A 60,229-nucleotide genomic window follows, 5' to 3' on the forward strand; every position below is an offset into this window, starting at 1 on the left:
TAACTGAGTTTCAGTAGGCTCTATCTTAATTTCCATAGACTTCCTTGGTTTCATATCCTATTTTTGATATAGAGAAAATTAGTAGTGAGAAATACAGTGAACACTGGTTCCCCAGTCTCCCTCCAATACATGAGATTTGTATATTTTCTTTCGATTGGAAGGAAATTGTCCAGGAAGTGATTCCCAACATGGCAACTGTAATCTTACCCTAACTATAATCATTTTTTTCTAATTGCAAAGTACACACAAATTGTAGAACATACAAACATGTCAAAAATTAAAATAATCCATAATCTCACTAGTCAGAGGTAACTATTAACATTTTTATATATTTAGTCTTTCATATGGCATACATTTTTTCCAAAAATGGTCATGTGTAGTAAATAATTTGCTAACTTGCTTTCTAAATGAATACATTATGAGCATATATACTTGCTAAGTACTGTATTTTGTATAAATCTTAATTCCTGCACATATTCCACATCAAAGTGGTATTCTTGAACGCTGGATTATTTCTAATTTTTTATTTTAATCAGTAATGCTGTAAAAACTATCCTTACATAAATATTTTCAAACATCCATAATTATTTCTTTAAATTTCTAAAAGTGAAACCATTACATCTTTTTTTTTTTTTTTTTTTTGATACGGAGTCTCCCTCTGTCACCCAAGGTGGAGTGCAGTGGCGTGACTTGGCTCACTGCAACTTCCACCTCCCAGGTTCACACCATTCTCTTGCCTCAGCCTCCCGAGTAGCTGGGACTGTAGGCGCCCGTCAACATGCCCGGCTAATTTTTGTATTTTTAGTAGAGACGGGGTTTCACTATGTTGGTCAGGCTGGTCTCGAACTCCTGACCTCTTGATCCGCCCGCCTCGGCCTCCCAAAGTGCTGGGATTACAGGCCTGAGCCACCGCGCCCGGCCTACATCAATGTTTATCCAGTTTTTTTGTTTGTTTGTTTTGACGGAGTTTTGCTCTGTTGCCCAGGCTGGAGTGCAGTGGCATGATCTCAGCTCACAGCAACCTATCTCCCAGGTTCAAGTGATTCTCGTCTCAGCCTCCCGAGTAGCTGGAACTACACGCATGAGCCATCACGCCCAGCTAATTTTTTTTGTATTTTTAGTAGAAACAGGGTTTCACCATGTTGGTCAGGCTGGTCTCAAACTCCTGACCTCAAATGATGCGCCCGCCTCGGCCTCCCAAAGTGCTGGGATTACAGACGTGATCCACCGCGCCTGGCACATTTTAATAGGTAACAAATGATATAGCCCCCCCTTTTTTTTCAGATTTGATTATTAGTGAGGTCCAATATTCATGTTTAAAGGATTTTTATAATCCTTCCTCAATAAATTGCTTACCCAATTTTTATGAGGTGTCCATCTTTCCTTATTGATTTGTAAGACTTATTTTATGAAAAGTAAACTCTTGGGATACAGTTTCTATTTACCAAGAACCCAAGCAGAAATTCCTATCTCTTATTAACAAGAATCCCATTATGTCCCTTAAACATTTAGTTACTTCTATCTTACGGCAACCAGAAGCTATAGAATTAACAATGTTCCCATGTCAATTTTTAAAACCCTACTGTGGCCCACATTTAGTGTCCTCGTAGTTTTCATACTATAGATTCACTTCTAATCCTGGTCATTTTTTGTGCCATCTTTTTTTTCTTTTTCTTTTTTTTTATGAGATGGAGTCTCGCACTGTCACCCAGGTTGGTGTGCAGTGGCGTGATCTTAGCTTGCTTCAACCTCTGCCTCCCGGGTTCAAGCAATTTTCCTGCCTCAGCCTCCCAAGTAGCTGGGACTACAGGTGTGTCCACCATGCCCGGCTAATTTTTGTATTTTTAGTAGAAATGGGGTTTTCCACTATGTTGGCCAGGCTGGTCTTGAACTCCTGACCTCGTAATCTGCGTGCCTGGGCCTCCCAAAGTGCTGGGATTACAGGCGTGAGCCACTGCGCCTGGCTGTGCCATATTTTTTCTTTCTTCCTTTATGGCATGTTAAACTCCTGATATCTTGATTTTATGGTTTTTTTTTTTGAGATGGAGTCTTGCTCTGTCACCCAGGCTGGAGCGCAGTGGTGTGATCTTGGCTCACTGCAACCTCCGCCTCCTGGGTTCCAGCAATTCTCCCGTCTCAGCCTCCTGAGTAGCTAGGATTACAGAAATGCACCACCACACCTGGCTAATTTTTGTATTTTTAGTAAAGATGGGGTTTCACCGTGTTGGCCAGGCTGGTCTTGAACTCCTGACCTCAGGTGATCCGCCCACCTCAGCCTTCCAAAGTGCTGGTGTGAGCCACCGAGCCCAGACATGATTTTATGTTTTAAATGGCTTTAAGTCCTTTTTGGAATAAGGTAAAATGTAATTAAATATGTCAATATTTTAACTATTTACTAATAATATTTATTGCACAATAAGACTCCCCACAGGCCATTCTACATTTTTATGAAAACATCTGTAAGAGGAATTTTAAAAGGTCTGACAAATTATTTAAAGAGGGAAGCAGGGGGGCTAAAAAGGAAAGAAGCTAACAATGGTGGTCTATGAAAATGAAATAAAACAAAAAAACAGGATTTAATTTCCAACCTTGAAATGAGTCCCTTGACTGTTTTGTGTGAGGTTCATATAACTCGATTTTCTGGTATGCCCAGGATTACGTGAGAGTAACAGGGATTGGGGTGGAAATTGAGATGACGCTGTATTCAAATGAGACTGACCATAAATTGGTAGTTGAAGTTGGGAGATGATATAGGAGGGTTCGCTGTGTATTTTCTTCATTTTTGTATATGGTTAAAGGTTTCCATAGTGAAGAGTTCATTCAATACAGAAAAAAAAAAATCACCAAGTCTCATCAAAAGCATCTATGCTAATATTTTGGCATATTTCTTCCCAGTTTTTAAAGAAATATGTAGGTTCAAACCTTTCTAAATTAGTATTTCTCACTTTTTTCTTTTACATTCTTTTTGTGCATCAGAACCCTAAAATGGGTTTGGCAATCACATCCCATACAAATCCAAGTTCTTCACATCCTCTGAACAAATAATCTGGTAGAGATGTGTGTATCTCTAAAGGTTACCTTCAAATGTCCTGCTTACATTTCAAACTTCAAATGCAAAATTAATTCAACAGATAAGCCAGATCTAAGAAATGTATCCTTTCTCCAACAGGGAAAAGGAAATGCAATGGGGCAATACTGTCAAATGGAAGTAGTTTGGCCTGGCATGGTCGCCCATGCCTGTAATCCCAACACTTTGGGAGGTTGAGGAGGGAGAATCCCTTGAGCCCAGGAGTTCGAGCCTGCAGTGAGTGATAATCTTGCTACTGCATTCCAGCCTTGGTGACAAAGTGAGACCCTTTCTCTAACGCTGGTTTGGTTGGGATTTATTATTATTCTCAGAGACTTCACATAGGAGGAATTTCTCGGTTCAACAAAGTGCAGGATTTAGTAATGTGCTTATATCATTAAGTCAAAATTTATTGCAGGACTGAGCTAGTGGGCAAGTCTGTTAGTCTCAAGAAAAAGGGCACTAAGAAACACAGCCCAGGCATTTAGGCTTCCTCTTACATTACTGTGGTCTGCAATGAGGTCTCCTGGAGCACAAGTTTCACTTCTCCCCAAATCGTCTTTAGTTGTACTCTACATTTTTTCACGTTATTTTCCCCCTCTCCTAATTAACTTTTCAAAGGATAGAAGCCATGTTCTCTTGTATTCTCTTCAGGAGCAAGTTCAGCTGGGGCACCCAACACTGGCTGAATTGTCTATTTGAATAAAAGAATGTCTTTCATTTGTGAAGAAGCAACTCAATCACCATTGGTATGCTAAGAACCTTTTGAGTTTTGTTTTTTATTTTGCTGGGAGGAGATACGTGATTTCCATCTATACTCTTTGGTCTGCATCTCAGGTAACTAAAGGCATTAACAAATGGCTCTCATTTACCATCTGATGGTTATTTGCTCTTAATTTCATAGTGCCTTTAAGTGTTAGGCTGTTACATGCATTCTCTCATCTTCTCACTTAATTGTACATGGTGGAGGGTAGGGGCCATGTTCAGTTTCCCTTTATTCTTTGAACCTATCTCTTCTAGGCCTTGTCTGCTCTTGGGGAAGATGGTCTTCTTTGCATGTTGGCCTTTATCAGAAAAAACAAGAGCACCTGAAGACACACAGGCATGTGCACATACGTGCATGCACAAACACACACTTCCTGGAACAGCAAAAGAATCAAGGAAGGAGAAGTTATTGAAACCCTAATGTATAATTAACAATTGCAGATGTTCTGAGGAAAGAGAGGGGAGTCAAAGGAATCGGAGTGGGCCCCATATCTGCCTTTAGTGACTCAATTCCTGACTCGGTGAACTCAAAAGTTGCTTACCTTTTTGCAGATGAGTAAACTTAGAATCACAAGTTCATTTAATCCCATTCAAAATGGCAGGCTTTTAAAACTAAAAATATAAATAAATACCTATAAACACACCACCCACAAGAATTAGAAGATAACCAATAACACATGTTGTGGGGCAGGACCTGATGTGGTCATGTGTTCCATCTCAGTTTGAATCCTGGCTCTGCTGCTTCCTAGCTGTGTACCTTGGATAAGTCATTTACCCTCTCTGCTGCAGTTTCTTTATCTGTAAAGTAAGACAATAGTACATACTTGATAAAGTTATCATGAGCATTAAAGAAGTTACTGTGCATAAAACTCTTCATATGATGTGCCAAGCACTGCTCTATGTTTGTTAGTAGTATTTATGTACCTGTATATATATTACCGTATACATTTAGATCTCAGAATATTCAGCAAAAGCTACTCTAGCCTCATGGAAGCTACTTTCTATAGCCCTGGTTCTATTATTTCCCTTAAAACCTGATGAATAAATGAAGAATTAGGACATGGTATCACCAACTCATAAACCTCAGCCATGGAACCCCAATGCCTGGCACAATACTACAAAAAGGACTTGAGAAAATACTTTCCTAGTAAAATTACAGGATTAACCAATGTAAGAACTGTAGGCAGGCTGGGCACAGTGGCTCACGCCTGTAATCCCAGCACTTTAGGAGGCCGAGGCGGGTGGATCACAAGGGTCAGGAGTTCAAGACCAGCCTGGCCAAGATGGTGAAACCCCGTCTCTACTAAAAATAAAAAATTAGCCGGGCGCGGTGGTAGGCGCCTGTAGTCCCAGCTACTCGGGAGGCTGAGGCAGGAGAATCGCTTGAACCTGGGAGGCAGAGGTTGCAGTGAGCCGAGATCATGCCACTGCACTCTAGCCTGGGCGACAGAGCAAGACTCCACCTCAAAAAAAAAAAAAAAGAACTGTAGGCTGTGAATGTCCAACACTACTTTCTTAGCACCACTAGAAAGTAGTGACATGGCACTGAGAAAGTGGTTTTATTTTCCAGTTGAAGTAAACTATTGGCCAGAGTGGGATTTTTGGACCCATATGGGAAAGCAACACCATTAACCATTTCCTCCCCACACGCATTCCAACATCTGAACCCAATCCTACCAACACCCAGAAAGCAACAACAATGTAAATATCCATATTCACTTTATTTTTAAACAGAGGGGCATGTACCCAAAGAGAAGCAGGACTGAGAACCATCACGGGGGCTTGCTCGAAGTGATCTGCCCCAGCCTTCTGACTTCAGAGTGTCTCATGATCCAATGGCCATGGGGATGGAGCTGCCCCTTGATAGTATGCACTTAAGAATGGTCAATTCCCTCTTCCCCCAAAGGAAATGGAGAAAAGGAGCCAAGAAGCCAATGAATCCCTGGAATATTGTCCCAGAATCCTTCCAGGGATGGTATACGACTGGCCACCTGTCCACAAATGTGACTGGTAAGGGATCTAGTAACAGAGGATGGAATTGGGCAGAATATTATCCTGGATGATACGCACCCAGCACTAGAATACACCTTTCATTAGAATGAAGAGAGCAGACAAAGCCCTCAGAAAAGATACAAAGGCAGAGACATTGATTAGAACATTATCTCATAACAGAGGTGGGGCCATTACCCACCATTATTGTAAAATAACTGTAACTAACCAAAACACATACAGGCTTCTTTAATGGAGTTAATAAAACTATGGCACATTGGGAATCAGGGGCAGAGGTACTGTTCCCAGTCGGAAAAACTGGGATAAAGGGAGCCATGCTGACAGGGCCTTGTTCCAGTCTAGGTTGTTAGAAAGGAGCCCTAGCCCAAAAATGACAGCAAATAGCCATAATCATTATGTGGGGCTGAACCAGAGGAAGCCAGGCTGAGCCAAGAAGCTGGAAGTATCTTGAATGGCTCTCCAAATCCAAAGATTATCCATACTCTTTATCCCTCCAGCAATGTGTAAAACCAGAAAGTGTGAAACACTGGAGGTGAACATCTGGTTTTTATTTCTAGGATATCTTGATACATCTCATTACATTTCACAATCTGCACGGGAAGGAAAAGGATGGTAGAGAACATGGACATCCTGTCTCCCACTGCAAGGGCGTGGAACATGGTAAGGATACCCAGCTGTGACAGGACGTGGCAAGGCAACAAGATGCCTTGTGCCTGGCATAGGATTACAGCCAACAGCCCTTTTGGCCTGAATTCACCTCCTCAAGGGGAGGTCTCCATGGAATGACCATGATTCCCAACATGGCCAGAAAACCCATCTATCCCACTCATGGGACAGATGATCAGAGGAGCTGCGCTTTTCCCTCCCGAGTAACTCAGACTGAAGTAGGGCCGGACAGGCCCACAAAAGGTAGCATGAGAGAAAGTGAAGGTGTGACACCTCTCTGTCACGTTGTAGAAGGAGACCTCACCAGCATCATAGTCCAAGAAAATCCCCACCCGCTGGAGCGGGGTCCGCAGGGGGAGGGCAGTCATTGGGGAGGTAAGAGCCCAATATTCTTTCCCATACCACAAAGACACTGCCCAGAATCCATTCTGGGGGGCTGAGGTTACTCCACCTTTTCTGCACACTGAGTCTTCACAGACACCTATGGTCCACTTGGCTTTATCTCCCACCTCTACCTCCCAATAATGTCTCCCAGCGATGAAGCACGGAGAGCCCAAGACACAGGGAAACAGATTGAACCTCTCGGGGTTGTCAGGCAGGTCCTGTTGGAGGTAACTGTACCGCACTTGCCGCAGATTATCAGAGAGGATCAGGCTGGGGTAGGCCGTGTCTGGGTCCAGAGTCACGTCCACTGCAGAGACACAAAGAGAGCCTATTTTAGAACACCCAGCGCCTTTCTACTACCTCCCCAAGAATAAGAGGTTCCCACTGGAGGTTGCACGTATTTTATTTAGAATATATTCTAAACTTCACATTTCAAAAATTACTGCTTGGATTAGCTGGTTACCAGAATACACTGAAAATACAGAATTTTAGCCCCGTATCTTTTCTTTCACATCTGAAGCCACAATATCCATTATGAACTGATTTTAAGAGATAGGGTCTTGCTCTGTTGCCTCGGCTGGAGCACAGTGGTATGGTCATAGTTCATTGTAACCCCAAACTCCTGGGCTCAGGTGATTCTCCCGCCTAAGACTCCCAACTAGCTGGGACCATAGGTGTGCACTACCACCCTGGCTAATTTTTAAAAATTTTTTGTAGAGATGAGGTCTTACTATGTTGCCCAGGATGGTCTCGAACTCTTGGCCTCAAGCAATCCTCCCACCTCAACTTCCCAAAGCAATGGGATTTCAGGCATGAGCCACTGTGCCTGGCAGATACGCTGAATTGAGGTTTTCTTACACGCTCATCATCCCTTATTCTGAAAACTCCAGGGGCCCCAAGTTTCACAGAATTCAGAATATTACAGGTTTTAGACACGCAGGGTCTGGTGCAGCATTCTATAATGAAGTATTAATAGATCTGCTGTGAGATCTATGAATGTTTACATAATGAAGGATAAAGACTCTAAACAGTACCACATAAATTCAGGTTTTGATGCTATAATTAATTTCCCACAAAATAATGAAAAAGGTTTTGGCTTTCAGAGATTTGGGATTTTAGAACTGTGGGTAAGGGACTGGGAACCTGTATCAGTATGCTTACTTTTTAAATCACTCTTTTAAAATTATTTTTTACTTTTTTTTTATTTTTTGAGATGAGGTCTCACTCTGTCACCCAGACTGTAGTACAGTGGCATAATCATGGCTCACTGCAGACTTCATCTCCCTGGCTCAAGCAGACTTCCCATTTCAGCCTTCCAAAGTGTTAGGACTACAGGTGTGAGCCACTACGCCCAGCCCAAATCACTCTTTTATCCATTCTGTAAGATCTTCACTCTGCACATCAAAGCTCTATTCATCTTCTTCTAATGTCCAGTCCAAGACACACATCCTCCAAGTTTTTCTTTATCTGCCCAGGCCATTACACTCTTCCTGTTCTGAAATCTAAAACTCTGTATGACCCATGTCATCTCCTCTGGCATTTAGTATTACAGCATCTTGCTATCATCAAGTGTTTTCCTGCTTCAAAAACACTGATAATGGGCTGGGTATGTGGCTCATGCCTGTAATCTCAGCACTTTGGGAACCTGAGGCAAGAGGATTGCTTGCATACAGGAGTTTGAGACCCTGTCTCTACAAAAAATAAAAGCAAAAAAATTAGGCAAGCATGGTGGTGCATGCCTGTAATTCCAGCTACTCAGGAGGCTGGCTGAGGCAGGAGGATCACTTGAGCCCAGGAGTATGAGGCTGCAGCAAGCTATCACCATGCCACTGCACACCAGTCTGGGCAACAGAGAACCTGCCTCTAAAATGAATAATAAAAAATTTAAAAAATTAAAATAATAAATAAACAAATAAAAATACTGATACGTATTCTCTCATTTGCTCCTCACATTTTGTTCAGGAGGAAGAGTCCCAAACATTACCTCTCAGAAATTTAAGCCCACAAATTTTTACTCCCACAAAAGACAGGCAACTGGTAGAGGTAACCAAGAACCCCAGAACCCTTGGTTCCTGGTTCAACAATCTGTCTACAACAGCTGCCTACCTTCTTCTTGTGTCATGGGTATACCTCCAACCAGACAATGTAAACCCATAAGAGTAGGATGACTTATGCTCTTCTGCTCCTCTAAAATACCCTTCACAATGTTAGGCAGTGTAGGATACAAGCAAAGTACTCATTTAATACTTGTTGAAATTAAATATGGATCAGAGCCACTGCACACCAAGGACTGCAGATCCACTGTATGTAGAGTCCTTCTCTTCATTTAGAGGACACTTCATAACAGAAGGTGACTGTGACTGTGGGACGAATACACCTTAGATTTGAGTACTTCTGCAATGTTAAATTTACCCAGGCTCTACAGTAGGGTGAAAGTGGTTGTGAGGGGGAAGGGGAGTTTCAAACTTTGCTCTGAGGCACAGTGATGGGATGACACAAGACTCCTAGACTTCCTCTAGCACTCAAGAGTAATAGTGGAGCTCAATCAGTCCTGCTTGTCACAAACCATGGTTTGACCCTGAAGCTGGGCAGGCAGAGCAGTGTACTAGTGTACCAGCTCTGTTCTACTTTTGGGAACTGCGGTTTCCACCCTATAATCCTTCTTTAACACCTGAGATTGATTTTACCCTATGGCTTCAGCTCTGAGGCATTTCAGGAGGCAAAGATACTGTTAACACATAGAAACAACTGAGGATTTTTGTGCTTGTTGTGTATCATCTTTATACATGTAACCTAAAGAATCCAAATCTAAGCAATTTCCAAATCATTCATAACGGTAGTTAGGTTCACAAGGATTTTTACTCCTTACCCTAATATGGTTTTGTCTCTCATCACCTACCTGAGTATAACTGAGCCTCTCTTAATTCTGAAAGAATAAAAGAGAAAAGTTATGGAAGTCATGAGGGTTTCCAGGAAATACGTAACTGAGGGGGCTTTGGTTAGTCATCATAAAGCAGTGGTCTCCACTAGAAACCCCAGAACCTCTGTTGTCAGTCATGCACTGATTTTTTCATATGATGTATGGCTCTATCGTTCAACCAAAAGCTTTAGGGGGAGATGGACTGGGAATCTTAAGTACAGGGATAACCACATGCCTGAGACTGGTAGAATATGGGATCAAACTGAGCCAAGATCAAGAATTCCACCTTCCATTGAGTCAGCTGATTCTGCAGAGGGAAACGCGGTTCCAACCCCACATCACACATAACTTTTGAGTTGCATAAGTCATCTGTGTACAAGAGCTGAATGGCTCAAGTGACATTCACTGACACTCTGGGGTAAACATAACCATTCATTTATAAGGCACTTTATAGTTGAAACAGAATTTTTCACACATTATCCCACTAAGCCTTTTAAGTGGCAAGAAAAGAGCCAGATCAAGGAAAGTCATGCCTGAACTAACCACTTCTGGTATTATCCACTGTATTGAGTGGAGTTTCTCCCCATTTGTCTTGCTTGTAGAGGACATGTATCTGCTAGATCTATGTTGCTAGATGCCCCAAAAAGTATATATCTGAATAGATGCGATGCAAATAAGAACCCAGCATATACAAAATAGAAAATTATCAAAGATTGTGGGGGTTTCTAATTTCTAATAATTAAGAGAAGGGATTACCTACATATAAGGATTTCAGAATCCACCAGACTGCCCAGGAATTTTAGTATTCCTGGGTGGAATAATATATGGCCAACTCTTTACTGAATGTGGCTCGTGAGCAGAAAAATTTTAATTTGGAAAAGCTTCTCCAAATGCCTAGAACGATTTAATAAACATGAATATAGGACTTACTATGTGTCAGGTTCTATTCTAGAAGTGTTAGAAATGGTAACTAACCTTAATTCTTATACCTTAGGAGGTAAGAACTATTACTGTTGTTACAGATGAGGAAATTGCTTATTGAATCCTTACTAAGTGGTAGAGGCAGGCCCAGAACCCAGGCAGCCTGACTCCTGACTGCCTGCTCCTAACCATGTCCCTGGCGGTGCTGCCTGTCAGCGCTGCTCGATTCCTCCAGCCCGAGCTGGCACCTGTGCCCACAAGCAGTAGGAACTCAGTAAATTACAATGATAAACACTCTCAAGTGAAATGTATCCAAGGTAGTTTTTGTTCATTCTTTCCGAAGTAAACAATCAAATTAATTCTGGATTGATTAATTTTTGGATTGCTTATTTTTCTCCTCCATCAATGCAGATTGCGAATTGACTAAATACAGTTAACAGACTTCAAATTAGAACAAGAGGCTGTTAATTGAGAAAATTAATTAAGACCAAAGGGAAGATGTAAAATATCAGGGAAGGCTGGCCAATGGGTATCACCCTTATCCCATGTTTCCCACTTTCAGTGCAGATGTTCTTTTTTCCAAGCAACTTTACATCAAAAGCCCAGTAGGTAGATAAATTTACCTTGGATTTTCTCCATATCTGACTGCATTTTTTCTAAGAAAAGAAAACAAGAAAATATTCAGTTTGCATCCCACTATCTGGCTGGAAAATTATCCTTTCATCAGGCAATATGCAGATACTCAGTATAAATCCATTTCCCCTCATGACACCTCTCCTCACATTACCTGTGAACTGCTTTAGACTCTCCGTCAAGAATAGACATTTTTGGGCAAAAATGTGGATTTTCTCTTGCAAATCTGGAGGTGTGATCCAAGGTTCAGGAATCCTGATTCTTTCAGCCCTAAATTTAAAAAACATGAGTAAATTTTTTTTTTTTTTGAGATGGAGTTTCGCTCTTGTTGCCCAGGCTGGAGTGCAATGGTGCCATCTCGGCCCACCACAACCTCCGCCTCCCAGGTTCAAGCAATTCTCCTGCCTCAGCCTCCTGAGTAGCTGGGATTACAGGCATGCGCCACCATACCCAACTAATTTTGTGTTTTTAGTAGCGATGGGGTTTCTCCATATTGGTCAGGCTGGTCTCGAACTCCTGACCTCAGGTGATCCTCCCGCCTCGGCCTCCCAAAGTGCTGGGATTACAGGCGTGAGCCACCGCGTCCGGCCCAAGTAAATTCTTTTTCCCAAGTCCATGACCTTCCAGGAACTAGGACAGGGGCTAAGCTACACTGTCTAGCGTACATGGACAGTCTTTAAAATCAGCCACTACAGCTTTTCCCACCTTCTCTTCCTGAGCTATGATCCTCTAGACCAAATAGGATAGATACTGTACTCATTCTCATACACCCCAAAGCACCTAGCTCACAGCTTTTCAAATACTAAGTACTCAAAAAGGTTTACTGAATTACATATGAGGCTGACTTTGCCAGAAAGCACTAGATTCCATTACAGTCCTTGATATTTATGGTGAGCAATTAATCCGAATTCTCAGGTTCCCAAATATGGAAAGAATGACATGTTCAGATAGAAAGGCACTGTGGGGGACAATACCCAATTCCCTAGCCCTGCAAGGGTGTCTATAGCAAAGACTGCCAGTTGCCTATCCAATACCCCTTCTGCCATCTTCTGCCTTTTATGGCTGGCTCACAGCTGCCCAGTCCCTCATAGCTAGATGTGACCTTGTGACTAAGTTCTGGCCTATGAGAGGTAAGATGTATCTCATGGTGTTTTGAGAAGTCTACTTAAAAAAGTAACATGACCGGGAACAGTGGCTCATGCCTGCAATCCCAACACTTTTGGAGGCCAAGGTGGGAGAATTGCTTTGAGGCTAGGAGTTCAAGACCAGCCTGGGCAACATGGTGAGACCCTGCCTCTACAAAAAAGAAAAATGGAAAAAAAAAAAAAAAGAAGAAAAAAAGGTAATGTGATGTGACTTATATCCTTCTTCTTGGTTGGCATTCTACCAGCTATCGTGGACTATATGAGGACCATACCTCAGGGATGGTAGAACAGTGAATGGGAAGACACCTGAGTCTCTGAGGATCACTGGAGTTACCATACTAGCCACAGACTACCTATCTGCACATTTCTTACTTTTTTTTTTTTTTGAGATGGAGTCAGGCTCTGTCACCCAGGCTGGAGTGCAGTAGCATGATCTCAGCTCACTGCAACCTCCGCCACAAGAGTTTGAGCAATTCTCCTGCCTCAACCTCCCAAGTAGCTGGGATTACAGGCATGCACCACCACACCCAGCTAATTTTTGTATTTTTAGTAGAAACGGGGTTTCACCATGTTGGTCAGGCTGGTCTCGAACTCCTGACCTCAGGTGATCCACCTACCTTGGCCTCCCAAAATGCTGGGATTACAGGTGTGAGCCACCGCACGCACCTGCACATTTCTTTTATTATGTTTAAGCCTTAAGCCAATAAAATTTTGGGTTTCCTATCTTATATAGCCAAATTCAATCCTTAATGTCACAAACTGCTAGGGTCTGAGGCAGCTAACTCTGTATGTTAGGTCAGAGCTAGACTGGCATCACAAAGTATCAGGTAACAGTATTATTTGCTTGGGTCATCTGGCTGGGACTGGTATGAACTCCACCTTATCTCCATCCTAGGGTCCCTCAGGAACCTCAATTCCATCAACATGATTCTACCAACATAGGCCTCCCAGCCAAACTGCCCCATCTATAAGGACCTCCCTAATCTCCTTAAATGCTCCCACATAGTCAAGCTGCATTTTGCTTTAGAAGGTTTTCACCATTCAGGGTCTTAATCACCTTCACAGTACAGCTTCCTCAAAGTCAGTTTCCACCCCTAAAGGCATTCTTGCACCAAACATGAGCTTCCCAAGGCCCATCCCACTTGCCTCGTCATCCATCCTGCAAAACAACTTTGCCCTGGCTTACTGCCCCCCTCCAAGCTCTCCCTCTTTGATTGTGTTCCAGCTGCCAGGGAGTTCTTCCTCACTTTTTTTTTTTTTTTTTGATGGAACATAGAGAAATAGCAAGAGTTAATAAGAGCCAGAATCCAGGTGGCTCATCAGTAATTATGTAAATCCAGGCCAGTCACACCTTTCTTAGGCTTTACTTCCCCCATTATAGAAAAAAAAAATGAGATAATGAAGGCGGAAAGGATTCTGAAATGTATAGGAAGCAAGACATAAACTACCCTTATATTCAGCCCAGGTCCCTGTAAGGCCACACCCTCTCCATGGAAGTGTCCTCATACCCCTAATCCACCAGCAGCCTCCCACGTGAACCCCCTACTTCCTGAATTTTACTGAGTAGAGCTGTGGTTCATCTAATTCTTTGTATACTAGTGACTCTCTTCAGGGATATGTGTCAATTTGATAAGATGTCCATCCTCAGGCTCAGGGCTCCTTTCAGGATTTACAAATGTGAAGGAGACAGTCTTCTCATATTTGATTTAACACTAGGGAAATAGAAAACTATACCTGCTCAATGTGTCCCCAATGTCCTGCAAGAGAAAGGAAAAAAAATAACCATGAGAAGTCATTTATAACTTCAGTTTTCTTTCACAGATGTTTGTTGAAAAACCAACTACAGACTGGCTCTCATGGGAGAAATTAGGGAGAAAAGGATCACTGGAACATAACTCAGTGCTGAGGAGCTAAAAGGCAGGCAAAGGAAAATGGGATGCATACTATTTGCTATACCAGCATTTCCCATACCCTCCTTCAGTACCCACCATTCACTGGTCAAGGACCTCAGGATTTCAAATTTACTAACTCAAGCATCCTATGATTGGACGTCAAGCTTGCCTACCTGTCCAGCTTGCTTTCTTTTTATTATGAAATAATTTCAAATACACAGAAAAGCTGTTAGTACAAAGAACTCTAGTATACTCTTTTTTTTTTTTTTTTTTGAGACGGAGTCTCGCTCTATGTAGCCCAGGCTGCAGTGCAATGGCACGATCCTGGCTCACTGCAACCTCTGCCACCTGGGTTCGAGCAATTCTCCTGCCTCAGCCTCCTGAGTAGCTGGGACTACAGGTGTCTGCCACCACGCCCGGCTAATTGTTGTGTTTTTAGCACAGACAGCGTTTCGCCATGTTGGCCAGGATGGTCTTGAACTCCTGACCTCAGGTGATCTACCCACCTCGGCCTCTCAAAGTGCTGGGATTACAAGTGTGAGCCAGCGGTGGCCTCTCCCTTCTTTCATACACAAAAAGTAGCATACTCTTGTCAGGCGCGGTGGCTCACGCCTGGGCAACAAGAGTGAAACTCTGTCTCAGGAAAAAAAAAAAAGTAGCATACTCTCTATTTTACATTTTTATTTTCCACAAAGCAATATACACTGAAAACCACTCCATATCAGTTCATAGGTATCATTCTTTTCCTTTTTTTTAACTTGGATAGTATTCCATAGTATATATGTGCACAATTAACTAAAACAATCTTGTACGTTTCGAAGTCAGACTATTTCCCGTATTTTGCAATTATAAAAATGTTGCAGCAAGTTATCTTGTGCATATGTATTTTCAAATATATTTTAATACTTAGTTATATCTTCAAAGTAAATTCTTAGATTTTTAAAATTTTTTATTGATACGTAACAGACATACATATTTTGGGGGTACATGTGATAATTTAACACATTCATAATTTGTAAAGAAATCAGTGTATTGGGATATCCATCACATTGTAAGTATTTGCCTTTTCTTTATGCAACAAGCATTGCAATTATTCTCCTCTAGTCACTTTGGAATATAAAATAAGCCAGGCGCAGTGGCTCACGCCTGTAATCCCAGCACTTTGGGAGGTCCAGGCGGGCGGATCACCCGAGGTCGGGAGTTTGGGACCAGACTGGCCAACATGGAGAAACCCCGTCTCTACTAAAAATACAAAATTAGCCGGGCGTGGTGGCATATGCCTGTAATCCCAGCTACTCGGGAGGCTGAGGCAGGAGAATCGCTTGAACCCGGGAGGCAGAGGTTGCGGTAAGCCGAGATCATGCCATTGTACTCCAGCCTGGACAACAAGAGTGAAACTCCGTCTCAAAAAAAAAAAAAAAATATATATATGTATGTATGTGCGTGTGTATATACATAGATATAATATATAATAGATTTGTAAACTACAGTCACCCTACTGACCTATCAAACACTAGGTTTTATTTCTTCTATCAAACTGTATATTTGTACCCATTAATCAATCTCTCATCTCTCCTCCCTCTACCCTTCCTAAAAAAATTATTTGTTAATTCTAACTGTGTGTATACATACACACACACACATACAGTTTTGTTAAATATTGAGAAACTCTCCTCCAAAAGGGTCATGATTTTGCATTCCCACCAGCCCACTGGCATATGAGTGTCTCTCCCACACTTCATTAACAGTGTATTAAGTTGAAAATTTTTGCTATTGTAACGAGTAAGAAATTGTATTTTAGTGTGGTTTTAGTTTGCATTTCTCTTATTATAAGTACAGCTGAGCATTTTTTCACATGTTCACAAAGCAATTTATGTCTTTTGCAGCTTGTCTGTTTGTGCCTTTAACCCATTTTTCTCTAGAATTTTGGTGTCTTCTCTCGCAATACTTAAAAGGTCTTTTTATGTTAGAACTATCACTTGTGTTTGCGACATTTGTGGCAAATATTCAATTTTAATACCATCTTTTGACTGGTTACAATGTATGTGCGCTTTTTTCTTGTACTAATACCAACTGCTTTAATTATATAGGCTTTAAAATATGGTGTAATATCTAGTAGGGCCAGTTCTCCCTCAGAGCTCTTCTTTCACAGTGTAGCCTACCTAGTTTTTTTTTTTTTTTTTTAAGACAGAGTCTTGCTCTGTTGCCCAGGCTGGAGTGCAGTGGTGCAATCATAGCTCACTGCAGGCTCAACCTCTTGGGCTCTAGTGATCTATCCCAGCTTTTTTTTTTTTTTTTTTTTTTGAGACAGAGTCTTGATCTGCCTCCCGGGCTGGAGTGCAATGGTGCGATCTCAGCTCACTGCAACTTCCACCTCCGGGTTCAAGAGATTCTCCTGCCTCAGCCTCCCAGGTAGCTGAGATTACAGGCATGTGCCACCACACCTGGCTAATTTTTGTATTTTTAATAGCAATGGGGTTTTGCCATGTTGGTCAGGCTGGTCTCAAACTCCTGACCTAAGGTGATCCACCTGCCTCGGCCTCCCAAAGTACTGGGATTACAGGTGTGAGTCACTGCACCCGGCCTATCCCATAAAAATAAGCACATAATAATATGTGCTTATTTTATATGTGCATATTATCATGTGCTTATTTTTCTATCTGAAGTTGACGGTCAATTTGTTTAGATCCAGAAAAAGAGCTTGTGGGTATTTTTATTGAAATTGCAAGGGTGGGAGGGGGGATGAGGGATAACAGATTACTTAATGGGTACAACGTACACTACCTGGGTGATGGTTACACTGAAATCCGAGACTTCACTACATAATATATCCGAGTAACAGAAAAAAAAAAGAAACAAACTGCATTTATGAATGTGAAGGACAACTTGCTTTCCCTGTCTTATCAAAGAATAAGTGATATCTCTTTATTTGTTCAAGTTTATTTTGTGTCTTTCAGGGATGTTTGAATGTTTTATAATTTTCTCCACATAGGTTTTTGTATATTTCTTATAAACTTATTTCCAGATATTTTATCACTTGTTTTTTTTTTTTTTTGCAAATGGAAACAGCATGTTCTCTTCTAATATGTCTTCTAGTGGCTGCTATCTGGCATATGAAGGCTGCTGATTTCTGTATGTTAACTTCTTTCCCAATTTGTATACCTATAATTATTTTATTTAACTGAACTGGTTACAACCTTTAATGCAGTGTTAAATAGAGATAAATGATACTGGGCATCCGGCCTGTTTCTGACTTCAATGGGAATGCCTCCAGTATTGCCCCATTAAGTAATATTTATCCTGCTTTTCCAGTGACTTCCAACATAAACACTTTTTGATATTCATGGAGCCCCTCCTCCCTTACTGAGTCCATGACTTCTTTCTTTCTCTACTTTCCTCATCATCCACCTTCAGTTTCATGCTCCATCTGTTTAAAAAAAATTCTTAAAAAAAAAAAAAGAAAGAAAAAGCTTTAGACCAGGCGCAGTAGCTCACGTCTATTATACCAGCACTTTGGGAGGCTAAGGTAGGCGGATCACCTGAGGTCAGGAGTTCAAGACCAGCCTGGCCAACATGGTGAAACCCCATCTCTACCAAAAATTCAAAAATTAGCTAGGTGTGGTGGTGTGTGCCTGTAATCCCAGCTACTCGGGAGGCTGAGGCAGGAGACTCACTCAGGAGGTGGAAGCTGCAGTGAGCTGAGATTGTGCCACTGCACTCTAGCCTGGGTAACAGAGTTAGACTTTGTCTCAAAAAAATAAAAAAATAAAAAAAAAGGTTTTAAAGCCTTAATTATGGTGCTTGCTTCAGCAGCAGATATCCTCAAATGGGAACCATGCACAGATTAGCATGGCTCCTGCACAAGGATAACACACAAATTTGTGAACCATTTCCTCCTTTTAATGTTCAATGTTCACAGCAGCACTATTCACAATAGCCAAAAGGTGCAAACAACCAAAATGCCCATTGACTGATGAATAAACAAAACATATTATATATCCATACAATGGAATATTATTCAGCCATAAAAAGAAATACTGAAACACATATATATATTTTTTCATATATATATATTTTTTGAGACGGAGTCTCACTCTATTGCGTAGGCTGGTGTAAAATGGCGCTATCACTCTATTGCGTAGGCTGGAGTACAATGGCGCGATCTCGGCTCACTACAACCTCTGCCTCCCAGGTTCAAGTGATTGTCCTGCCTCAGCCTCCTGAGTAGCTGGGATTACAGGCATGCGCCACCACGCCTGGCTAATTTTTGTATTTTTAGTAGGGACGGGGTTTCACCATATTGGCCAGGCTGGTCTCGAACTCCTGACCTCATGATCTGCCCACCTCGGCCTCCTGAAGTGCTGGGATTACAGGCGTGAGCCACTGCGCCTGGCCAGTACTGAAACATATTACAATATGAATGAATCTTTAAAAAAGTATGTTAAGTGATAGGCCGGGCGTGGTGGCTCACACTTGTAATCCCAATACTTTGGGAGGCTGACGCGGGTGGATCACCTGAAGTCAGGAGTTTGAGACTAGCCTGACCAACATGGCAAAACCCCGTCTCTACTAAAAATACAAAATTAGCCAGGGGTGATGGCGCATGTCTGTAATACCAACTACTCGGAAGGCTGAGGCAGGAGAATCGCTTGAACCTGGGAGGCGGAGGTTGCGGTGAGCGGAGATCATGCCGTTACGCTCCAGCCTGGGCAACAAGAGTGAAACTCTGCCTCAAAAAAAAAAAAAAGTATGCTAAGTGAAGAAAAAGGCTACGTACTGTATGATTTCAATTATATCTAATATCTAGAATAGACTAATCCATAGAGCCAGGAGTCAGGGCTAGAAGGAAATGAGGAGTGATTGCTTAATAGTGTGAGGTTTCCTTTTGGGTGGTAAAAGTGTTTTAGATCCAGACAGTGGTTGATAATTGTACAACACTGTGGATTTACTAAATGCTACTTTGTGCCATAGTTTTACACTTTAAAATGGTGAAATTTAGGTTACGTATATTTTACAATTAAAAAAATGAAGAAGGCTGGATGTGGTGGCTCACACCTGTAATCCTAGCATTTTGGGAGGCTGAGGCAGATGGACTGCTGGAGCCCAGGAGTTCAAGACCAGCCAAGGCAACATGGTAAAACTCCATCTCTACAAAAATTACAAAAATTAGCCAAGCATGGTGGTTTACGCCTGTAGTCCCAGCTACTTGGGAGGCTGAGGTAAGAGGATCATCTGAGCCTGGGAGGTCAAGGCTGCGGTGAGCCATGATCATGTCACCGCACTCCGGCCTGGGTTTCAGAGTGAGACCCTGTCTCAAACAACAATAATAAAAACTAAGGAAAAAAAACCCTCAAGTCCATCTTGCAAAACCCCAATCCTGGATGAGACTGACCATCTGCTTACTCAGTGCCCACGCCAGAGCAGTCAATATTTGAGAAAGCAAAGGTGATAAGAAAGTTACACGACAGTGGCTGGGCACGGTGGCTCGCACCTGTAATCCCAGCACTTTGGGAGGCCGAGGCAGAAGGATCACCTGAGGTCAGGAGTTCAGGACCAGCCTGGCCAACATGGTGAAACTCCGCCTCTATAAAAAATACAAAAATTAGCTGGGCGTGGTGGCACATGCCTGTAATCCCAGCTACTTGGGAGACTGAGGCAGGAGAATTGCTTGAACTTGGGAGGGGGATGTTGCAGTGAGCCAAGATTGCACCACTGCACTCCAGCCTGGGCAACAGAGCAAGAGTATGTCTCAAAAAATAAAAAAAAGAAAGTTACACAACAGGGCAGAATGGTTACGCTATAAATAGATGTTCACTGACCAAATACTCCTACTAGTTCTCGCAAACCAACTGTCTTTCCCATACTCTGAAACAATCATTTCTTCCCATACAACAAAACAGAAGACTCTCTGACACTAATTCCTGGCATATGTACTTTAGTTCTCATTTCCACCTGCCTTCTCAGGAACCACACATTGCTGATCAGTACATGGTTTCTTTCTTCCTTTTTCTTTTTTTTTTTTTTGGAGACAGGGTTTCGCTCATCGCCCAGGCTGGAGTGCAATGGCGCAATCTCGGCTCACTGCAACCATCGTCTCCCTGGTTCAAGCGATTCTCCTGCCTCAGCCTCCCGAGTAGCTGGGATTACAAGCATGCGCCATCACACCCGGCTAATTTTGTATTTTTAGTAGAGATGGGGTTTCTCCACGTTGGTCAGGCTGCTCTCGATCTCCCGACCTCAGGTGATCTGCCCACCTCGGCCTCCCAAAGTGCTGGGATTACAGGCATGAGCCACCATGCCTGGCCAGTATATGGTTTCTTGTGGCTTCAGTGTTCTCCCCACCTAGAAACCTTACAACATAGACTCCTTTCCATACTTATCTTGAAAATATGTCTAACTTCTAGTTTCTTTAATCAACCCCTCCAGATAAAACTCCATAATCCTGTCTCGTCTCTAAGTATTTTATTACATCCCCTTAACAGTTGTACTTGAAATAGTCATCTACTTCTGTAGTCTCCATTCACCTGACCTAGTCACTACTCAACTCCCCCTAATGTGGCTCCTGCCCCAATTATTCCATTGTGATAGTTCTACCTAAGGTCACCAATGATGGTCATGTTATTGAATCAAATGGGTATCACCTTTGATATTATTTGACCTCAACTGCATTACTATGTTGCCCACTCCCTCCTTGCTTAGTCTCAAAAATAAAAAAAAAAAGAAGAAAAAAAGAAATACATTTTTCTGATTTTTACCATTTAAAAATGGAAACTGGCCAGGCGCCGTGGCTCACACCTGTAATCCCAACACTTTGGGAGGCCGAGGAGGGCAGATCACGAGGTCAGGAGTTCGAGACCAGCCTGACCAATATGGTGAAACCCCGTCTCTACTAAAAATACAAAAATTAGCCGGGCATGGTGGCGTGTGCCTGTAATCTCAGCTACTCAGGAGACTGAGGCAGGAGAATCGCTTGAACCCAGGAGGCGGAGTTTGCAGTGAGCCGAGATCGCACCACTGCACTCCAGCCTGGGCAACAGAGCAAGACTCAATCTCAAAATAAATAAATAATATTAAATTTAAATTAAAATGTAAAAACCATACTTATTGCCCAGGACATACAAAAACAGCGGATGGACCATAATTTGCTGACCCTTGCCCTATGCCATCATCCATTTTTATTTTTATTTTTTATTATTTATTTAATTTTTTGAGACAGAGTCTCGCTCTGTTGCCCAGGTTGGAGTGCAGTGGCACGATCTTGGCTCACTGCAACCTCCTCCTCCTGGTTTCGGGCAATTCCTTGCCTCAGCCTCCCGCGTAGCTAGGACTACAGGCACACCGCCATGCCTGGCTAATTTTTGTATTTTCAGTAGAGACGAGGTTTCCCCAACTTGGCCAGGCTGGTCTTGAACTCCTAGACCTTGTGATCCACCCGCCTCGGGCTCTAAGTGCTGGGATTACAGGTGTGAGCCACCACACCTCGCCCGCCATCATCCATTTTTAATGGCTTTTATCAAATACCTATAAGAACTGTCTGATCACCACACTAAAATATAATTCAGGAAAGCTTATTTGGCACTTAATCCCAGTGCCTAGAATAGTGCCTGACACAAAGCAAATAATTAATATGCACTGAATGAGCAAACGACAGACAGGCATTAGTTCATTTCCTGTAGTCTTGCTGGGGTAGGTCTGCTGCAGCTTTATCACCTGCTTTACCAAGGTTAAATCACAGGACTGCTCAGGTAACCTAACCACTCCTGCTCAAGTGCTCATTGTTTTGTGGCTACAGTAATACATTAAAACTACAGGATACTGGAGTGAGGAGAGTCTTTGAATGACATGTGGTCTAAGCCCCTCATTATTGAACAAATGAGGTCACTGAGGCCCAAAAAGGTTGAGAGCCTTGCCTGTAATCAGACCACTTGTCAGTGCTGGGTAGGCACAAGCACCAGGTCTTCTTCTTGCCATTTCTATGAGACAACGCAATTGACTAATTCAAGTTGTGTGAACCAGAACTTCTAGTTTACACAGTTTCCTTCCAAGGTGCACAATATAGAGTTTGGCAAGCTCTTGCTATTCCTGCAGAGTTAAAAAGAAGACGGGGGTCCTGGATACTACTTGGCAAAGGAGAAGGGAGGATATTTTCAGTGGGTGCTGCTCTGGCAGGGCTCTGCAAGCCTTACCTGCAGGAGCTCCCTGGTGGGCTGCTGCTGCTTCTCTTCTAGCTGAGCGATCAGGCTGCTGAGGTGGGAGATGTTGCAAGAGAACTGGGTGATGGCACCATTGATGCTATTGTAGATGGCCAAGTCTAGCTCCTCAAGGCGGGCCAGGAGGCGATACTCATGCTCCTTTAAGGAGTGATACAGCTGCTCAAACTCCCAAACAATCTTCTCCCTCTCCATCTGCGTTAGGCTCTATGCAGATGACAGGGAAAGGCAGTAAAGAGAAAAATGGCTCATTTCTAGGGCCTTCATAGTTCTCCTGTGACCACGTACCCCAAGACCCCATTATGGATTAAAACAAGCACAGTGCTAACTCATTATTTCCAGACTTTACTGACTGGATATATAATGCCCAGGAACTGAATTACCCCAGTGATTATTAAGACATAGTCCCTGTTCTCAAGTAACTCAGAGAAGTGAGTCAGGTTCATGTGATATACGTAGTCATGGATGGATAATTAAAGATAGGGTGACAGCCTGCAATGAAAGAAACTGGTACCATCTTCACAGAAGCAATTTCACACAATGTTCATGTGATGAATAAGAGTTCACCACATAGGCAATGAGCGGGAAGCCTTTCCAGGCAGAAGAAATGGCACAGGCAAAAGAGTGGGGAGAGAAAGCAAATGGTGCTATCTGGTTGGAGCACACGAGTGTTGAGAGAAGGGACCAGAAAAGGTAAGGCCTTGTCATGCCTGGCCTGGGAGGCTGGGGGTAAGGACTCTATCCCAACTGGGAAGCATGGAAGATTGTCACACAGGAAAGTGACAGGGTCAGATATGTGCCCTATGGAGGATGGAACAACCAGTAACAGTTTCCTTGCCCAATTTCCCTGGGCTCTTCATTTGTAATCCATACCCACTGTCTGTCCTTCACGGGTGTTCACCAACTGCTGTCTCTAGCTTTGGGTAGGAGGGGGAGAGGTGCTCTCCCCACGATTCCCTCTTGGCGCTGATTTGTTTGCCATAATTTACTGTCCTTGGTTCTTCACCCAACCCCCACCACCAACAGGACTCTATTATAAACTTTTGTTCTAAACAAGGAGCCAGGCTGGGCGCGGTGGCTCACGTCTGTAATCCCAGCACTTTGGGAGGCTGAGGTGGGCGGATCACCTGAGGTCGGGAGTTCAAGACCAGCCTAACCAAAATGGAGAAACACCACCTCTACTAAAAATACAAAAATTAGCTGAGTCTGTTGGCGTATGCCTGCAGCCTCAGCTACCTGGGAGGCTGAGGTGGGAGAATCGCTTGAACTGGGAGGCAGAGGTTGCAGTGAACCGAAACCTTGCCATTGCACTCCAGCCTGGGTGACAGTGAGACCCTGTCTATAAATAAGAAAAAAAATTCCCATATACCCCTAATATAAATTAACACATCAGCCACTTGTTGAGGCCTTGAGAGACTGGAGGAAGAGGGCAGAATAAAAAATTCAGAATTAAAGCATTGTTAAGAAAGGAGAATAAGCCAAAGAGAAGCAACAGTGGGGATTACACAAATCCACTATTAGCAACTGTCTGCAGAATGGTACCAACGCAAGCTAACTGTATCCAATAATTTTACCTATCTCAGCTTTGCCAAGGATCAACCTTGGTCTACGCAGTTAGCAGGTTAAAGTAAACTGACAGGTCTGATTTCCAAGGGTTCCAAACTTGGCTTCTCCATGCTTTCCCCAAAAGTAAGGGAATCTTAGTTCTCCGGGTGAGTTCCCACTGCCATGTGCGGTTGATCCACCTCTACCTACAAGTTCTGGGTGACATGCTGGACAAGTTTAAGGGAAGTAACATCAGCTCTACAGAAGAGGGGAGCACCAGCAGAACCAACTGTGAATTCCAACAACCCTTACCAAGAGCTCAGCTCGTGCCTGTTCCCCCTGGGCCCGACGTCTCTTCTTTAAATCTTTCACTCTTTTTAAATGGTCGAGCTGGTTCTGGATTTGCTCCTGAGAAAAGCAAAACAGATGGGCAGTTCAAAATTAGGTAGACCTTAGCATCAGCATGGTACTTCTTATCATACATGGAGTCCACACACCTGATGCCAAGTCTCTAGTTGGCGCTTGTCCTTAGGCCACACTGCCACCCACAAAAGAAAGACTCAGGGCGCAGGGGCAAACAAGCCACTTCTTTGGCAATCTGTGTCTATCTTAGCAGCCTGTGGCTTCAACCACTCAGCTACCTCGTCAGGACTATTTGTGTCTATCTTAAACAATGAGTCATCTACCTGTCCGTGGTAGGATATTGCATGACTTAGCGGAACTGTGACTGGAGTAGGAGGCTTAGAGTTATGTTGTATTGTAGCTCTTCCACATAGGCACACTGTGAAAGTGACTTATTTCCCTCATGTGTGAAATGGGCAAACACCATCTTCCCAACCTACTCAAGAGTTCTCACCAGAGTGAGTGAAATAATATAGCTGAAAGGTGCATAAATGTTAAGCGATTGCACATGAATGTACTCATATTTAAACACGGACATAATTGTGTACGCATTCCTGAAGCCCTCAACATACAGAAAATACACAGTATCATGGACTCCTTGAAGGTCACCTTACAACTGTTTTATATGTAATACTTTGTTTCCACGTTTCTGTTTAGCTGTGCCAGTTCACAAAGGGCTCTGTGAGTCACATGATTCCACAATATTCCTCATAACTGTGTTATCTCCTGAGTCTCAGAGTGGTTAAGTGACTTACTCCAGCAGCGAAAAGCTGTTCTGTGAGTTTCTAGACCAGGACGGATTGCAGGAAAGTGCTGGGGAAATGCTTATAGACTAAGGAATGGGCACAAGTCAGTTAACGTCCAACTGCGTTTTGGTCTGAGAGCTGATGGGAGTAAGAGTGTCTGCAGCTTGTCGATGTGTACGCGGTTTTATGCACTTCTTTATACTGTCAAAAGGATGTCTCCGTGTACAATGTGTCCGTGAGACAGGAAACATGGGGGTAAACAGAGAAAAGAGAGTGGGGGTGGGGACACTCCTGGCTTCCTCGCCAGCTACAGGTTTTCCTCCAAATCTGAGTGCTGAGGCTCTGGAGCGGACAGAGAGGAAATGACGGCTGTGAACCACACGTCCGGCTCAGCCATTTTCTAGGCGGAAAAAGGGAAGCCCCTTTGGCTCTCTCCTCCCTTTGTCCGACTCGCGCTCCCGCCCTCCCGGGATCCGCGCCCTCACCTTGAAGCCCTCCACCGCCTCCTCGAGCGGCAGCACGCTGTGCCCGCGGTGCTCGCGGGAGCGGTCGCACACCACGCAGATGGGCATCTGGTCCTCCTCGCAGTACAGCTTCAGGGGCTCGCGGTGCTTCTCGCACACGCCCATCTCGCCGCCGGGCCCCGACGGCCGCTCGGTGCGCAGCTGCTTCACCAGTTGGGTCACGTTGGCCAGGTGCCGGTTGGGCCGCATGTGCCTCTGCGGGAAGGTCTCCCGGCACTGCGGGCACGACACGTTAGTCTCTGCCGTGCCCCAGCAGCGGGCGAGGCACGCGCAACAGATGTTATGGCCGCAGTCGAGCATCATGGGCTCTGCGAAGTACTGCAGGCACACGGGGCAGGTGGTCTCCTGCTGCAGGCACTCGGCCACGCTCCCGGAGGCCATGGCGCCGGCCTGCGGGGGCGCACGGGCATGGGCCCCGGCGCCGAGCTCTGCACGGAGCCCAACTCTCCGGCGCTCTCTCCGGTTCGCTGTTCCTGAGAGGCACCGGGCGGACGGAGGGCGGCGCCTCCCGGGCCCGTATCCCAGACGCGCCCGCGCACCGAAGGCTTGGAGTGGCCGGGCCGCTCCCTGCGCCTGTGCCCCCTAAGCGAGAGCGGGAATACGGCCGGCTCACCGAGGCTCGCGGCCACGCTAGTGGGGCAGGAACGGGTAGCCGAGGGTCAGGGTCCCAGGGCCAGGCGGGCAAAGCGCGCAAGACAACGTGGCCGCGTCCGAGCGGATCCCGGCGGCCGCGTAAACCCCACCCCAGCGCGAGCGGAAGAGGCGGCTCGCGGGGGCGGGGCTTGGCCCGCGCTTCCAGCGAGTGACAAGATTTCGTGGCCTCGGGGCCTGAGCTGTTTCCTCTTGGAAAGGCCAAGGAGGCTCCGCCACTCTCCTTTGGGCGGGTCACGCCCAAGCTCTAGCCTAGGGCACTGGTCGCAAGAGCAGATGGTGCCACACGCTCCGGGCCTACAAACTTCAGCGGCTGCTGGGCCCGGGCCCCTAGTCTTTTGTCGGGTTTCCTCTTGGTGCCAGGTCTCAGCCCCTGCAAAAGAAAGCTGGCTTTGGCCGCGCGCAGTGGCTCACGCCTGTAATCCCAGCATTTGGGAGGCTAAGGCAGGTGGATCACGAGGTCAGGAGATCAGGACTATCCTGGCCAACATGGTAAAACCCCATCTCTACTAAAAATAGAAAAATTAGCCGGGCGTGGTGGCAGGCGCCGTAGTCTCAGCTACTCAGGAGGCTGAGGCAGCAGAATCGCTTGAACCCAGGAGGCGGAGGTTGCAGTGACCCGAGATCGCCACTGCACTCCAGCCTGCGGGACAGAGGGAGACTCTGTCTCAAAAAAAAAAAAAAAAAGAGAAACGAAAGAAAGAAAGCTGGCTTTGTATAGGTGCTGGGAAGCGCAAACACCTCGCCTCCCCAAGAGGCTGGAGGATGAGGAGAGTCATCGACTGAGCCCACCTGATAAGTGATGCCTTTTATTAAACAGCCCCATTTGTAGGCACTTGCAGTTTTGTTTAGAAAAAGAAAGGTTTAATTATCAGATGGTAACATTTCTGTGTGTCAATAACAAGCCCAGTTCTGCTACCTCTCACTTGTGCCCAAGCAAGTTGGTTTACCATTCATTTACCTCAGTTTCTCCTCGTGTGAAATGGGGATGATAATTGTACCGCAGTAAGAAGTAGATTTCGTTACATCGTTTACTTTTTGAACCATAAGGTTGTTTATCCATTAAAATAGTATTAAAATGCCCACTACATAGGGTTGTTGTATTGAGTAGCAACTAAAAATTGCTTGCTCCTTTCTGAAGTATAGAGAGACTAAGAATCCTGCGGTGACCCAGGGTCTTGGAGTCCCACAATACTCATTGTCTTATCATCCAGTAGACCGCCAGCATTTTTATGTTGCTTTCTTATCCCTTACTTGGTGTTTCCTAGTTTTCTTTGAGATTTTCTCAATATTGTCTTGCTATCTGAGCAAGGCGGGCTTCTGCTTCCAGACCATCACTTTATTTTTATTTTATTTTTTCAAAGTGAAAGTAAGATTATTAAGAAAGTAAAGGAATAAAGAATGGCTACTCCGTAAGCAAAGCAGCCCACATCATCACTTTAGAGAGTTCCACTCTGGTCCTCTTCCCCATGGGACAAGAAGTCTGAGGGACTAAGTGGACTTGCCAACCCCAAACCCACATCCACCTTCTCAACCATATTCTGAGTACCCAGTCATTCAAATTCCAGTCCCAAATAGCCTTAGACCATTTCCAGAAAAATGTAGAGTACTTGGGCCAGGCCACACCACAGTCTGGTCTTGGTTTGAGATTGGGTCAACAATGAAATTTGTAAGAATTAAAGGATATGTCTATTCTCATTTACTCCAAAAAGGACTAATAAGCAATACAGCGCAGAAATATGAGAGATATAGATAGGTAGATAAAGCTACCCTTCATCTTCTCCCTTACTTGGGGGATGCAAGCCTTGAGTTTGGCTTTGTTTTTCAGAATTTGTTGTGTTTATCTTACCAACCCTTTATTACCTCTGGAGGCAGGTGACCTGGGGGTAAAGAAAGGTAGAACAGGCAGGGTGTGGTGGCTTATGCCCGTAATCACATCACTTTGGGAGGCTGAGGCAGGCGGATCGCTTAAGCCCAGGAGTTCAAGACCAGCCTGACCAACATGGTGAAACCCTGTCTCTACCAAAAATACAAAAACTCGATGGGCAAGGTGGTGCACACCTGTAATCCCAACTACTCTGGAGACTGAGGCTGGAGAATCACTTGAGCCTGGGAGACAGAGGTTGCAGGGACCCGACATCAGGCCACTGCACTCCAGCCTGGGCAACAGAGCAAGACTCCGTTTCAAAAAAGAAAAAAAAGGAAAAAATTTTAAAAAGGTAGAACAAAATAGATGAGTTGGGCAGAACAAGGTGGGAGTGGGGGAAAGGGAATATTTACATTTAGCAATCTCTAACAGTCTCCTTCCTTTTTTTAATTTAAAAAAGTTACACCTGTATTTTTCTCAATAAATTTTGTAAGAAAAAAGAAATTTTAAGAGATAGGGTCTTACTATATTGCCTAGGCTAGTCAAGAACTCCTAGGCTCATGTGATCGTGACCCTCCCATCTCAGCCACCCAAAGTGAGGGGATTACAGGCAGAAGCCACCATGCCCAGCCCCCCTTCCTTGAGTGTTTCCTGTCTTCCCTTCATCATCTAGATTTCATGGAATTTTGATTTGCTTAATTTACCTGTTCATGTTAATTTCTATTACTAATCCTAACCTATGTTATTGCACCAGTGTGTCAGTTTACAAGTATTTTTCAAAGAATCGGTAACCGTGCAGCCTTCTCATTAATTTCTCTATTTGTACTTTTTCACTGATTCAAATACCACCTCAAGGAATAGAATCATCCTTAAAAATTCTTAAAGAAGAAAATGCTTTTCATTCTGTCGCTTCTTACTCAGACATCTTCAAAGTTTTGTGGGGGTTTTTTTGTTGTTGTTTATTTGTTTGTTTTTGCCTCTGGGACATTGTCCAAATTCTTTAGTATAAAGGCCTAATAAAATTCTTATTAATAGGACCGGTAGCTCACGCCTGTAATCCCAGCACTTCCGGAGGCTGAGGTGGGCGGATCCCGAGGTCAGGAGATCATGACCAGCCTGGCCAACACAGTGAAACCCCATCTCTACTAAAAATACAAAAATTAGCCGGGCATGGTGGCACACACCTGTAGTCCCAGCTACTCAGGAGGCTGAGGCAGGAGAATGGCGTGAACCCGGGAGGCGGAGTTGCGGTGAGCTGAGATCGCACCACTGCACTCCAGCCTGGGCGACAGAGCGAGACTCCGTCTCAAAAAAAAAAAAAAGTATATGCTCAATAAACATGTGAAAAGAGGTGATGTTAATTTTAATTTATGAGATTAGCAAAGATTTAAAACTTTGACAGTATTCAGTATTGATGAGAATATGAGGAATTCCAGTACACTATGAGAATGTAAATTGGGAGAACACCATTGAAAGCAATTTGACAACTGGGCTGGGCGCGGTGGCTCACGCCTGTAATCCCAACACTTTTGGGAGCTGAGGCGGGTGGCTCACCTGAGGTCAGGAGTTCGAGGCCAGCCTGACCAACATGGAGAAACCCTGTCTCTACTAAAAATACAAAATTAGCTGGGCGTGTTGGCGCATGCCTGTAATCCCAGCTACTCAGGAGGCTGAGGCAGGAGAATAGCTTGAACCCGGGAGGCGGATGTTGCGGTGAGATCACGCCATTGCACTCCATCCTGGGTGACAAGAGCGAAACTCCATCTCGATTAAAAAAAAAAAAAGTAAAAGAAAACAATTTGACAATCACTAAAAAAATTTAAATGCACTCACTCTTAGAACCTTCTACTCTGCTTCTCTCCCATCTGGGCAGAGATGTTTGATTATACAAGGATTGCCATTACAGCATTGTTTGGATTTGTAAAATGCTGGGACCAACATCAATATGCTCCAACAGGGGATAAGTTAATGAAAATATTATGCGGGTGTACAATGAAATGCTATGCAGTTTCCAAAAACAAAAACAAAGAAGGAGGAGGAGGAAGAAGAAGAGGAAGAGGAGGAGGAAGAGGAGGAGGAGGAGGAAGAGGAAGAAGAAGAAGAAGAATAAAAGAAAAAGAAGAAATAATCTAGTAATAGGGAAAGCTGTCTGAGATTTATTTACTCATTAATTTATTCAACAAATATTTGTTGAGTGTCAACTATGTGCCAGTCTTCTAGATTCCAGGACACTGTGTGGAACAATACAGACAAGGTTGCTGGGGTCATGGAATTACTTTCTAGAGGGAAAGATGGATGATAAGCAAACCAAGCAATAAACACATGGTATGAAACATGCCATAAAGTGGAATGAATCAGAATATGGAAGATGAAGAGTGATGGTTATTACTTTATATTGGGTCATCAGGGTGGAATCTCTCTGATGAGGTAGCCAAACAGCTGCTGCAGTTTAGAGTCTCAAATTTGCATGTCACTGGGCATTTATCTCAGAGAAATAAAAATGTTTGTTCACCCAAGAGTCTGCACAAAACATTGTTCATAATAGCCAAGCCTAGAAATAATTCAAATGTCCTCGAATGGTGAAGAGTTAAACAGTGGCACATCCATACGTGAAATACTACCCAGAGATAAAAATGAATGAACTACAGAGATAGGCAGCAACTTGGATAGATCTCAAGGAAATTATGCTGAGTGAGAAAAGTCAATCTCAGGTTGTGATTTGTATGATTCCATTAATAACATTTATTTATTTATTTATTTATTTATTTATTTATTTTTGAGAAAGAGTCCCACTGTGTTACTCAGGCTGGAGTGCAGTGGGACAATCTTGGCTTACTGCAGCCTCTGCCTTCCAGGTTCAAGCGATTCTCTTGTGTCCGCCTCTGGAGTAGCTAGGATTAAGGCATGTACCACCATGCCCAGCTATTTTTTTTTTTTTTTTGTATTTTTAGTAAACACGAGTTTTCACCATGTTGGCCAGGCTAGTCTCCAACTCTTGACCTCAAATGATCCACCTGCCTCGGCTTCCCAAAGTGCTGGAATTACAGGAGTGAGCCGCTGTGGCCAGCCCACAACATTCTTGAAATGATAAAATTATAGAGATAGAGAGCAGATGAGTAGTTGCTAGGCATTAGGGAGAGAGAAGGGAAGGAGGTGTCTGTGGCTATAAAAGGGTACCCTGAGGGATCCTTGTGATGGAACATTTTTGTATCTTGACTGTAATGTTGTTCCTATGTGATATTTACACATGCAATAAAATTGTATAGAACTAAACACACACAAACAGATGAGTGTATGTAAAAATGGTGAAATCTGAGTAAGATTGGTGGATTTTATCGATAATAATTTCCTGGTGTGATATTGTACTGTATTTATGCAAGATGTTACCATTGGGAGAAACTGAGTGAAGGGTATGCTGGATCTTTATTTTTATTTTATTTTATTCTTTTGGAGACAGAGTCTTGCTCTGTTGCCCAGGCTGGAGTGCAGTGGCATGATCTTGGCTCACTGTAACCTCCGCCTCCTGGGTTCAAGCAATTCTCATGCCTCAGCCCCCCAAGTAGCTGGGATTACAGGCATGTGCCACCATGGCCAAGTAATTTTTGTATTTTTAGTAGAGACGGGGTTTTGCCATGTTGGTCAGGCTGATCTTGAACTCCTGGCTTCAAGCAATCTTCCCTCCTCTGCCTCCCAAAGTGCAAGGCTTATAGGAGCGAGCCACTGCACCCAGCCACTGAATCTTAATTACATCCTATAACTGTATGTGAATCTACAATTATGTCAAAATAAATGTAAAAAAATTTCTGCAGTCACAGCATCAATGACTTGTCTTTCCCAGCCAGCAAAGCCCTGTGTTTTGCTCTTATTGATTGGACTAATCCCTGTGGACAGAGAAATTCATGGGCCAGTTGGCTTAGGTTTGGTTTTACTACCTATTCCTGAACCAATTACTATGGCAAGGGGACTGAGATAATGCTCACTGGTCTATGCATCAAGACCTACTGAAAAATGTAATTGTCATTAGTCATCTAAATATCATTTATTTTTGAATTGGTTATGTGCTTCCCAACATTTAGCTATATTCTATTTCCTGGGGATAAAATCTTTGAAGACAGTGGGAGGGAAAACTAATCTGACCCCTTCTTTCAAACAGCAAGGGGTTGAGGATTTCCTTGATTTTAACACAGGCATTTTGAATATGAGCAGACCATGCCTGGTAAACACACTAGACAAGATTCCTGCCCTTATGGAGCTGACAGGCCACTGGGGGCTGGATGGAGGCCGGGATGGTAGCTGTCTCCAAGATAGTCACTATCTTAGAGACCTCTCATATGCACATGACATTGGATCACCAAGATATGTAAGTTGGGCATCATGGCACATGTCTGTAGTTCCAGCTACTTGGGAGGCTAAGGTGGGAGGATTGCCTGAGCCCAGGAGTTTGAGGCTGCAGTGAGCTATGATCATGCCACTGCACTCCAGCCTGGGCGACAGAGTGAGATCCTCATCTAAAAAAAAAAAAGGCCGGGCGCGGTGGCTCGTGCCTGTAATCCCAGCACTTTGGGAAGCCAAAGCAGGCAGATCACCTGAGGTCAGGAGTTCAAAACTAGCCTAACCAACATGGAGAAACCCCGTCTCTACTAAAAATACAAAATTAGCTGGGCATGGCGGCGCATGCCTGTAATCCCAGTTACTTGGGAGGCTGAGGCAGGAGAATCACTTGAACCTGGGAGGTAGAGGTTGCGGTGAGCCAAGATCACACCATTGCACTCCAGCCTGGGCAACAAGAGCGAAACTCTGTCTCAAAAAACAAACAAACAAACAACAACAACAACAACAGAAAACAGGGTGCAGCCCACTCCTCCAGCCCCTTGAATCTGGTGGGCTGGCCTGTAAGTACTCTGACTAACACTGTATGGCAGAAGTGATTCTATACCAGTGCCAGGCCAGGGCTGTAAGAGGGCTGAGAGCCTGTCTTGTGTCTCTGAGTCCTGAAACACCATAGATAATGTCTTTATTACTCTCCTCAGGCTGGCATACAAAATACTAGATGGCTTAAAAAACAGGAATTTATTTTCTCACATTTTATTTTCTGGATACTGGAAGTCCAAGATCAAAGTCTGCAGGGTTGGTTTCTCCTGAGGTCTCTCTCCTTGGCTCGCAGGCAGCCGCCTTCTGACTATGTCCTCACATGACCTTTTCTCTGTGCACATGCACCTCTGATGTCTCTTCTTCTTCTTATAAGGACACCAGTATTATCAGCTTAGGGCCTAACTCTTATGACATCATTTATCCTTAATTGTCATCCCTGTAAAGATCCTATCTCCAGGCAGTCGTGGTGGCTCACGCCTGTAATTCCAGCAATTTGGGAGGCCGAGGCAGGTGTATCACTTGGGGCTGGGAGTTCAAGACCAGCCTGGCCAACATGGCGAAAACCTGTCTCTACTAAAAATACAAAAATCAGCTGGGCATGGTGGTGCACACCTGTAATCCCAGCTACTCAGGAGGCTGAGACAGGAGAATCACTTGAACTCAGGAGGCGGAGGTTGCAGTGAGCCAAGATTGAGGCACTGCACTCCAGCCTGGGCAGCAGAGCAAAACTCTATCAAAAAAAAAAAAAAAAATTATCTTCAAATGTAGTCACACTGGGGGTTAAAATTCCAAAACATGAGTTGGGAGCTGTGTGTATGTGGTGGGTGGAGTGGACACAACTCGGTCCATAGTGATGTCCACCTACTCTACTACGGGACTCCATAAAGGGGGAGTGAGCTCACTGAGGCCATCCTTCCAGCCATTCCCTGAGAAAAGCATGAGGATTGTCAATGAAGAGCAGCCCAGCTGCCAAATGGATACATTCTGAGTTGCCAGTTAATGCCAGGTGTAACAGAAAAATCATCCCAGTGAGCCCTACCTGTTGGGGCAGTTTGTTATGCAGTATGAAATAATCAGAATAAGGAGTGGCATTCAGTTATTAATCAAATCAATATGTGGTTACTAATCGTGACAAGTTCTATGATGGAAAAGACAGGATGCTATGAGAAAGAATAACACAGCGGGTGGGAATGGCATCACGAACTGCAAGGGAGAAATAATTGAAGGACCTAGAGATGTTGGGCCTGAAGAAGACTTCAATGCTTTTGTGAGCTCTGGAACCATTTCTCTTCCCTTTCTGGGCTAAACTTCTTGAATAAGCAGATGCCTCCGCTTTCCTTGCAGGTGACCACTCCCTCCAGATCAGCCTCTCATAAAACTTTTCCCATCTTCCCAGGTCACAACAATTTTTCCCTTTTTAACATTGTATTAGGCTGTGCCTGCACTGCTGTAAAGAAATACCTGTAATTTTGGCTCACACCTGTAATCCCAGCACTTTGGGAGGCTGAGGCGGGCGGATCACTTGAGGTCAGGAGTTTGAGACCAGCCTAGCCAACATAGTGAAATGCTGTCTCTACTAAAAATATAAAAAATTAGCCGTGTGTGGTGGCGTGTGCCTGTAATCCTAGCTACTTGGGAAGCTGAGGCAGGAGAATCGCTTGAACCTGGGAGGTGGAGGTTGCAGTGAGCTGAGGTTGTGTCACTGTACTCCAGCCTTGGCAACACAGAGAGAGACTCCGTCTCAAAACAAAACAAAACAAAACAAAAAGAGAGAAATACCTGAGACTGGGTAATTTATAAGAAAAGAGTTTTAATTGGCTCATGATTCTGTAGGCTGTACAGGACGCACAGTGGCAGCTGCTTCTGCAGAGGCCTTGGGAAACTTCTGGGTTTCTGTTTTTTTTTTTTTCAGACGGAGTTTCTCTCTTGTTGCCCAGGCTGGAGTGCAATAGCGCTGTCTTGGCTCACTGCAACCTCCACCTCCCGGGTTCAAGCAGTTCTCCTGTCTCAGCCTCCAAGTAGCTGGGATTACAGACGTGCACCACCGCGCTTGTCTAATTTTGTATTTTTTTAGTAGAGACTGGTTTCACCGTGTTGATCAGGCTGGTCTTGAACTCCTGACCTCAAGTGATCCACCTGCCTCGGCCTCCCAAAGTGCTGGGATTACAGGTGTGAGCCACCGCACCTGGCCTAGGAAACTTCGAATCATGGAGGAAAACAAAGGGGGAGCAGGCACATCGCCTGGCGAGAATGGAGCAAGGAGGCCCCACCAGACCCCACCTCCAATATTGGGGATTACATCTCAACGTGAGACAAATATCCAATTTGAGTGGGGACAAATATCCAAACTATATCAAACATTTTTAGAGTTTATGCTGTAGAGCATTTAATTGACATTAAATGATAAACTGTCTCATATTGTTAATTTATTGAGGTAAAATATACATAAAGGGCACAAGCCTTCAGTGTATAAGCTAATGAATTGTTACATGTGTGTAGCCACCATGCAGATCAAGAGGAAGAATATTTTCAGCATCCAGGAAGGCTCTCTCATGTCTCTTTCTATCAGTATCCACTCCCAGAGGTTACTTAGAAAAAAATCACTATTCCAAATTTCTAGAAGCATTGATTAATTCTGCCTGTTCTTGAACTTCATAGGAAGAGACTCCTATCATAAGCACTTATTGGGTTGTTTTAAATTGTTGTCTGTTATGAATAAAGCTGCCCTGAATGTTCTGGTGGTATATGTCTGTTCATGGACAAATGCTCTCATTTCTAGGAGTGGAATTGCTAGTAGGCATATGTTTAGTTTTTTAGATAATGCCAAAAAATGTACCATAGTGAATGTGCTAATTAACACTTCTAGCAGCAATGCATGAGAATTCTAGTTGCCGCACATATTACACCAACACTTGGTACAGCATATGTGTTTTAAAATATTTTAGCTGTTCAGGTTGATTTGTAGTGGTATCTCAATGTGGTTTTAATTTATATTTCCCTGCTAATTAATGATACTGAGCACATTTTCAAATTTTCTTTTCCTAGAGTGCAGTTATGCAATTATGACCCACTGCAGCCTCAACTTCCCAGGCTCACAGGATCCTCCTACCTCAGCCTCCTGAATAGCTCGGACTAGAGGCACAAGCCACCATGCCTGGCTAATTTTTTTTTTTTTTGTAGAGATGGTGGGGCGGGGGGAGTCTTACTATGTTGCCCAGGCTGGTCTCGAACTCCTGGGCTCAAGTAATCCTCCCACTTCCTGAAGTGCTGGCAGCATTACAGCGTGAGCCCCTGTCCCTGGCCTCATATGTGTACTGACTATTTGAATGTAGTCTTTAGGGACGTTCCTGATCAAGTCTTTTGTCATTAAAAAAAAATTATTTGTCTTTTTCTTGTTGATTTACAAGAGTGCTTTATATATTTAGGATGAGTCCTTTCTCAGGTATGTATTTTGCAAATGTTTCCTGCAATTTGTGGCTTCCATTTTTCATTTTCTTTTTCTTTTTTTTTCGGGAGACAGAGTCTTGCTCTGTTGCCAGGCTGGAGGGCAGTGGCACAATCTCGACTCACTGCAACCTCTGCCTCCCGGGTTCAAGCGATTCTCCTGCCTCAGGCTCCTGAGTAGCTGGGACTACAGGTATGCACCACCATGCTCAGCTAATTTTTGTATTTTTAGTAGAGACGGGGTTTCACTGTGTTGGCCAGGATGGTCTTGATCTCTTGACCTTGTGATCTGCCTCAGCCTCCCAAAGTGCTGGGATTACAGTCGTGAGCCACCGCGCCCGGCCTCCATTTTTCATTTTCTTAATGATGTTTTTTGATGAATAGAAGTTTCCAGTTTTGATGAATTTTATTTCATCGACTTTATTGATTTATTTTTAAAATTTTTACACTTATTTATTTATTTAATAGACATGGGTTCTCGCTGTGTTGCCCAGGCCAGAGTGCAGTGACTGTTCACAGGGGCTATCATTGTGCACTACGACCTCAATTTCCTGGGCTCAAGCGATCCTCCCACCTCAAGCCTCCTGAGTAGCTGGACTACAGGTGGGTGCCTGTTTAACTTTTTTTTTTTTTCGTTTTGGTTACTCCTTCCTGTGTTTGAAATCTTTGCGTACCTTACATTCATTAACATATTCTCTTTCTAGAAGCTTTACTTTCCCTGTCATACTTAGGTGTATTGTCCATTATGAATTCATTTTTGTGTTTGGTGTGAGGCAAAGGTCTAGATTTAGTTTTTTTCCTAATTGGTCCAGCACCTTTTATTGAAAAGTTATGTCATAAATTTGTAAATGCATTTCTGTCTATTCACCTCGTTTTAACCACTATGTCCAAAAAGCAGAAAATAGGTGCACTAATGGAAAACCAGTTCACCAGATTTACTTATTCTTTTTTTTTCTTAGACGGAGTCTCCCTCTGCCGTCCAGGCTGGAGTGCAATGGCATGATCTCGGCTTACTGCAACCTCCTGCCTCAGCCTCCCGAGTAGCTGGTACTATGAGCAGCCGCCACCACGCCACCATGCCCAGCTGATTTTTATATTTTTAATAGAGACGGGGTTTCACCATGTTGGCCAGGATGGTCTCGCTCTCTCGCCCTCGTGATCCCCGCACCTTGGCCTCCCAAAGTGCTGGGATTACAGGCGTGAGCCACCGCGCGCGGCCTATATTTTGTATTTTTAGTAGAGATGGAGTTTCACCATGTTGGCCGGGGTGGTCTTAAACTCCTGACCTCAAGTGATCCGCCCGCCTCAGCCTCCCAAAGTGCTGGGATTACAGGTGTGAGCCACCACACCGGGCCTACTTGTTCTTTTTAACTAATTATAACATTTACAGCAACTCATATGTTGAAGTGGTTTTAACAGCTTTAAAAGGTTTCTGTGGGATTATCATTGACCTGTTTTTACTTTGTCCTAGTAATAGCTTCGTAGGAAAGATTAATTTTTCCTTAGCCCAACAGAGAGAGGTGAGACTGATGGACATAAAAAGAAAATACTCAAGAAAATATATTAATCAATAGTGTATTTTATTATTAGAATACATCCATAAGAATCCTTTATATTTATGCCTACGCTCTTCATGAATCTCTTCATGTGGATATATTTATTTACGTATACATTTATTAATTCAACATATATTTATTGAATACATTTTTGAATATGGTAATATACATTCATATTTATTATTATTATTATTACGAGATGGAGTTTCACTCTGTTGCCCAGGCTGGAGTGCAGTGGTGCCATCTCAGCTCACTGCAACCTCTGCCTCACAGGTTCAAGGGATTCTCACGCCTCAGCTTGGGAATACAGGGGCCCGCCACCACACCCATCTGTTTTTTTGTATTTTTAATAGAGACGGGGTTTCACCATGTTGGCCAGGGTGGTCTCGAACTCCTGACCTCAGGCAATCCGCCTGCCTTGGCATCCCAAAGTGCTGGGATTATAGGCATGAGCCACCATGCCCAGCCTCATATGTATAATTTTTAGTTAAGTTAATATTTATGGTTTTCATCATTATGACTTTGTAATATTTTTCACAGCTGAGCTCCATGGTATACCATAATTACCTTCTTTGACAACCTTTTGTTCTTCCTGGGATTAATAATTGCCTCCTATTCTTTGCTTACTTTTCTAAATATTTATTCCTAATTCAATACCAGCTTTCTGACACTATTTTCTGGTCAAATGCATGAGGCAGTATGTCAGTTCCATTTTCCCCCATTGGAAACAACCCTCATTTAGCCCTCTTTCTTCTATTCCACCATAGATTGATTGCCTTCTAGCCTGGTAGCTCAGCAGTTGCCCTGGAATTTTTTCCTTTACCTTTCTCCTGTGTTAGGAGGTCCCCAGTCACCGGATTTCATATTTCCTTTTTCTTAGTTTAATTCCCTAGTTAGTGGACAATTCTCCAGAAGCTTTCTGAGAAAAGGTACTTGGGAGATAATGTTCTGAAAATGTCCATTCACATTTGATTGATAGTTTGGCTGGGTTCAGAAATCTGGTTGTGGAAACTATTTTCCTTTATTGAAATGATTTAGAAGGTATTGCCTCATTGTCTTTCAGCTTTTGGTGTTGGTGTTGCTGTGGAGAAAAAAAGATGCCATTCTAATTCATAATCCTTTCTGTGCAATCTTTTAGTTTTCTTTCTGGAAACATTTAGGATCTTCACTTTATTCCTCTGATATTTCACAATGACAAGTTTTATTGTGGGGCTTTGCCACACACTATGCAAGGTAGTTGGTGGGCCTTTTAAATCTGGAGATTTAAGGTCTTCGGTTCTGAAAAATAATCTTATATTACATCTTTATCTCCTTTATTCCACTTTCTCCTCTTTTCCTAGAATCCCTGTTAGTTTGTTGGCATATCTTCTATTATACATCCTTTTATTTTCTTATCAATTCTCTGCTATTTTCCATCATTCACCCCAAACTTTCCAGATTTCTACAACCTTATTTTGAAATTTTAGGCCAGGCACAGTGGCTCACAACTGTAATCCCAGCACTTTGGTAGGCTGAGGCGGGCGGATCACCTGAGGTTGGGAGTTCGAGACCAGCCAGACCAACATGGAGAAACCTTGTCTTAACTAAAAACATAAAATTAGCCGGGCGTGGTGGCGCATGCCTGTAATCCCAGCTACTCTGGAGGCAGAAGAATCTCTTGAACCTGGAAGGCAGAGGTTGCGGTGAGCCGGGATTGCGTCATTGCACTCCAGCCTGGGCAACAAGAGCCAAACCCCGTCTCAAGAAAAAAAAAAGAAATTTTTAAAAATCCGGCCATCATAATATTATTAATAATTTTAAGAACTCCCCTCCTTTTTGTTTCATGAGTGCAGTATCTTCTCTTACTTTCCCGAGGATTAATTATAATTTTTTAAAAATCCAGCTTCCTGCATTGTATTTGTTTCCTCTTAGGTTCTTCCTGCCCCCTTCTGTTTGTATTCGTCCTTGTCTTATTGTAGAAATATTTTCACAACCACCTGATTATCCTTGGTTATCGTACATATTTTAAGTAAGGCACTAAACACCTGATTCTGGAAGCTCTGTGGACCTGGTCCAAGCCTGCAGACTGCAGAGTCTTTGGGGATTCTATGGAGACCCAGCCATTTTTTTGGGAGACCCTCAAATGCTAGTGTTTGTTGTTGTTTTAATTTCTATTTTTTCCTTGTAAATTGACTTGGATATCTCATCTGTCTTTCTTTATCTCTGGAAAACTTTATCCCAGTTTCCCTTGACATACTCCTTCAACCTCCTGGGAGAGGTAGGGGGAGGGGAGATGAGCCTGTTTGACTAGTTCTGGGAATGTGGTGAGGGAAGAGATCTGGGGATTTCGGCTCTGTGCTGACACTTCCTTCATGCTACTCTGGTTTTGCACCCCTGCACTTCACCCTCTTTCAACTCCTGACCAAGTCAACTCCTGTTACTCACATCGACAGTCATTTTTCATGTTCAAGACCCCTGAACCGCTCTCATCCCCCACTCTCCACTAACTCTCCTGCTTCGCTTCAGGTCTACATTGGCTCGCTCATTTCTTCCCTGCTGAGCTCTTTGATTAGTTTGCTAAGCAGCATCTCGGGAACAGCTCCCGTGCTGTGTGTGTTCTTTCTTGTCATGGATATGTGTTTTTTCTTGTCATGCTATCTGTTCTTTCTTGTTCAGGGCAGAGTCGCGGCTGGGTTGTTAGGATGCTCGCGCCCCTGTACTCGGGGCTTGCAGGGCAGTGTAGAAGGGGGCGAGGGGCGAGAAACGCTGAATTCTAGCCTGAATTGGTAGGAGAGCCTGGCAAGTTGAGTCACGGTTCCTGATTCCATTTCGATAGAACGTTTTGTTCACTTGTAGGAATTTCCTTTTTCATTTCTTTCATAAATCGCGAACGTAGTAATGACTTACGCTGGTTACGCATTCATTACAATCGAAGATTATATTGATTTGCGATGATAAACGTCTCACGTGTCAGGATGGCCGAGTGGTCTAAGGCGCCAGACTCAAGCTTGGCTTCCTCTTGTTGAGGATTCTGGTCTCCAATGGAGGCGTGGGTTCGAATCCCACTTCTGACACAACTATTTTATTCTCCCTCTACTTTCTCAGCCATTTCTGTGTTATCATTCTTTCCACCTCAACTTTTTTGATTCTAACTAAAATGATACACTCTCAATGAGGTCTGCCCCCTTGCTTTTCAGTCTTGTTCGCTGTTTAGTAGTGAATCACGTTTTGCCCCACTTTGGTCAGTTCGTTAAAAGGCACATTCATTTACCACATTAGCACTCACTCAGAGGCGTACTGGGAGGAAACTAGAGTAGGTAGGAATAGAAAGACATGTATACAGACTCCATCATTACATACTGGCCCTGAGCTCATAGGTTATTGGGACCGCAGATTACATGTTCTTCCTTACGGCCAGAAACCATCAAAAATAAAAGTGATGAAACTGAAACAGAAAGCAGCAAGGTTCACGCTCAAGTTACCGGAAACAAGGCAAAAGCTCAAGTTACCGGAAACAAGGCAAAAAGAGAGAAACGATAGGTTCCACCGAGACTTGAACTCGGATCGCTGGATTCAGAGTCCAGAGTGCTAACCATTACACCATGGAACCTTCCTTAGCGAAAAGCGGATACTCGATCCACCTGGGGTCTCTCTTTTCTTCTACTTGCTGATTGATTTAAAGTAATTTTGCAGGGGCAGTTTTTTTTGTTTTGGAGTGCCAAACGCAGAGATGGAAGGGGTAGGGCTTACACACTGTTTCCACTGCGCCTTTCTCCCAGATTTCCTTCCATCCTTTGGGGCAGGGCAGTATACTGATCTGGGAATATGGTTATTCCTGGAGATTTTTATTTTCTTTCGTTTCCAGCCCACGAAAAGGTAAATTGAATTTTAGTCTCACGGTTTGAAAGGGAGAAAAGAGAGAAAAGAAAAAATATACTATCTACTTTCTACAGTCTCATTTATTCATTGTACGATACCTACAGATGCCTCTAGAACAGCCTCCGGGTATCTTGGCACTGCCCCTCAGTTGTAACCATGGGCTTAAATTTTTAAAATCTGTCTCCCGCATTCCTTCAAAATGCCTTAAGTGCAGGGCTGAGTCTCAGTAGTCTTTGATAGCCCACGGTCTGCTACTTTGCAGAAGCTCAACCAATGCTTGTTGCATGAATGCATAAATGAAAGGATGAGTGAATGAATGAATGAATGAATGAATACTCAGTGGGACAGCCCAGCTTAGACTTTTGGGAGACTTTAGACTTCTTTTTTGCCTTCACTCTCTAGGCTAAATTTTACAAGTTCAAAAGGGAATAATTATTTCTCCTCCTCCTCCTATTTTCTTTTGCCTTTCCAGGTCCTAGCTCCCAGGTGGACATCTTAGCGTCCAGATGACCCCAAATATAGGTGTCCTTTAGTATGGATGACCAAACTAGGATGTTATAGTGCTGGACGTAGTCATTCATTTTTTTCAAATCTTAACTTTATTAAGATAACATGGTTCTTTATCTAGTAATTGTGAGAACAACATATAACAAATAGACCACATATATATGTAGCGTGTCTGGAAGAAATACTCAGATATAAATTACTACTTTAGTCAATCTTAATATTAATTATTGGTCAATTATGCTTAATGTGCCTCTCTAGTCCCTCAAGACTGAATTGCTAAGGAACCCTGGAATCATTTGCTGGCATTCACCCTTTCAAGCAAGGTGCCTGTTACAAAATATCTGCTTAATTAGTATGTATTGGATACATCTTTTGGAAGGTGAGGAAGGAAGCAGTGAAATTAGAAGACTTCTGCCTAGGCGACTGTAAAGTGCTCCTAAGCATCTACCCACCTCCCTGCACACACAAACTCTCCATTCTATCTCCTCGAGTCTCCTAGCCTTAAAAGATGGTCTAAACTACCCCAGATCCAGGTAAATAACGGATCAAGTCCTTCTTCCCTAAAACAGGTGTTGTTCTTTCTATTCTATGAGCCTCCACCTTATTTCTTAAAAAAAAAAAAAAGGAAAAAAATGTTTACTGTTTAAGATGATATCAGAATCTCAAAAGCTAACTCTTCAACTGTGTTCAACTAAGGACCTTAAACTGCTCTCTGAGGATAGGTGAAGGGGGAAAGGCTCTAGGTGTCTGGTGACTGTTTCTTTTGTTGGTTCGTTTGTTTTTTCAGCCTTAGCACATTTATCCCTTGGAGAAGACAATGGAAAATAGGGCAGATGGGCGTGCGTGGCTTATTTTTTCTTAAGTCTGGAGTTAAGAAGGTTGTACTTTTTCCTTAGGATTGCCCTTGGTTGGTTCACAAATCTTGCAAAGTGAATGGAAACACATGAAGGCCACTGAAGGGAATAACTAGGGGACGAGATGTCTGAGCCCCTAAATGGAGAAATATTTGGGCACTGTTTGTGGGACTGTACATATGGGTGTTATCTGTGGCCCCTAGGAAAACAGAAGAGGAACCTGTCTCACTTAGGAAGCTGTGAGAACTGCCCACACAAGGCTTGAAAATGGAACTCTACTGGGTTAGAATGACGAGGGGGAAAAACATCTCACACTGGCAGCGGTGGGACTCGAACCCACGCCGCCGAAGAGACTGGAGCCTTAATCCAGCGCCTTAGACCGCTCGGCCACGCTACCGCCCACAGGCTGTGTTGCCGCTTGCAGTTTCACCCAAGTGACTGTCGCCCCTTTCCAGTCCTTTCATTCCCATTCCCACATCACCATAAGCCTTTCCCTCAGGCCCCTTCTTCAGCATTCCTTGCTTCTCAGCATAGCCCGAGAACCCCCTGATCCCCGACACTTTGCTTCCTCTCAGCTCCCAGGTGGATCCTGGACAGGATGCTGCAGGTGGTGCAGGAGGGGAATCCTGCCCCATTTATCATCAACACAATAAAAAGGGGTCGAAGTGTCCGAGAGCGCCAGAGGACGCCATGGGCTCCACATCCGCTTGGATTCCAGGAAGTAAGCCTCTCGACTTCAGGAGTAAGCAAGTCCAACCCTTTGGTTTGAGCCTGTTGCTTCTAAGAGAAGCGAGGAAAAATCCTGAGACCTCCTCCCCTCGCCCTTCATCCATTTCAGGGTACCGAGTGTCTCCACGGAACTTCACAAGGGAGACAAAGAGTGAACTCATTATTATTTGTCTTGTCTTCGTTTCAGAGGCGGTACATCTACGAAAGCCCTAATCATAGAGGGAAAGACTGCTCGTTCCTGGCCCAGAAATGAGATGAGAAATCCAGGGCCCCGTACAGGAAGGCCTTTTGCAAAGTCCAGACTCAATTGCCTTCGCAGCCCTTAAAGTTTCTTTAGGAAGGTCTGTGGGAGAACGAGGTTGGTTTAGGAATTGGCCCCTGCCTTGTACTACGTAGTTTTGTCGTCCAAAGTGTTTTAGAAGTTAATTGAATCATAGTTACGCCTTATTTTGAAACACTGTCATTCAGAGAACTTAAAACCTTATTAATATGCCTCATAATCATGTTGGTAGAGTCGTTGCTTAAACGGGAGGAGTAGTTGCCTCCTTAGCGCAGTAGGCAGCGCGTCAGTCTCATAATCTGAAGGTCCTGAGTTCGAACCTCAGAGGGGGCAAGGCGTGTGTTTTGCCATTTTTCTTCTTCTTGACCCAAAATGAGTGAGACAACGAAGGAAGTTGACAAAACCTTGTTCTTTCTCTGCTTTCTCTATAGAAAAGTGTACAATATGTCTGGTAAGGGAAAAAAAATCTAAGGACATTGCTTTGATGGAACAGAACAGGTAATTGCTGTTTAATAGAACCATGTTCAGTTACAAAACAGTGATTTTCACTAAGAATTAAATTCTCCAAAATTCTCATCTCTCCTCCCGCCCTGCATACCAATTGGAGATAGAGCTGGTAGCATTTTCAAATGTTTTTCAGATATGCTTGGTAATTGTCTTTGTTTTGAAAACACCAGCGTCAAGAAACTTAACAGTTTTAGAGTGTTGAGATAAGAAAAAGTGGGTGGAGGGTTGTACTAGGGGTGTGGAAGGTATAGAATCTAATTATCAATTACTGACTTGGTTATCTTTTACCATTCTTCTGGAATGGCTTACCACCAGGTTGCCACCAATAACATTCCATATGAAAAAAGAAAGGAAACAAAAAACTGCCCCCTCAGTCTCATTGCATTGGATCTTTTCTCTTGCTTCCAGTCCTGTTGACTGGATCTAAATCATCCAAACTACCAGATTGAGGAAAGGGTAAAAAGAGAAACGAAGTGAAGAAGATAGGCTGATATTTACAGTCAAGATGAGCCCCTGACTCAAATAATAATGAGCAAGACTGATCATTAATGTCCTGCTCTTGAGTCCTACTTTGTTCAAAGCCGTGTTCCTATTAATCCATTCCCTCTCAGCTTTAAAATCACCCTTATATACTTTGTTTTGTGACACTGGGGCTGGGTGCCTGCAAATGATATTTCCCAAACTCCTTTGCCCATTGGCTTCCTCTTGTGTTCTGTCAATAAGAGGAACCAGAAAGAGACTAGAAAGCAAGAGGAGAGAAGCAGGGGCTGCTTTCTAAATTTTGTTCTTCCTGTCAGGTCACTCCAACAATGGCAGTTGAGTCCCATCTCTATTTGTTCTCTTCATGCATTCCAGAATGTCTTACTGTCCCTTACATAAATAAGTAGTAGTCCAGCCGCAGCACGTCCTCTTTAGCACTCCAGGGTGCCTTTCCTCAGTGGTCTCAACCTCTTCCTTTTTGTTCTTCCAGCCCCACAAGGTGGTAGCTACTTCCCCATAGTTATCACCTCTGAGTTACCATGGTGTGCCCAGTTGAAATACCTAGTCTTATTCCCTTTTTTTGTTTTTTGAGACAGAGTCTTGCTCTGTCACCCAGGCTGGAGTGCAGTGGCACAATCTCCGCTCGCTGCAACCTCTGCCTCCCGGATTCAAGCGATTCTCCTTCCTCAGCGTCCCAAGTAGCTGGAATTACAGGCTCCCGCAACGACGCCCAGCTAATTTTTGTATTTTTACCAGAGACGGGGTTTCACCATGTTGGCCAGGCTGGTCTTGAACTCCTGACCTCAAGTGATCCGCCCGCTTCGGCCTCCCAAAGTGCTGGGATTACAGATGTGAGCCACCGTGCCCGGCCTTATTTCTTAACTAGACCCTGAACGACACATAGTGGGTGCAGGGATAGCACTCCACACAACAGAAAAAGCTTCTGCTCTCATGGAGTTTACATTTTAGTGGTGAATGATAAAGAATAAACTCAACCAGATATATAAAATGTGAGGTAGTGATATATGCCATGAAGAAAAAGAGCAAGAGAATGGAGAACAAAGGGGAGGGGATTGCTTTATAATAAAGTGTGACCAAGGAGGCCTTCCTGATAAGGAGGAATCTGGACAGAGACTTGAAGGAAGTGAGTGAGTGAGCTGTGAGGCTAACAGGGAGAAGAGAATTTCAGGCCAAGGGAACAGTAATTACAAAAGGCTTGGCAGGAACGCCATTGGCATGTTTAAGGAAAGAAGGAGGAGACTAGTGCGGCTGTAGGTCAGTAAACAAGGGAGAACTTGATAGGAGACGAGGGGGTTAGATACACATAGACCCTACACGATGCACATAGATCATGTAGGGTCTCAGAGGTCATGATCATGTTCAGAGAGGGAATTCACTGCATAGGGGAGAGAAAAGACAACAGTGAGTTAAGTTGTGGAGGTCAGTCAGACCTTGAGAATATTCTGATTCATGAGTCTGAGATAGAATCTGTGAATCTGGTTTTTTTTTTTTGAGATGGAGTTTCACTCTTGTTGCCCAGGCTAGAGTGCAATGGCACGATCTCGGCTCACTGCAACCTCTACCTCCTGGTTCAAGCGATTCTCCTGCCTCAGCCTTCGGAGTAGCTGGGATTACAGGCATGCGCCACCACGCCCGGCTAATTTTGTGTTTTTAGTAGAGATGGGGTTTCTCCATGTTGGTCAGGCTGGTCTCGATCTCCCGACCTCAGATGATCCACGCACCTGGGCCTCCCAAAGTACTGGAATTACAGGTGTGAGCCACCGCAACTGGCCTGAATCTGAGTTTTTAACAGTGACTCCAGGAGATTTGAATGCCATCAGTGTGGCAACATTTTGGAAGCCCCAGTCAAGGACTTACTCGGCCTATATTTATTTATCCCATGTTGACCGTCTCTGGAGAGATCACTTCCTCCCAAAATTCTCCTTATTTTTGTTTGGTCATCCAGGGCTTGCTTACTGGTTAAAACTAGCAGCGCTAGCCTCAGGCTTTCACAAGGCTCATCAAGAGCAGAATAAATGCTCTATGCTTCCCAGAGAACTCTCAAAAGCTACAAGGTGCCATTTCCTATTCTGCTTTATTTCTAATTTTTCTTTTTTCTTTCTTTTTTTTTTTTTTGAGATGGAATCTTGCTCTGTCACCCAGGCTGGAGTGTAGTGGTGTGATCTCAGCTCACTGCAACCTCCGCCTCCCAGGTTCAAGTGATTATTTTGCTTCAGCCTCTTGAGGTAGCTGGGACTACAGTCATGTGCCACCACACCTGGCTAATTTTTGTGTTTTTAGTAGAGATGGGGTTTCGTCATGTTGGCCAGGCTGGTCTGGAACTCCTGACCACAAGTGATTTGCCCACCTCTGCCTCCCAAAATGTTGGGATTACAGGTGGGAGCCACTGGACTCACCCTGTTTTGCTTTATTTCTGCCTTTCCCTGTAAAGAGCTTTTCACGGTAAATAAGCAGCAGAGGCATCTTGACACCTCCTGCCCTCCAGGTTCCCAGGGGCAGTCTGGGCCCAAGTTTTCTTTCTTCTAGTTGTTCCCCAGTTTCTCTGCGTCATTCCTCCCCACTGCCACATAGTCACTGAGCCATGTCTCGATGGCCTTCTCCTGCACAATGGCCTAATTTATGTTTTTGCATCATCTCTTCCTCCACTCTGACTCATTCTTTACATAAAGCCAGTGTACTCTTAAAAGTAATCTCATCACGTCCTTTCTTCCTGCTTAGAATTCCCATTGACTTCACATTGCTGCTAGGGTGCAGTCAGCTCTCTGCACTACTAGCCATAACCTCTGAGCCTATGAGTCACTGGTCTGTCCCTGCCTTCCTGTCCACCTCAGACCCCACCTTCATCAACACTCTCTTGAGCTCTCTGTACACAAGCTGCTCAGGCCTTCTCTCAGGTGTCTGAAAGTGCTCTCTACTCTTTGATCTTCCAGGAATGCTGGAATCACATTTTTGTCCAACTAGGCCTTCAGTTTTCAGTTTAAACATCACTTCCTGGGAGAAGTCTTCTCTAATCCCCTGGAAGAAGTCATCTCCCTTTATAATCCATGCTCTTGAAGATAGGGGGTGGGGTGTGATTTACAGTGTGCATTATTTTGTCTTACCTTACTTTTCTTCCTTTATGTTCCCTTTATCTTGATTTAAATCTATTAACATTTTTCACTTTATCCTATAGTAGTGTAAATAACCTCGAATCTGTTTTTCAATAGTAGCATAAATAAATGCACAATCAGAAATGTACCACATGACAACCACTGTGCCAGACCTAGCCCTTAAGGGATTTCTGTTGTGAGATTTAAGGAAGTAAAGTGGTCGAGAGATTAAGAAACTTGTCTAAAGTGGCACAACCAAAATGGTTAAATACGGTATTCCAAATGGTTTTACAATAATAAGCAATAATTGTGATAACACCTAATTTTCACGGAAATGTCAGCAACAGTTTGCTTACGTTATCATTTAATTTGTAAAGTTAGGTCATGAGGTTATGCTTGTTTTTCCTCAACATTTTCAGCATTTTGTAACCTGAACGTTTTCTTGAGAGCACTTATCACAGCGGCTGTTTAAACAGTGTGATTTGTCTTTTAACGGCTGCCCTTCCCTTTTAAGGCATGAATGCCTCAAGGGCTGAGAGTGCCCAGAATTAGGTGGGTTCTTGGTCTCATTAACTTCAAGAATGAAGCCGCAGACCCTCGCGGTGAGCGTTACAGTTCTTAAGACGGCCCCGTTTGGAGTTTGTTCCTTCTGATGAGTTCAGTTTCTTTCTTCTGGTGGGTTCGTGATCTCGCTGGGTCAGGAATGAAGCTGCAGACCTTAGCGGTGAGTGTTATGAGTTCTTAAGGCAGCTCATCTGGAGCTGTTCACGGGCTCGTAGTTTTGCTGGTTTAACAAAAGAAACGCTGCAAATTTTCGGGGTGAGTGTTACAGCTCACAAAAAGCAGCCTGGGTCTAAATACTAAACAGTAGCAAGATTTGATTACTAAGAGTAAAAGAACAAGGTTCACGACAGTATGGAAACAGATCCGAGGGCAGTTGCCAATGCTGGGTCGGGCAGCCTGCTCTTATTCTCTTATCTGGCCCCACCCACATCCTGCTGATTGGTAGAGCCGAGTGGCCTGTTTTGACAGGGCGCTGATTGGTGCGTTTAGAATCCCTGAGCTAGATACAGAGGTTCTCCACGTCCCCATCAGATTAGTTAGAAAGAGTTTGGACACACAGGTTCTCCAAGGCCCCACCAGAGCAGCTAGATACAGAGTGTCGATTGGTGCACTCACAAACCCTGAGCTAGACACAGGGTGCTGATTGGTGTATTTACAAACCTTGAGCTAGAGTGCCGATTGGTGTATTTACAATCCCTCAGCTAGACATAAAGGTTCTCTAAGGCCCCACCAGAGCAGCTAGACACAGAGTGTCGATTGGTGCACTCACAAACCCTGAGCTAGACACAGGGTGCTGATTGGTGTGTTTACAAACCTTGAGCTAGATACAGAGTGCCGATTGGTGTATTTACAATCCCTGAGCTAGACATAAAGATTCTCCACGTCCCCACCAGACTCAGAAGCCCAGCTGGCTTCACCCAGTGGATCCCGCACTGGGGTTGCAGGTGGAGCTGCTTGCTAGTCCCGCGCCATGCTCTCGCACTCCTTAGCCGTTGGGTGGTCGATGGGACTGGGTGCCGTGGAGCAGGGGGCGGTGCTCGTCGAGGAGGCTTGGGCTGCACAGGAACCCACGGAGGTAGGGGAAGGCTCAGGCATGGCAGGCTGCAGTCACGAGGCCTGCCCCGCGGGAAGGCAGCTAAGGCCCGGCGAGAAATCGAGCGCAGCACCGGTGGGCTGGCACTGCTGGGGGACCCAGTATACCCTCTGCAGCCGCTGGCCCAGGTGATAAGTCCCTGATTGCTCCGGGGCCGGCAGGGCCGGCCGGCTGCTCCGAGTGCGAGACCCGCCAAGCCCACGCCCACCCAGAACTCCAGCTGGCCCGCAAGCGCCGCACGCAGACCCGGTTCCCGCTCACGCCTCTCCCTCCACACCTCCCTGCAAGCTGAGGGAGTGGGCTCCGGCCTTGGCCAGCCCAGAAAGGGGCTCCCACAGTGCAGCGGTGGGCTGAAGGGCTCCTCAAATGCCGCCAAAGTAGGAGCCCGGGTAGAGGAGGTGCCGAGAGCAAGCGAGGGCTGTGAGGACTGCCAGTACGCTGTCACCTCTCAGTAGTACTTCTCCACTGCAGTAAACCCGGGGCAAAGCTGAGAGCCTTGCTCAAAATAAGTTCTCAAAACATTTTCTTTTTCTGGGGTCTCACTCTGTCACCAGGTTGAAGTGCAGAGGTACGATCTCGGCCCTCTGGAACCTTCGCCTCCCGGATTGAAGCGATTCCCTTGCCTCAGCCTCCTGAGTAGCTGGGACTACAGGCGTGCGCCACCACGCCCGGCTAATTTTTTTGTATTTTAGTAGAGACGAGGTTTCACCATGTTGGCCAGGATGGTCTCGATCTCTTGACCTTGTGATCGCCCGCCTCGGCCTCCCAAAGTGCTGGGATTACAGGCGTGAGCCACCGCGCCCGTGTGCCAGGTATTCTTTAGGTCGCAGGGAAGACGAGCATAACATTTGAAGACTAAAGACAAGACAAACCCGGCGATTACGTCTGTAGTTATACATTGCTTTTACAAGTAATTGTTTGGAGTACATTACACAAAGATGGGAGTTAATTTTTTCCATGAGTTGGGGACAAAAATAACTGTGAGCCATATTCAAAGGGGGCAAAAGCATAGATGGGAATAAAGAAAAGGAACATGGATACGATTTAAATTGAACCGTATGAAGTTTCTGCACCTTTTTACTCACTAGAACGTGCAGGAAGAAATCCGTCACAGGGAGCCCGGATAGCTCAGTCGGTAGAGCATCAGACTTTTAATCTGAGGGTCCAGGGTTCAAGTCCCTGTTCGGGCGCAAGTGGTGGCTTTTAGTATCTGATTCTGGCATGTTTGAAAAAGCCAAAAAGGAAAGTGTCGTTTTATAGGGACAGATTTCATATACTGCAAAAATTCACCAAACCCTATAAAGCCCCAAATTTTAAACCACAAATAGGCAAGTAACTCTGATGCAAAATAAAAGTAGTAAGGTGAATACATGGGCCCTCTACAGTGACATAGCCCCAGATTTTCGGAAGAAAACTAACATTTAAGGATAACCTTAGAATACGAAGTATTTAATATTTTGTTATTCCTGTTACTCTGCTTACAGGTGCCAAAGTAATTTTCTGTTGTTACTTGCTTTCCAGTGCAGAGTTTATTTTACATAGGAGGGAATATACTGATCAATTATCAAGAAACTTATAATATGTTCATATTCTGGCTTGGCATGTTTCTGGCATTTAGTTTTCGTGAGTCAGTCCTGCAAGTCTTAAAAACTCTAGGTGAATTTAAAAATAGTTTCCGGCCGGGCGCGGTGGCTCACGCCTGTAATCCCAGCACTTTGGGAGGCCGAGGCGGGCGGATCACGAGGTCAGGAGATCGAGACCATCCTGCCAACACGGTGAAACCCCGTCTCTATTAAAAATACAAAAATAATTAGCTGGGCGTGGTGGCGGGCGCCTGTAGTCCCGCCTGTAGTCCCAGCTACTCGGGAGGCTGAGGCTGGAGAATGGCGTGAACCCGGGAGGCGGAGCTTGCAGTTAGCCGAGATTGCGCCACTGCACTCCAGCCTGGGCGACAGAGCGAGACTCCGTCACAAAAAAAAATAAAAATAAAAATAAATAAAAATAATTTCTGACGGGGCGCGGTGGCTCATGCCTGTAATCCCAGCACTCTGGGAGTCAGAGGCGGGCAGATCACCTGCGGTCAGGAGTTCGAGACCAGCCGAGCCAACATGGTGAAACAGTCTCTACTAAAAATACAAAAATTAGCCGAGAGTGGTGGCGCACGCCTATAATCGCAGCTACTTGGGAGGCTGAGGCAGGAGAATTGCTTGAACCCGGGAGGCAGAGGTTGCAGCGAGCCGAGATCGCACGGCTCCACTCCATCCTGGTAGACAGAGTGAGACTCAAAATAAATAATACAAATAAGTAAATAAAATAAAAATAGTGTCTGATTCTGCAAAGGAGAGGAACAGACTCTGAATTGTGATGGCTCCAATAAGGATAAAGCAGTCTCTGAAGAGCTGCCTGAACAGCCAGACAACCCGGCTCTTAGGCTTCTCCCAAATCTTTAACAGCATTTCCTTAGCTGTGGTAGATGCAGGCTCCTAGAACCAGAGGCCTAGGGTCCAGACGAAACTGTTAAGATGTTCCCTATAAAACGCTTCCTTAAGTCGGCACCAGAATGAACTGTTAAGAGAGCTGTCCTGAAATACAGACCCCTGAGGTCCAGACATTTTGGAGGAGAGGCCTAAGGAGAGCCCTCTCTTTTTCCAGCACGGACTGGGCCAGAGAGGTAGAGCCTGCAAGATGAATTTCAGTATGTGTAACTGCTGGGGTGATGATTGCAAGTAATCTAAGTTTGAGATGTTGATTGTGTGGAGTAAGATAGTGACAAGAAGCATGGAAAGAAAACCAAAACATTTAATATGCAAATTAAGTGATTGATTTGAGAAATACTTGTTTATCAGATACCGTGCTAGGCACTGAAAATACAGAAGTGGATAAAACAAATTCAGTCTCTACCGGAATTTACAGTCTAGGAGGATGGGTGGGCAACAGACAATAAAAACGTTAAAAAATAAAAGAACAAGGAAACTTTATATAGTAAAAAATTCTATGAAGAAAATAAAACAGCTTGAGGTTGATGTGATGGGAGGTTGGTGAGTGAGAGAAGGGATGGTGCGTTAGTTTCCTAGGGCTGCCACAACAAATTGAATATCAGGTTTTCATCTGTCTATTCATTTTTTCAATAAATTAAGTTGCACCAGTAGAAGGATACTGTCCCACGAGGGAATTGAGGTCAGAAGAACTCGGACAAAACAGCAAGCCCACTGGAAAGAGATGATACTCATAAGAAGAACTAAAAGAGATTTACTAGAACTTGAGAAGCCGTCGGGACAAAGAGCTGAGACTTCGTCTGTCTGACAACATATGCGGGGCCCGGGAATTATAGAGATAATTGTATACTGAACAAATACAGTTATTTTTGGAAGTTGAGGACAAAATGGCAACTGCCCCCTCTGAGGTTCGAACTCAGGACCTTCAGATTATGAGACTGACGCGCTGCCTACTGCGCTAAGGAGGCAGACGATTAGCGGTTCTCATCGGATGTTTTCAATACTGATTTTTACTTTATTTAAACATTTTTGTCTACATTACCTTTATTTTAAATTTCTAAAATAAAATATTCTTATGAAACTTCTCAAAAGCTCAACAGCTTCCAAAACCTGAATCAGATGAAGAAAGTCGCTGCTGATCCCGCTGCTTTTGCCCCTCTTATTCTTAACTGATGACCCCCCACTTCTCACCTTAGGTGGAAAATTTCCAAAATGTCCTGTCCAGAAACCTGACAGTTAACCTGCACGGGTGTCCATCCATTTTGTCTGGAGAGAACAGGAAAACGGCTTGTTTCCTCTCTCCCTCCATACTGGTTCTTTCCCACAGGAAAAGTGATCCGGCGTTTCCCATCCGGAAGCATTGACGCGTTTACTATCTTAAACAACAAAACAATGTCCTTTGACAGGCGTCTCCACCTGTCGCTATCTCATGTGCTCAAACTTCTTGTAAGGCCGTCTTAATGTACAGCAAACTTCTTGTAAGGCCGTCTTAATGTACAGCAAACTTCTTGTAAGGCCGTCTTAATGTACAGCAAACTCCTTGTAAGGCCGTCTGTTTTAAAAACATACCTCCCTAAGTCCCACTGGCTTTTCAACCCACTGCAGTCTTCCCCGATCACGCCTCTGTCTCGGTCTTGAGGAAGTCCAAAGGGATTTGGACAAATGCAACTTCATGGTGTAAAGAATATGGCGCTCTTGGTGCAAACTCTTGGGCATCTGCTAGGATGTGAGAGCGGTAGTAATAGCAGGAAGGGGTGAAAAGCTTGTCTTCTCCACTGTCTTTGTTTGCCAGGGGATTGTCTGGGGTTTAGCACTCAAAGACCCACCTCCCAGGAAAACCCTACCTGGGATGTGAAAAGGCCGGGCTTTAGTTTTTGGCGATAGGTTGGAGAGAATATATACACACAAAAAGTGACAACCCCATCCTTGTTCCCATCCCTGCCCCAGGGCCGAAAGCAACACTGATTTTATTGCCAATAGATAATAGGGCTTAGGTTATCCCACTTTTGTAGTTGTCGCCGTTTTTCCCCTGTCCGCTGATGGTGACAACCTTGCACCGCGCATCGCTCTGAGTGAGGCGACTTAAATGAGCGATGTTAGCGTTTTCAGCCTTGACCGTAGCACTCGGTCTTCGACTGTGGACTGTTGTGTCTACATAGTGCTAGTTTGTATTGCTAGTTTAATTTTTTTTTTTTTTTTTGAGACGGAGTTTCGTAAGTCTTGTCGCCCAGGCTGGAGGGCAATGGCGTGATCTTGGGTCACTGCAACAGCTGCCTCCAGGGTTCAAGCGATTCTCCTGCCTCAGCCTCCAGAGTAGCTGGGATTACAAGCCTGCACCACCACGCCCGGCTAATTTTTTGTGTTTTTAGTAGAGACGGGGTTTCACCATATTAGCCAGGATGGTCTTGGTCTCCTGACCTCGTGATCCGCCCACCTGACCTCGTGATCCGCCCACCTCGGCCTCCCAAAGTGCTGGGATTACAGGCGTGAGCCACCGCACCCAGCCTCAGGGAGTGTGATTTTGTCTAGTTCTGAGTTGTTTTTGTTTGTTGTTTTGTTTTGTTTTTTGAGATGGAGTCTCTCGCTCTGTCGCCCAGGCTGGAGTGCAGTGGCCCAATCTCGGCTCACTGCAAGCTCCGCCTCCCGGGTTCAAGCGATTCTCCTATCGCAGTCTCCCGAGTAGCCGGGACTACTGGTGCGCGCCACCATGCTCAGCTAATTTTTGTATTTTTAGTAGGGACGGGGTTTCAGCATGTTGGCCAGGATGGTCTCAATCTACCGACCTTGTGATCTGCCCACCTCGGCCTCCCAAAGTGCTGGGATTACACACAAGCGTGAGGCACGGCGCCCGGCCCCGTACTTCCCACATCTTATGAATTCTGTGTCTTCAGTTTTTCTGAGTGTGTTTCCTTTATTCTAATACAAGATTACCACCACCGTTTTACATGAGACGTTTTCCCTCCTCTTCTTTCTCCTCCTTCTGTATCTTTCCTGGATTACTGCAACAGCCTCCAGTTTGGTTGATTTGCTTCTAGCCCTGCTTGTCTCCCATTGTTTTTCTACACAGGGAGTCCCACTGGGGCCCCACAAAAAAAGATTTCCAGAGAAGGTGAATGGGGGCTGAAATATGACCTGAGCACTGAGAGCTAAGTCAAGAGTCCTGGAGAGAGGACTTTTGACATCTTCCCTTTTCTATGCTTCATCAGCCCTGAGGGTTGTCTTTCTGTAATTCATCCACCAAAATGGCTTACTGTGGCATTATTTTTTATTTTATTATTTTTTTTGAGACAGAGTCTCACTGTGTTGCCAAGGCTGGAGTGCAGTGATGGGATCTTGGCTCACTGTTGTCTCTGCCTCCTGGGTTCAAGCCATTCTCCTGCCTCAGCCTCCCGAGTAGCTGGGATTACAGGCATGCGCCACCATGTATTTTTAGTAGAGACGGGGTTTCACCATGTTGGCCAGGCTGGTCTAAAACTTCCGACCTCGGGTGATCCACCCACCTCAGCCTCCCAAACTGCTGGGATTAGAGGCCTGAGCCACTGCGCCCAGCCTTACTGTTGCATTATTTGCCCAAAGGCACTCTGTGTGCTAGCTGTGGCTCTGCTTCCACGGAACTGGCAAGAAGAGCTTGAAAAATACCCGTCATACTGACCTCTCTGTTCAGAACACTTTTCTATCTCTCCATAGCCTTTTAGGGAAAGCTCAAAGTATTTAGTATTGTCAAGATACGGCTCACAGTTTGTTCTTACTTCCTACCAATATACAAGAGACCATTCCAAATGGAGTGATAGACAGAATAATGCTATTTCCACCCAAAAGTATGCCCCTTCTAATCCTTGGACACTGTAAATATGTTAACTTACATGGCAAAGGGACTTTGAGATGTGATTAAGGTTAAGGAACTTGTGATGGAGAGATGATCCTAATCACTAGAGTCTTAAAAGTGGAAAAAGGAAGCAGAAGAGTAGTTCAGGGAGGTGTGATCTGAGGACACCATCCACCATTGCTGGTTTTAAAGAGCCCAGGAACACAGCAGCCTTTAGAAGCTGGGAGTGGCCATTAGCTTACAGGCAGCAATAAAACAGAGACTTTGATCCAACAACTGCAAACAACTGAATTTTGCCAATAATCTGAATGAGCAGAAAACAGATTCTCCCTTGGGGCCAACAGAAAGGAATGCAGCCTGCCAACACCTTGATTTTAGCACAGTGAGACCATACCAGACTTCTGTCTTAAAAAACTCTAAAATAATAAATTTATGTTTTTTATAACCACTACATTTGTGGTAATGTGTTATGACAGCAACAGAAAACTAACACATGTCTTGAAATGCCAGCCATTTTACTATTTCTTACAATTTTGTGAATAGACTGGGCTTACCTGGGTGATTCTGCTCCACCTGATGTCAGCAAGGACTCCATTCCTCTGAAGGCTTGATTGAGCTGGGGATGTTCAAGATTGGTCACTCACATAACTGGCAGTGGCAGTTGATGTTGCTAGGACCTCAGTCAGTTGAGACTGTGACCCACAGTGCCTAGCCATGGCCTTTTCATGTGGCTTGGGTTTCTCATGGCATGGTGACTGGATTCTGAGAGGGAGCATCGCAAGATTTAGCATTCCAGAAAACCAAGTCAGAAGGTGCGAGATTTCACATGGCTTAGCCCTGGAACTGGCACAGTATCACCTCAATAAAATAATTTTGTTAGGTCAGCCAAGATTCACTGTGGGAATGGACTACAAAAGGGTGTAACGACTGAAAAATATGCTGCATTGAGGTCAGTTTTTGGAGACTGTATACTACACAAAGTAACGATTTTTTCCTTTGTAGCCTCATCTTTATCCTTTTTTTTTTGTTTTTTTCAAATGGAGTCTCACTCTGTCACCCAAGCTGGAGGGCAGTGGCACAATCTCAGCTCACTGCAACCTCTGCCTCCAGGGTTCAAGCGATTCTCATGCCTCAGCCTCTCAAGTAGCTGGGATTACAGGTGTGTGCCACCACACCTGGCTAATTTTTTGTATTTTTAGTGTGTGTCGGGGCGGGCGGGGGGGTGGGGGTCTCACCATGTTGCCCAGGCTGGTCTCAAACTCCTGGCCTCAGGTAATCCTCCTGCCTTGGCCTCCCAAAGTGCTGGGATTACAGGCCTCAGCCACTGCTTCATCTTTTTACTTTGGTCCATGAACCTTTGATTTTCTGCTCAGGTCTACTTGAACTAGGAACTAGTAATTTTCCCAGGCATTCATACCTTTTTAGCTTTGCTTCTGCCAGGACTTGATGGTAAAAATTTTTTCATGCCCTTCTTTATGTGCCTAATTATAGCTTATCTTTAAGACATATTTCAGGTAGCACCTCATCCAGTAAGCCATTCTTGTTCAGATTAGGTGCCTGTATTGGTGATCCCGTACACAGTACCCTGCCCTTACACCTATGGAAGAACTTACGAGTAAATCTTCACTCTCACTGATTTACTTGTCTCTATTCTTTTTTAAAATTCATTTATTTATTTATCTATTTATTTACTTTTTTTGAGACGGAGTCTGACTCTGTCGCCCAGGCTGGAGTGCAGTGGCGCGACCTCAGCTCACTGGAGGCTCCGCTTCCCGGGTTCCCGCCATTCTCCTGCTTCAGCCTCCCGAGTAGCTGGGACTACAAGTGCCCACCACCACGCCCGGCTACTTTTTTGTATTTTTAGTAGACACAGGTTTTCACACCGTGTTACCCAGGATGGTCTCCATCTCCTGTCCTCGTGATCCGCCTGCCTCGGCCTCCCAAAGTTGCTGGGATTACAGGCGTGAGCCACCGCGCCCGGCCCTTGTCTTCTATTCTTCTTCTTTTTTTTTTTTTTTGAGACGGAGTCTTGCTCTTTCACCCAGGCTGGAGCTCAGTGGCGCGATCTCAGCTCACTGCAACCTCCGCCTCCCGGGTTCACGCCATTCTGCCTCAGCCTCCTGAGTAGCTGGGACTACAGGTGCCCGCCACCACGCCCGGCTAATTTTTTGTATTTTTAGTAGAGACCGGGTTTCACCGTGTTAGCCAGGATGGTCTTGATCTCCTGACCTTGTGATCCGCCCGCCTCGGCCTCCCAAAGTGCTAGGATTACAGGCATGAGTCACCACGCCCGACCGTCTTCTATTCTTTAACAGGCCCTAAGCTCCTTTGAGGAGTGCATTTTGTACTCTCAGATTCCCCAGGTAGACCTACTGTATATGGCACAAAAAAGAGTCTCAGTTAATGTTGGCTGACAGAAGGAGTGATTGAACAATTATTTGTATATATTTACCACTTACACAAGGTGGAAATGCACCCAACATGAAATCGTGCAAATGTCATGGCTTCCACCATGGAAAAAATTGTGTATGCGTGAGGACAAGAGCTAAAAAACAAGAAAGAAAATGTCCATAGTCACTTGTGAGGCTGGAACTGTGGTTTTCTTTCTTTCCTTTCTTTCTTTCTTTCTTCCTTTCTTTCTCTTTCTCTCTCTCTTTCTTTCTTTTTTTCTTTCTTTCATGTTCTAATATTATAATGATGTGACAAGAACTTGTAGAACCATCAGGACCAAAAGCATCAACAACCTTGTCACTTACAGCATGGGCTGCTGATCAGCAACACTGGCCTAACCTGGGAGTTTCTCACAAATGCAGAATATCTACATCCCATCCTAGACCTACGGCGTTAGAACTCTTCATTTTAGCCAGCTCCCCAGGTGATTTCATACACATATTGAAGTCTGTGAAACCCACTCAACACAGTCCTTCACTTTTCCCTTATTAAATTTACAGCTATTTGTTTAATTGACCTTTTTGTAAAGGTTCCGAGGACAACATAGTAAGGGATGCTCATTCATCTCTCTGCCAGTGCTTTCTGCGGTCTCTTCAGTTAGTTCTATCAGGCACTTCTGGCAATCTGGAGCGGCAGCCGGCTGGGCGGCGAGGAAACCGCTGCACGGATCCCGCCTCCCAGCACACGCAGTCGGCAGTTGCAGCCTCCAAGACCGCGGTGCCACCAAACCAAGCGCCGGACGCGGTGGCGCGCGCCTGTAATCCCAGCTCCCCGGGAGGCTGAGGTCGGCGGATCGTGGGTGCTCGGGGGTTCGGGGCTACGGCGCTGTGTGGAGCGGGCGTCCGCACCGGGCCTGGCACCAACATGGGACTCCCGGGGGAGCCCGGGGGTACCAGGTTGTCTAAGGAGGGGGGGACCAGGCCCAGGCCGGACACGGAGCAGGTCAAACTCCCCGTGTTGGGCGGCGGTGGGACCGCGCCTGCGAGCAACGCTTGCAGTTCCGCCCGGGACATCCGACGAGACCCGGTCTCTTTTAACTTCCAATTTCGGGATTTCTTTAAAAAAATCAACAGCATTATTTCTGCATACAGAAGACCACGTGAGTTCACTGGCGGGACTGGTATATGCTACCCTTTGCTCGATCTTCATTTTTTTTCCCCCCCTCAGGGAATGATGATTCATTCAGTCAGTGGGAGCCGGAAGAAACTTGTTAGTGACTTATTATCTTGGAAATTTCTCCATGTTGCACTCTTCC

The 60,229-nt window shown here is 44.6% G+C and overlaps 1 protein-coding gene, 6 non-coding genes and 1 pseudogene across 7 annotated transcripts; 4 read left to right on the plus strand and 4 right to left on the minus strand.

Annotated features, from left to right (window-relative positions):
* Nucleotides 1–5,534: 5,534 nt before the first annotated feature.
* Nucleotides 5,535–26,602, minus strand: TRIM27 (tripartite motif containing 27). Its single transcript, XM_054491765.2, has 8 exons — nucleotides 25,792–26,602; nucleotides 24,471–24,566; nucleotides 22,590–22,820; nucleotides 14,246–14,268; nucleotides 11,521–11,636; nucleotides 11,357–11,389; nucleotides 9,792–9,818; nucleotides 5,535–7,199 (listed from the first exon to the last, which is right to left on the minus strand). Exons 1-8 carry the CDS (start codon nucleotides 26,209–26,211, stop codon nucleotides 6,604–6,606), a joined length of 1,542 nt encoding a protein of 513 aa, XP_054347740.1. The 5' UTR covers nucleotides 26,212–26,602; the 3' UTR covers nucleotides 5,535–6,603.
* Nucleotides 18,205–18,304, plus strand: LOC129039719 (U6 spliceosomal RNA; annotated as a pseudogene).
* Nucleotides 26,603–41,168: 14,566 nt separating the features above from the next.
* On the plus strand, nucleotides 41,169–41,273 carry TRNAL-CAA (transfer RNA leucine (anticodon CAA)). Its single transcript has 2 exons — nucleotides 41,169–41,206; nucleotides 41,229–41,273. It is a non-coding gene; the product is annotated as a tRNA-Leu (tRNA).
* A 464-nt stretch (nucleotides 41,274–41,737) lies between these two features.
* On the minus strand, nucleotides 41,738–41,809 carry TRNAQ-CUG (transfer RNA glutamine (anticodon CUG)). Its single transcript has one exon. It is a non-coding gene; the product is annotated as a tRNA-Gln (tRNA).
* A 1,945-nt stretch (nucleotides 41,810–43,754) lies between these two features.
* Nucleotides 43,755–43,836, minus strand: TRNAL-AAG (transfer RNA leucine (anticodon AAG)). Its single transcript has one exon. It is a non-coding gene; the product is annotated as a tRNA-Leu (tRNA).
* Nucleotides 43,837–44,708: 872 nt separating this feature from the next.
* TRNAM-CAU (transfer RNA methionine (anticodon CAU)) lies at nucleotides 44,709–44,781 on the plus strand. The gene has a single exon. It is a non-coding gene; the product is annotated as a tRNA-Met (tRNA).
* A 6,538-nt stretch (nucleotides 44,782–51,319) lies between these two features.
* On the plus strand, nucleotides 51,320–51,392 carry TRNAK-UUU (transfer RNA lysine (anticodon UUU)). Its single transcript has one exon. It is a non-coding gene; the product is annotated as a tRNA-Lys (tRNA).
* A 2,200-nt stretch (nucleotides 51,393–53,592) lies between these two features.
* On the minus strand, nucleotides 53,593–53,665 carry TRNAM-CAU (transfer RNA methionine (anticodon CAU)). Its single transcript has one exon. It is a non-coding gene; the product is annotated as a tRNA-Met (tRNA).
* Between the last annotated feature and the right edge of the window lie 6,564 nt (nucleotides 53,666–60,229).

This window comes from Pongo pygmaeus, chromosome 5, assembly GCF_028885625.2.
Source record: "Pongo pygmaeus isolate AG05252 chromosome 5, NHGRI_mPonPyg2-v2.0_pri, whole genome shotgun sequence".
In the NCBI taxonomy this organism is placed as follows: domain Eukaryota; kingdom Metazoa; phylum Chordata; class Mammalia; order Primates; family Hominidae; genus Pongo; species Pongo pygmaeus.

Coding starts and splice junctions, on each gene's coding strand:
- TRIM27 (XM_054491765.2), bottom strand. CDS start 26,211: ATGGCCTCCGGGAGCGTGGCCGAGTGCCTGCAGCAGGAGACCACCTGC. Junction 24,567..25,791: donor AGGCGGTGGAGGGCTTCAAG/GTGAGGGCGCGG, acceptor TGCTTTTCTCAG/GAGCAAATCCAGAACCAGCT. Junction 14,269..22,589: donor CCACCAGGGAGCTCCTGCAG/GTAAGGCTTGCA, acceptor TTTCTCTTGCAG/GACATTGGGGACACATTGAG.